At 42.3% G+C, this 72089-nt stretch overlaps 1 protein-coding gene and 1 pseudogene across 2 annotated transcripts; one reads left to right on the top strand and one right to left on the bottom strand.

The window, feature by feature from the left end:
• The first annotated feature begins 26494 nt into the window (after positions 1–26494).
• Positions 26495–63933, top strand: LOC148039287 (thylakoid ADP,ATP carrier protein, chloroplastic-like). Of its 2 annotated transcripts, XM_087675181.1 has the most exons (11): positions 27215–27383; positions 27499–27566; positions 27644–27700; positions 29338–29400; positions 29535–29591; positions 29748–29831; positions 30191–30259; positions 30339–30451; positions 30555–30727; positions 63031–63106; positions 63277–63933. In XM_087675181.1, exons 1-11 carry the CDS (start codon positions 27362–27364, stop codon positions 63386–63388), a joined length of 894 nt encoding a protein of 297 aa, XP_087531307.1. In that variant the 5' UTR covers positions 27215–27361; the 3' UTR covers positions 63389–63933. The 2 variants fall into 2 exon arrangements, with proteins under 2 accessions (XP_087531306.1, XP_087531307.1); XM_087675180.1 differs by having other exon boundaries at positions 26495–27566.
• Positions 63934–65259: 1326 nt separating this feature from the next.
• On the bottom strand, positions 65260–69667 carry LOC148039286 (uncharacterized; annotated as a pseudogene).
• Between the last annotated feature and the right edge of the window lie 2422 nt (positions 69668–72089).

The following is a 72089-nucleotide window of genomic DNA, read 5'->3' as shown; positions in this document are numbered from 1 at the left end:
GATAAAATCAAGTGTGTTACTAATCATCTGATAGATAGAGCATCACTTTGGTGGACTGTCGTCCGCAAGAGCATAGAATGTCCTGCTACATGGGAAGATTTCAAGAAGAAGTTCATGCAAAATTTCCTACCACCGCAATTTCATGAGAAGGCTATCAAGCAATGGGATTTACTTCAACAACGCGACCGTGAGCCTATTCCACAGTATACAGAGCGTTTTTGGAATGCACTCTTACAACTACGCATGCTTGAAGACGTACCAGAGACGACACATAAGCGGAAGTACATGTCTGGACTTCTTGGACATTATTACGCTGAGGTGAATATGTTCAAGCCTGCTACCCTTGAAGATGCCATCTCCTTAGTATGATGCCAGGAGGCATATTCCACGGTGGATTCCGTGAGGTTTTACGGTGGATTCCGTAAACTTAGATGATCGGGGCTCATACGCAAAGAGGATTCTTTGTGCGAGAAGTTGATGGGGACGCCTGTCCTTTTCGGGCGTTTCATTAATTTAGTGTGTACATGGGTGATTCCATAGCGGGTGATTCCGCAAAATGCATATTAAATTAATAAACGTTTATGAGTTTAGAGTGCGCACTCGTAATAAATTAAGGTTAGGATTTATTTCTAACCAGTTGATTTATTTATGTAGCTGAAGACTGCTAGGTATTCACTTTTGTCGGTTTAATTGTGTTATTTTACTAACGATTGTGAATGCTTCAGTTGATGTGTAGAGATAGCAGCAGTGGCGGAGGAAAGCATTGGAGTCTAGCGGGTTTTCGATCTTTGGACTATATTTTGATAGGCGCCACGCCTATATTTTGATTATGTCTATAGAGACATCGATTATTTATTATTATTTTGTATGCGCTTATGCGCCTGGATATGTTATTTTTATTTGGACATTGAGATTGGGCGTGCCAGACTCTTTGGGCACCGTCCATTAGCTTTATTTTCCTATTTTTGGTAGAAAGCAAACTCAAAAGCTAAAAGCTTGTCATATTTTTGTAATTGGGCTATTTTCTTCTTCAATTTTCAGAAATTCTGAAATATTTCTGTCTCCGTTTGCTGAAAGTACTTCAACGAACTTGTAGATAGGTAAAACATCTTGCTGCGAACAACTTTCCAGTTCTGAGTTTTTGCAAACGAACAAGTCTTCTAGGAGTTTTAAGCACTAGTCAGTTCTGATTTAGTCTGACTTGCAGAGTTGCAGACTTAACAGACTTGCAAGGTTGTTGACTTGCTGAACTTAGCCGATTTGCAGAACTTGCAGGACTTAGGCCAACTTATGGAACTTGCAGTACTTCAACTTGATAAACTTGCCAAATCTGACTGAATGTGTGTGACCTGTGTAGCTTGTGACTTAGTTTGATTATGGAACTTATGGCTTACTAAGCCCAATGTGAATTTGAGGTATCGCGGCATGTTGACGTCGCGTTTGAACTCGGCGAGAACATACTGACGCCGCCCGAGATGGAATTTGTGAAGCTAAGCTTTATTAAAGCTTAACTAAGCTTTATAACTTTTGATTTTTAAGCTTTTAGGCTTGTAGTGGTGAAACTTAGCTCTGGTTTTTTGACGACTTGAAAAAGGAGATGAATGCGTGGTCCTCCGCCGACAGAGCCTGGTCCTTCGCGATCTAACAGTGGAAATAGGGGTTCTTGATCGCCAGAAGTCTGCCTGTATCGACGGTTCGCGACGAGATTGACTGTAGAGGCCGTTTGTTCCTAGAGCTCCGCCTTCGCCCGAGATTGGTAGCGATTGGAAGCCCTTGATCTCTGCTCCGCTCTGATACCACTGGTGCGCAGATCGGACGCAGGTAGCTCACGTAGTGAATTCCCAAAGGTCCCCAAGAACAAAGCACTCTACTTTTTAGCACAAAAACCAATGTAAAAGCAAGCACGACATGAGACAAGAGACCAATTGGGTTGAATCTCCCCCATGCCTTGTGTGAGCGCTTCACAAAGCATGTATTTAATATATATTTCCAATCTTTTTGCTCAAAAATAGCCCAATTACAAAAATATGACAAGCTTTTAGCTTTTGAGTTTGCTTTCTACCAAAAATAGGAAAATAAAGCTAATGGACGGTGCCCAAAGAGTCTGGCACGCCCAATCTCAATGTCCAAATAAAAATAACATATCCAGGCGCATAAGCGCATACAAAATAATAATAAATAATCGATGTCTCTATAGACATAATCAAAATATAGGCGTGGCGCCTATCAAAATATAGTCCAAAGATCGAAAACCCGCTAGACTCCAATGCTTTCCTCCGCCACTGCTGCTATCTCTACACATCAACTGAAGCATTCACAATCGTTAGTAAAATAACACAATTAAACCGACAAAAGTGAATACCTAGCAGTCTTCAGCTACATAAATAAATCAACTGGTTAGAAATAAATCCTAACCTTAATTTATTACGAGTGCGCACTCTAAACTCATAAACGTTTATTAATTTAATATGCATTTTGCGGAATCACCCGCTATGGAATCACCCATGTACACACTAAATTAATGAAACGCCCGAAAAGGACAGGCGTCCCCATCAACTTCTCGCACAAAGAATCCTCTTTGCGTATGAGCCCCGATCATCTAAGTTTACGGAATCCACCGTAAAACCTCACGGAATCCACCGTGGAATATGCCTCCTAGCATCATCATCATATGTAAAAAAGTGGTAGTCAAGTTCAATGCTTTATAGTTGTTAGACGGGTGGTAGTTTTCCCTCTCTGTAGAGGCATATGGGATTCCTACAACCTACATGTCTTCAACCCAAACTGCCTCATACAAAGAGGCTACATTAGGTGTGATTGCAAAAATCTCAACACCCCTCCTCAATCACAACCAAAAAGTACAAAGTATGTAGAGGCTTTAATGAGAGCAACACTTGCAAAGTGTGGGCACACCATAAACATGGCAAATCACCAGAGGCTGTCGTAGAAAACGCTAAGTGTGGGTACCACAAACATGATGGATATCCAGAGGCTATAGCAGGGGCCTCACAAAGTGTACAGAGGCTGTAGTACATGGCTGCATGAGGATTTTACAAGGTTATGATAAAGACATTTTGGGCTAGGCAATACAAGGCAAAAAAAAGTCAGTAAAAATTTGGGTCAAGGACTGTCAGGCCCTTGCAGTTTTCAACATTTCTTTTTGCATAGATATTCAATTTATTGTAGGTCTTCTTGTCGATGTAGTCCAGCTTGCTCTTTTTGATCTTGTACTTGTTCCTCACTTTGCTTGCATCTTTAGTGTCCACCGCTTTGATCTTTTTATCCTCTTCTTCTAGGTCCTCCTAGTTTGCTTCTTCATTGACTTTTCTTGCAATAGTTGCATTAGTATTCATTGTCAAGATTGTGGGAGAGAAGGAAGGAGTCCCACTTGTAGCTTTCTCACTTACAAAATGGGGGAATACACACAAAGGTGGAGGCTGAAAACAGTTTTCCTCTTCTTAGTTGTGTAAGCGAAAAGAACTCTTGTACAGAGAAATAGAATAACCCAATATAGGGGTCTCAAACCAAACTCAACAAACTAAGGTGGCATACTAACTAAGCCACGAACTAGAGTAGATAAGATAGCTGTCATCTAGCTATTATTCATGGGCGGTGTACCAACCGCATCTACAGCTAACAAGTCGGTGACATAAATGCACAACGGTCACCTTGGCATATCACGAATGGAGCTCGATATCTCAACACTCCCCCTCAAGCTCAATCCCAATTCCTGCACACCAAGCAGGTCTCTGAACTTGCGCAACTTCTCTGTGCCCAATGCCTTCGTGAATATGTCAGCTACCTGATCCTCTGTGCTAACATAAACTAGATCAATAAGACCTAGTAAAACCCTCTCCCGCACATAGTACTAATGCACCTCAATGTGCTTTGTTCTAGCATGATAGACTAGGTTATTTGCCAAGTGTATACTACTCATGTTGTCACAATAAATGACAAGTGGCCCATCTGTAGGCTAATGCATATCATAAAGTAGCTTATGCAACCAAGCTACCTCACATGCAGCCATTGCTGCACCCCTGTACTCAGCCTCTATGCTCATCAAGGCAATTGTAGGCTGTTTCTTGCTGCTCCAAGTAACTGCAGTACTCCCAAAAGAGAACACATATCCACTAGTAGATCGTCTATCTTAAATACTACCAGCCCAATCAGCATCAGTGTATCCATGCAACGGTATCTGAACCCCAGTCTCATAAAATAGTCCATACTGCAATGTGGACTTCACATACCTGAGTATGCGTCTAGCCGCATCCAAATGTGGTTTCCTTGGAGCCTGCATAAATTGACTTACCAATCCAACAGCATAGCTCAAATCTGGCCTGGTAATAGTCATATAAATCAAACTTCCTACTATGCGTCCGTACATAGCAGGGTCTTCCAGAAGCTCACCTGCATTTGTGCTCAGCTTCGCATTCTGCTCCAAAGGAACTGAAATAGACTTACAGCTTGTCATCCCATATTTGGACAGCATGTCCAATCCATACTGCCTCTGCAAGAGCCGTATACCACTTGTGATCTAATCACCTCAATGCCCAAGAAATAATGCAGCTCTTCCAAATCCTTCATCTCAAACTTCTGCTTCAATAGCTTTTTCACATAAAGGATATATTTATCACTATCACCTGTCATAATCAAATCATCAACATAAATGACAAGTAGCATAATACCTTTCTCTGTTTTTCTCACATAAAGTGAGAAATCTGCCTTGAAAATCTGAAAGCCAATAGTGACAAGATACTGTCCTATCTTGTCATACCATGCTCTAGGTGCTTGCTTCAAGCCATACAAGGCTTTCTTCAACATGCAAACAAACTCAGGATAAATAGCATGCACATAACCTGGTGGCTGCTCCATATAGACCTCTTCTTGCAAATCACCATGCAAGAAGGCATCCTTTACATCCATCTGATGTAAAGACCATCCCTTTGATGTAGCCATAGCAATGACTGCTCTTACGGTTGCCATCCTTGCAACCGGATTGAATGTTACTTCATAATCAGTGCCATATATTTGTGCATACCCCTTGACCACTAATCTTGCCTTGTATCTGTTCACAGAACCATCTGCATTATGCTTCACCTTATAAATCCACTTGCAACCAATTGCATTCTTATCTTTAGGCAAAGGTACCAATTCCCATGTAGCATTTGCTTCCAAGGTATCCATTTCTTCATCCATGGCTTTCTCCCATTTTTCTTTTCCCATGGCTTGCTCAAAAGAAGTGGGTTTTGGTTCGTATATCACTTTGACCATATAGGCATAGTGAATGGCTGTAAATCCATCATATTTCATCCTATCCGCAGGATACCTAGCTCAAGTAGACCTGCGCAAAGTAGGTTCACTCCTAGGTGCTCTCAAAATGTCCTTGGTCTTCCTTACTCCAGGTGTAACAATAGAAGGAATACCCAACTCATCATCAATGCTCTGTTCTAAGCCACTGGATTCACCATCCACATAAGAGTGACCTGCATTCTTATCAAACATGGGTTGATCTACCTTCTCTTTTCCTTTTCGTGAAACCTGCATACCACTATCTGCATTGTTTTGAGGAGATTCTCATGATCTCAATTTGGCTGTCCATGGCGAAGAATGTGAACCACTGCTAGAGGACACTCCAGGTCCATTAATATTTTGTGACTGCTGCTGTGAATTCTGTGCAGCATTACCATTTTGTGCATCTACATCATCAATCACATTTACTGGTTTATACCAACTACTCATCTCATAAAAAACAACATCTATGCTTACTATAAACTTACGAATAGAAGGGTTATAGCATCTATACCCTTTCTGCTCTGCAGAGAGTAACCAATAAAGATGCACTTCTCAGCTTTTGGATCCAACTTGGATCTCACTTCATCTGACACATGAACATAGGCAATGCAACCAAAAATTTTCAAATGAGAAATATCTGGTTTCCTACCAGTATACCTCTCCTCTAGAGTCATCCCATGTATTGCTGCAGTGGGAGTCCTGTTCATTATGTAGACTGCTGTAGCAACTGCTTCAGCCCAGTAAAAATCTGACAAGTCTTTTTCGTTGAGCATGGCACGAGATACCTCTCCAATATGCATGTTTTTCCTTTCTGCAATTCCATTTTATTGTGGGGTATGACTGCATGAATATTGTTGCTTTATGCCATGCTCCTGCAGGAACCTTACAAACTCATTTGAGAGGTACTCTTCCCCTCCATCTGACCTTAGGCATTTTATTTGCAAGCATGTTTCTTTTTCAACCATAGCTTTAAGAGTTTTGAAATGCCCAAACACTTCACTTTTCTTTTTCATAAAATACACCCAAACTTTTCTGCTATAGTCATCAATAAAAGTGACAAAATAATGACAGCCTCCAATAGATGCAGTTTTAGTAGTCCACACATCAGAGTGGATTAATTCCAATGGCTTCTTACTCTCTTGAACATGTCTAGGAAATGGTTTCCTTACCTATTTTCCAAATTGACAGGCTTCACATACCTTATGCATTTCTGCAACCTTGAATTTCGGCAAACCTGCAACAATATTTTGGGCCTGCATTGATTTAAGTCGTTGTACATTAACATGACCAATGCGTTTATGCCAAATATCAATATCTGCAACTACGCCGGTCCCATGTGCAAACATTACTGCACTCAATTCAGGCATGTCTGCATCCAAGGTAAACATTCTACCCTTCTTCTTTCCTTTTGCTATCAAGTGACCTTTATTTTTCATATCCTCAACAAAGCATCCATGAGGATTAAATCTGACCTGCAAGCCCTGCTCAACCATTTGACAAACAGAAACCAGGTTCTTGGTGATATTCGGGACATGAAATACATCCGACATGTATTTCTTTTTCCCATCCTGCATAAACAAAGGAACTTTTCCAATCTGCACAATAGGATGTGCAGTATCATCACCAGTCTCCACAAATCCTGGTTTTTCCATTTTCCTTGCATTCTACATCCATTCTGCATGACCTGTCATGTGGTTTGATGCACCTGAGTCAACATACCACACATCGTTGCTTTCTTCTGCACTTGTCACAGAATTGGTCATATGCTGCACCATAAACAAATGCTCATTTTTGTCATCACCCTCTCTACTAGAAGACGCATAATTTCCTTGTTGCAATTTTCCATTCATGATGTCATTCTGCTTTTTATAGCAGTCTTTAGCCATATGACCCATTTTACCACAGTAGTGGCATTCAACATTGCTATTTGCATTTTGGCCTCTTTGCCATCCACCACGACCTCTTTGGCTCCCCCTACCTCTAGAGTTACCACGTCCTCCTCCATAGGACTGGTTTTCTTGAGTTTGCTGCATATTCTGATTTCTACCACGGCCTCAATATCGGCCTCCTCTACCTCTGCCTCTACCTCTTCCAGCATTTGAGTAGAAGACAGCTTCTTTTGAAGTTCCTCCTGATGAAGATGCACCACCATTTCTTTGCTCCTCAGAAATTAGAAGAGCAATCAGCTCCTCAAAATCAGGAAATCTTTCACGAACTGAAATGGATGTCCGAAACTGTGCATAATCCTTTCCTGGACCATTCAAGGTCACAGAAACTAAATCATCATCTTCCACTGGCAACCCAACAGAAGCAAGTGCATCTGCAATCTTCTTCACCTTCATGTGGTAGTCATTGATGCTCATACTTTATCTTTGCACATTGTGCAACTCTTGCTTGAGTTGCATTTTCCTGGCTTGCGTATTTGTGCTATACATTTTTGACAAAGTATCCCATGCCTCCTTTGGCTTACTTGCATCCTGAATATGCACAATCATAGAGTCTGAAATACTGATAGACAGCCAATACATAGCTTTTCTGGCTCTCTCATGCCATCCTTTAAATGCCTGCATTTGTTGTTGATTGGGAACATCAGGAAGAACTAGTTCTTCTTCATTTCCTACAATGAATTCCCAATATCCTTTTCCCATAAGGAAATTTGTCATTCTAAACTTCCATGCTTGGAAGTTGTTCTTGTCAAGATTTTCAGTGACAATCTGTGAAAGAGAATCAGACGCCATTACAGAACACTGCAAAAAACACAGCTTCAACCTCACAAGGGCAAATCTTCAAAACTGATGAAAGTGGTATTTGACCACACAGTCACTTCCTAGTGACGATTTTGCATCAATAGGCAACAAGGATGATTCTGTAACTCCCAATGTTTCTGAGCACAGGCATACGATGCAATTTCTATGGTAACTTTTCACCGACCTATAGAACAGTGGTCGCACAGCAAAAAATTGGGCCTTTTCCTGAGTGCGTGCAGAAAACTTCCGCCTCTAAGCCCCGAAATGGCCTCAAATCAAAAAAACAGGGCAACCAAGGGCTAAAACCCTATCCCGTAGCATATACTGCCCTCTTGCTACACCGCGAAAGGCGTCTCAATCTGAGACAATGCACTCTTGCACTTTCCGGCTGTGCCACTTGTAGAGACTTGCTCCCAAACTCGAAAAATGAAAGCAACACTGGTCCTCTCACCAGAACACCGCGAACTTGGTTTGCTTTCTTGAGCTCCTTACCACGAACCAGGCTCTGATACCATGTCAAGATTGTGGGAGAGAAAGAAGGATTCTCACTTGTAGCTTTCTCACTTACACAATGGGGGAATACACACAAAGGTGGAGGCTGAAAATAGTTTTCCTCTTCTTAGTTGTGTAAGCCAAAAGAACTCTTGTACAGAGAAATAGAAGAACCATATATATGGGTCTCAAACCAAACTCAACTAACTGAGGCAGCATACTAACTGAGCCACGAACTAGAGTAGATAAGGATAGTTGTCATCTAGCTATTATTCATGGGCAGTGTACCAACCGCATCTGCAGCTAACAAGTCAATGACATAAATGCACAATGGTCACCCTGGCATATCACGAGTGGAGCTTGATATCTCAACATTCATGTCCCCCTCAAGCAAAGATATCATTATCTTTGAGGCAACGGAAATGGCTTCAAAATTTTGCACTTTCATGTCTTCAAGGTCTTCAAATGGGTACGTTGATGGCATTTGGATATAAGCAGCACCATGTCTTCATGTAGGTAGAGTAACATCTTGTATGTAGTGTAAATGGGCCATAAGATACATGTTACTCTTCATGAGAAGTACCCACTTAAAAATCTTCATATTTGGCATTGGAACTCAACTTCAAATCCTTGACTTTTTGACCAGCAAAAAGAGTTGAAACCTAAAGTGTCAAAGGTGGTTATGCTTCTTGCATGCCAGCTTGCAAATGCCTTCTAATCTTCCTTAAACTCTTCCAGATCTTCAACGACCTCGAAGGAATGTAACTTAGTGATTAAAATTACTGCTAATAACTCCAATGAGAAGAAATAGTGAGAAGATGAAGTACAAGAGGAGCTTGAGTTTTGATGTTGGTGCTTGAGGTCTTCCAATCTTCACAAAGAAAAACTTCAAAGAACTCCAACAAGTTCTAGAGCATGGCTATGGCGGATGGAACACAAAGAGAATGTTCATGATGATATTGCTTATGTATGCATAATTAAACCACTAACATTGTGATAATATTATCAAAGACAAGAACATAAGCTTAATTTAGTGATGTTCAAAAGAGAGAAGTACTAATGCATTGAGAGAGAGGGAGAGAGAGAGAGATGATAAATGAAAGAGTTGGGGGTGAAAAAGACAAAGAGAGAGAGAGGCTGTTATTTAAAAGGAGGAGAGGGAGATGCATATCATGGATCCCCAACATGTGTGTGTGTGTGTGTGTGTGTGTGTGAGATGATGTCAATGGTTGGTCCCCAACATATGGGAGAGAGAGAGAGGAATGTGTAAGTGTATCTAGTTTTGCTCATGTGTTGTGCACAATTGAAGTACTAATACATCATGATGTAATTGCAACAATTACGCAAATAATTAAGAGGGAATGTGAATGTATACGTGAGTGTGATGTCGCTTATGTATGTGTAATTTAACCACTAACATTGTGATAATATTATAAAAAATAATCACATAGGCTTGATGTAGTGATGTAAAAAAGTTAAGAAGCGAGAACTACTAATATATTGTTAGAGAGAGAGAGAGAGAGAGAGGGACGGAGAGAGAGTTGGGGGTGAAAAGGAGAAAGAGAGAGATATAGAGAATGTGTGTGTTATTGAGGGGAAGGAGGAGAGGGAGATGCATGTCGTTGGTCTCTAAGATATGTGTGTGTGTGTGTGTGTGTGTGTGTGTGTGTGTGTGTGTGTGTGTGTGTGTGTGTGTGTGTGTGTGTGTGTGTGTGTGTGTGTGTGTGTGTGTGTGTGTGTGTGTGTGTGTGTGTGTGTGTGTGAGAGAGAGATGTGGTGGTGTGGTGGCTGTGCTAGTGGTGGTGGTGGTGGTGGCAATGGAGGAGCAGCAATAGTGCTTGATATATGCCCAAAAGAAAAAAAGGACCAAGTGGACTATGTGGAATAACACTAGAGGTTGCCAAAAAAAGCTTGCTCAAAAGCTCACTTCCCCCATGCACTCTAATTGAAATTATAATGTAATAGGGAAGGCAAGCAAGCTATTGAGAGATTTTCTAATCAGCATACCTTGTTAATGATTGGAATAGATGAATGAGACTTGACCTATCAATAAAGCACGAATCCTCCATTAGTTTACCCCAAGGAAATAAGACACCTTGAATGGGTTTGAATCTTCAAGTAATTAATGCATGCTTTGATTGTGGAGGCTCTTGTGCTTGATCTCGTGCTTGCTCTTCAAGAGTTGAAAGCTTCAAGTGGAGCTTTCATGGCTACCCATGAGAACCTTTGCATGTTGAGATCAATGTCTTCAATTTGGATCAATGTGGCCAAGAATGGTTGAAGAAACTCTTGGGGGCTGAGATGGAGGAGGTTTAGAGTGATTTGAGAGCTTGGGTTGGGCTTGAATGGCTGTCCAAAATTGTCCACTACTATGCACTAGGGTTTTTCAGGGTATGGAGCTCCAATGTTGGAGAAGGGAGGTCAAGACCATGATCAAGAGGAAGGGGGCGATTGCCTAATACCCTCAGGAGCTCCAAGAGTGGTGTTGCTAGCTGGAGGAGAGTAGGAGAGGACCAACTTGCTTAGTGCAATTTGCACCACAAGTTGCGAGCCGGTTCTTGGGTTGCACTTGGGGTCAAAGTTCACCAATTTGCTGCTCCAAATGATGCCGAGGATGCAAGGAATCAAGTGTTGGAGGTTTCTAAAGTCTTGGGTGAGGGGGAAGGGTGATCTTGAGGTTTCTTGCTCTTAGTAGCCATGGTATCTTGCATAGAAAGAGAGAGAGACAATGTCTAAAGTAAAAAGTAATTGGGGTTTTGCTCCTTCTCTAACTCCTAAAGCTCCAAATTTGTCATGTAATCCCTAAAAGTTGCATAGAAAAGGGTGATGACCTACTAAATTTACCATTTTCTCTCTAGATATGTCAAGAACTCCAACCATAGCTCCTACTTAATTTCAAGAAAGCTGCCACTAATTGTAGTACTCCTTGTTGTACCTATATTGCTGCTTGAGTACTAAGGTTTCCGAATTTGAAAAGGAAGCTAGATTGGGGGACAAGAAAAAGGGAGAAAGGACCAAAACATGATGTTCTAAAACCAATTGTAAAGAAGAAAGACTGAGAGGAGAGAGAATGAGCAAAAGAGAGAGAGAGAAAGAGGAAAAAGAAGATGTTAGAATATCAAGCTCATTTAGTGTGTGTTGACCGACATGAGCTGGACACAGCTAGTCTAGCCATAGTAGTTAGATACATTAAATAAGTCGGTGCCTTTGGTGTGAATGGTCTTATGACCGTAGGTTGTATCTTTCACTATTTAGTGTGGTTTGATTATTGTGTGTGTAAGAGGAAGCTTGTTGCTTCACTCTGCCTTTCATCACTCTGCCTCTTTGAATCTGAACATGGTATCAGAGCCATGAATGGGCTCACTGGTGGAATGCACTCAATAAGAAGACTTGAAGAGTGAACTGAAGAGCTGGAAAAAGAAGAGGACTGACTGTCATTTCCATCAAAGGTCACACTAGAGGTATGTACTGTGAAGCATTGGAGTCTCATGGCTTGAAGCAGGGTTGTGGCTTGCTGAGGAGTCTTCCAAGGACTGATTGAGCACCAGGGAGTGCATCATTATCATAGTAATGAGCAAGATGTGCAGCAGCACAGATCTGCCCAGGCTGCGTGTTTGCGCCTGCTGAAGGCATGGCTTCTGCTGAAGCAAAACTGACATGAGCACTGTACAAAAGGTCATCAAATGCTAGTGAGCAGACACTGGAAGGTAGTTCAGGGTTACAAGAAGTCATTGCTTGTGTTGGAGTTCTCTTATGAGCTAAAATCAGAGTACACAGACCTGGAACAGAAGGCTGAACTGCTGTATACAGTGTATATACAGCATATGCAATACTTTGGAAGAGCCTTGAAGCTCTCTGACATGCTTTATGGACCTCACTAGAGCCTAGGAGCATTCTAGAAGACATAAGTATCAGTTCTCAGGACTTTGAGCTGAAGTTCCTTGAAGAAAATACTCAGATTTGGAAGTGTAAACAGGCTGGAAACCTGTCTCAGAACAGTGGGCAGCAAGCATTAGCTTTCACTGAAGCATTACTTGACACTTGGCTGGGATCTACCATATGTATGACATGGGATATGTATGCTGGAGGTTTATGGATTGGGTTGAGCATCAAGGGATCATGGAAGTTGAAGTCTAAGGCTGGTGATTACTACAGTGACATTGTCTCAGTGGTTGCAAGCGGTAAATGCAATATATATAAATTGGATTCATGAAGACAGGATGCCTATAGTTACCCGAATGCTCATGTATTGAACCTAAAACTTCAAAGTGAATGTCTAACATGATTTGAGGCTATTTTTGGAGCTGGTTTGATTGTGGTTTACTGAGAAGTTGCTAACTGCAATTTGTAAGCAGAAGGCTTGATACTTATACTTGCTATTTATGCACTGATTTGTGCCCCATTGGTTATGCTCAGTTTGCTACATGTACTAGCAAATGTCTATGAAGGTTTGGGATATGTATGCCATGTATACTACTCAGTTTTGAGCTTGAAATCACTGCTGGTCACACACAGAATTACAGTTTTCAGACTGCATATATGTACCCTGGCAGTGAGGTTGCAGGAGTTCAAACCGAAGTGAATACATAGTATTTGCATTGACTGCTTTACTCACAGGTTAAGCCACTTGGTGTGAGCTGTTTTGGACTGTTAGTGGGCTGAAATACCCTGGTTTTTTACTGCAATTAATTGCAGAAAACTGTCATAAACAGTTCCGGGCTGAAGTTGAACTGTTAAGAAAATCTTGGTTTGCAGGTAGTCAGGCAAGGTATACAACATGGCAAATGCTGATAGAACTGATAATGTAACCCAGATTGTGGGAGAAAAGCTTGATAGCAACAATTATGCAATATGGAAGTTCCGCATGGAGAACTTTCTGATAGGCAAAGGATACTGGGACTTAGTGACAGGTGTTGAGGCTGAACCTGAAGTTCCAGATAGGAATCCTACAGCTGATCAAAGACGAGCACATCGAGCTTGGACGGAAAGAGCTCGCAGAGTTTTACATTGGCTATCATTATGTATCTCGGATGCTATGGTGATGCAGATCATGAACTGTAAATCCCCAGCAGATGCATGGAACATATTGGTCAGGTACTATGGCACAACTACGAGTGCCAGGAAGATACAACTGAAGCAAAAATTTAACAACATAGAGAGGAGAAACAGATCCATACAGGACTATGTCACGGAAATTAAAACCTTAGCAGATCAGCTCGCATCTGTTGGCTCACAGGTAGAAGATGAGGATATGGTTGCAGTAACCTTAAATGGCTTGGGTCCGGAGTATAAGTCTTTTGACACTTCAGTATCTGTGCGGGCTGAGATGCCTGATTTTAATGAGCTGGTTGCATTATTGATTCATGAAGAGGTGAAGCTTGGCTTAGCTACAGGGTCAAGCAGCTCTAAGAATAAGGATGCAGTTTTTTATTCGAATCAGCGTGGTCGTGGTAGCCGTGGTAGAGGCTATGGATCTGGCAGAGGAGGCCAGCAGAATGCATCCTATAGTAATAGCAATCAGCAGTCATCAAATGCAAGAGGTAGTGGCAACTTTCGAGGCAGGGGGAGATCGAACTCCCGTGGCAGAGGCTCATGGCAGCAGCAGCGTCAGTCAGACAATCCAAATAAGGACAAGGATTGTCACTACTGCGGAAAGTATGGGCATATTGCAAAGGATTGCTGGAAGAAGCAGGGAAATCAGAAGGGCAAGCAGCATGGACATTATGCTACGTCCAGTCAGGCAGATGACTCTGGTGATAGACTGTTTGCCATGCAATATGTCAAAGATAAGGCTGCTGAAAAATCATCTGATGATGCAGTGTGGTACATTGACTCGGGGGCGTCGAATCACATGACCCCTCATGGTGATTGGTTCACGGATATGGTGGCTGAAAAGCATGGCTATGTATGCACAGGTGATGACACGCAGCATAGCATTGAGCATAAAGGCAAAGTGCCTCTAGTTGTACATGATGGCAGGAAGAAGAATCTTCATGATGTTTTGCATGTTCCTTCGATTACGAAGAACCTATTGTCTGTGGGTCAAATGACAGAGCAGAACTTGCAGGTTCGCTTCAATAAGCATGGATGCTTTATTGAAGAGTTTGGCAATGGATGCAAGTTGATCGCGAAAGGCCACAGAAATGGAAGAATGTTCACTCTTGATGCTACACTGCCAGAGCTGAATTCCGCTATGTTTGCTCAGGGTTCTGGCACTATCAGGGACTTAGAGATTTGGCACAAGAGAGTGGGGCATGTCAATTTGCAGAGGCTGCAGACCATGCAGAAGAAGCAGCTGGTAACAGGGCTACCTAGATTCCAATATTCAGATATTGGTCATGTCTGCGAGGCTTGCCAGTTTGGTAAGCAGTCACGATTGCCGTTTGTCAGGCATGTAAGACAGAGTACACGACCACTGCAGTTAGTGCACTCTGATGTTTGGGGACCAGCTCATAATGCATCTATGGGGGGTTCCAGATACTATGTATCCTTCATTGATGACTACAGTCGATATACCTGGCTTCACATATTGAAAACAAAAGATGAGGTCTTTGCTGTTTTTCAGAAATTTAAGGCACAGGTTGAGAAGGAATTTGAGTGTTACATCTCTTGCTTGAGATCTGATAGCGGTGGGGAGTATGTCTCCAATGAATTTGCTGATTTTTTGGCTGAAAATGGCATTCGTAGGCAGCTAACCTGCAGCTACACTCCGCAGCAAAACGGAGTAGCTGAAAGGAAGAACAGGGTTCTGATGGAAGCTGCTAGGGCCATGATGAATGAGAAGCATATGCCGCTCTACTATTGGGCAGAGGCTGTTGTGACAGCCGCATATATTCTAAATAGGACTCCCACTGCAGGCATTCATGACATGACACCGTTTGAGAGGCTCTATGGCTATAAGCCGGATGTAAGACACATGAAGGTCTTTGGCTGCCTTGCTTATGTGCACATTCCAGATGAGAAAAGGAAAAAGTTGGATCCCAAAGCGCATAAGAGTGTGTTCATTGGATACTCGCAGGAGAAGAAGGCATACAAATGTTATGATCCCTCTACCAGGGAGACTTTGGTAAGCAGGGATGTCATCTTTGATGAGCTGGGCTCTTGGTATGTCTCACCAGTTGCAGTGCCATCCGATCTGCCTTCCACTCATGTATCTACAGTTGATATGCAGCAGAGCACTGCTATGACAGGACCTATCAGTCAGACAGTATCCCCATGGACAGGGAGATTGAGGAGCTCACCGTCCACTGACACAGGTATGTCAGTGAGGGGGAGACATGATGTCTTGGACAGCAAAGGAAAAGAGAAAGTTAGTGAGGATGGTATGATGACACCTGGCAGAATGACTTCGGGCTATGAGTCTAGTGATACTTTAGACAGCGAACTTGGTATTCCGACTGTCTATACGCCTGGCACGAGGCAGAACAGGTACATTCCGCCTCATGAGAGAGGTGAATCGAGTAGTGCACCACAGCCTAGACGATCGCAGAGGGTCAGATACCCTGTTGACAGGTTGACGTACTCTGGTTATTCTGCAAAGCATTATGCATACATGACAAAAGTGATGGAGATCAAAGAACCAGGTACTTATGCTGAAGCAGCAAAGGATGAAAACTGGTGCATGGCTATGGACGAAGAGATGAAAGCCTTGGCTGAAAATCAGACTTGGGATTTGGTACCACTTCCTGAAGGGAAAAAGCCTGTTGGCTGCAAATGGGTTTATAAAATCAAATGTAAGTCTGATGGCAGTGTAGAAAGGTACAAAGCAAGGCTGGTCGCTAAAGGATATGCTCAGCAGTATGGCTTGGATTATGATGAAACATTCAGCCCGGTTGCAAAAATGGCAACCATACGAACTGTTATTGCCTTGGCTACTGCAAAAGGCTGGAAATTGCAGCAGATGGATGTTAAGAATGCATTCCTCAATGGTGATTTAACAGAGGATGTATACATGGTTCAGCCGGAAGGGTATGAGCACCCTGATTTTCAGCATTATGTGTGCAGGCTGAAAAAGGCACTGTATGGGCTGAAGCAGGCTCCGAGAGCCTGGCATGCTAGGATCAGCAGTTACTTGCAGAGTCTTGCAGGGCTGATCACAGCCTGTTTACAAAGAAGACTGACAGTGGCTTGGTAGTGCTGGTCATATATGTTGATGACCTGATAATCACTGGAAATGATGACATGGGAATTCAGCATGTTATGAAGATGCTGAAATCTGAATTTGACATGAAAGATCTGGGAGATCTGAAGTATTTCTTGGGTATTGAGGTCGTACCAGCTGAAAATGGCTTATGGCTGATGCAGAAGCACTATGCCATGGAAATGCTTAAGAAGTATGGCATGGCTGAATGCAAACCACTGGATACACCTCTGGACCAGAATGTAAAGCTAGACATGAACACTGGGGCTGAAGTAGAAGATGTGACTATGTACAGGCAGATGGTCGGCAGTCTGATTTACTTGACCATCACTAGGCCTGACTTGAGCTATGCAGTAGGGCTGATAAGCCAGTTTATGCAAAAGCCGAGAAAGCCGCACTTGGATGCAGTTAGACGCATCATGAGGTATGTTAAGTCCACTGTAGACTATGGGCTGTTCTATGTCAGAGATAAGCCCTTGATACTGATTGGATACACAGATGCAGATTGGGCAGGATGCTCAACTGACAGACGATCTACGAGTGGCTATGCCTTTGGCTTTGGTAGCGGCATGATCAGTTGGAGCAGCAAGAAGCAGCCTACGGTTGCTTTATCTAGTACTGAGGCAGAGTACAGGGGGGCTGCATTGGCAGCATGTGAGATTGCTTGGCTGCTCAAGCTTATGGCTGACTTGGATATTCAGGTTGATGCTCCAGTGAAACTGTTATGTGATAATCTGAGTAGTGTACTCCTGGCCATGAATCCAGTTTACCATGCCAGGACAAAACACATAGAGGTACACTACCACTTTATTCGTGAGATGGTCCTTGCAGGAAAGGTTGATCTTATGCATGTGAGGACTGATGAGCAGGTAGCAGATATCTTTACCAAGTCTCTGGGTAAAGATAAGTTCTGTGGTTTTAGACAGCTACTTGGAGTACATATGCTGTCTTGAGCTTGAGGGGGAGTGTTAGAATATCAAGCTCATTTAGTGTGTGTTGACCGACATGAGCTGGACACAGCTAGTCTAGCCATAGTAGTTAGATACATTAAATAAGTCGGTGCCTTTGGTGTGAATGGTCTTATGACCGTAGGTTGTATCTTTCACTATTTAGTGTGGTTTGATTATTGTGTGTGTAAGAGGAAGCTTGTTGCTTCACTCTGCCTTTCATCACTCTGCCTCTTTGAATCTGAACAGAAGAGAGAGAGACTAGAAGAGGAGAGAAAAAGATAAGAAAGGAGAGAAAGAGAGGGAGGAAGCCATGGGAGCTAAAGGAGAAGGTGAAGAGTCAATTCTTGTTTATACATGGATCCCTAAATTGGGTCTCTTACACCTTTTATACCCCGATCAGTGTGACTGGCTATCTATCCCTTAGTTCCCATACATCACGCTTGTTACAGATTTGAGCATATGGTGTATAGTTTCCAAGGTAAGCTTGTTAAATACCTCAAGTTGTTCATGGGTGGTTATTTGCAAGTTGGCCAAACATACCCATTGTTTTGACCCTCTTGAAAGGAAATCCAAGCATGCTTGGTTTTTGTGGATACAAGTGATGAGATCCATGAATGTGACATCCATCTTGGTTGTTGGGAGGCCTAAGTGGAAGTGAATCCTTTAATTCTCTCACTTCACTAGTTGCTCAAATTTATTGACTATATAGTTAAGAGATATGATCTAAGGTTTGGGATTAGGGTAGTTAGGGCGAGATGGTGGGCTCAAAGCCCTAGAGCACTCAAATGATAGTATTTAGCTCCACTTCTCAAGTGCATTAACAACTCATTACATTATTCATTTGATATTTCCTTTAACAAGTTTTAAAATTTGTTATGGTCTTCTTAGGTGATAAGTTATAAGCTTTTTACTTGTCAATTTAGATGTATCAACTTAGGGCAAGGTCTTCCAAGTTAGGATCTTTGCAAGGACTTTTAGGGTTCCCAAGTACTTTCAAATACTTTTTTCATCTTTTAAGTTTTCACCTTTCACTTTGACTCTTCGTTTCCAATTTTATTTTTTGCCTCCATTGTTGTTGCAATACTTGATTTAACAAGAACCTTTATTAGTGCGTTAGGAGTATAAAATAAGGAGAAAGGATCATTGTTATTCACATTATTACTCACAATAACAAAATTTTCATTTCGATGGATATATACACATATATATGCATACATATGTGCATATCTATGTATAGTTTATTCCACTCCCAATAGATGTAGTTAGATTAGCCTTTGTAATCAAATTTACATTGTGATCAAAAAGTACTTTGGTCACATCATCATAAAGATCACATTTAAAGTACTTTAGTCTCTTCATTATAAAGATCACATTTAAAGCCAATATGGATCCCACTCATCGTAGAGTATCACCACTCAATCCTATTTAATACATAATCACACTCATTATAGAATTGAAAAATTTGCTTTGCAAAGATCATACAAAGCCAAAAAAAAAACAAAAAAGAAATCACATCCTACCGATAAATTCAAGTTATAAAATTGAATAACTTACAAATACTTGTTAACAATAAAATTAGACCTACAAAATTAGTTATGTCACAAATGCACATTAAAAACAACTATGAGATGTGAAGACACTATACACACACGTTTCTAGTTGATAAAGTTTTCGAAAACCTAGTTTCACCAAATTACAGGTTGGTGCACAAGGACCTAGCTTGACCACAATAGTTGATGGCTTTAGGTGAACCTAATAAGGAAAAGGTACCTACAAAAAGTGGATTCCAACATTAACTCTAGCTATGGTGTTGACAAGTGGAGCTACTATAGATATCATTTAAGGGATAAACAAAAGATTTCCCCATAGTTATTGAGGTTGGTCTAGTTAACCAAATGATATAGAATATTCCCCATCCACATCAACATTAGAACAACACGATAACTTCTGACATGACTTTGGTTGGTGGTCATTTGTGCATTCTATCATAAAGATCATAGTTAAGCCAATTAATTGAATGGGGTATAATTGATACTAAAAACAACCAACAAGTGCAAATAACACTCAAAACACACTCTTGGCATATCATTGGTTATTAAAAGTGATGTAACTAGTGCTTTAAAAGAAATTACAAAGTGCATTAAAATATTTAAAGTGTTTGTTATAAAAACAAACACAATTTTTGTGCATGCATGGTTAGACTTGATATAACTATCTTAAACCATATTAAAAAAGATTATGCAAAGGTCATTCTAGGTATAAGACTAAAGAACAAAGAGTTACATAAATAAAGACTTGGCCCTTAGGTAGCATATTACCATGAACTATAATTAAAGCATAAACTACATTTGTGTAATTTTGAGAGCATATACTTGGAAAGATCAAGGTGCTAAAGAAATACCTCAAGACAAATTATGCTAAATAAAAATAGATGAGGGTGCAATGAAGGTGGAGTTAATAGTGAATTAGATATCCTCATGCAAGTCCCCATGTAGAAAAGTTGTTTTCAGATCCATTTGATAAAGATGCAGATCTAATTGCGCAACCAAGACCCAAAACCAATTGTAGGGTAATCATCTTGACTACATGAGAAAAGGGTTCATTAAAGTCAACACCATGCTTTTGCTTAAAACTTTTCAACTTATACACCCACTTGCATATCAATACATGTTTTCCATTGGGCAAAGGAACCAAATCCCATGTTGCTTTTTCTGTAGTAAATCAAGCTCAAATTGCATGGCCCTCTCCCATTAGTAACTATCACCTCTGTGCATGGCCTCCTTATAAGTAAGAGCCTCATGGAAATCTTTCACCATAATATAGTTTATGGAGGGTGCAAACCGATTAGGTTGATGCCTACCTCTAGTAGACAGTCTCAAAATAATCTATGGGGCTTGTACATCCTATCTACCATCACGATCATGAGCCATTAAAATGTCAATTGTAGGCTATCTAGCTAGCTATATGGTAACAGGAGGCTCCTCATGAAATATCACACTATGTATCTCAACTACATATGCAGGCTGCTTATGCATATTCTCCTCGTGGAAAACAACATCATGGCTATGGATGACCTTCCTAACCTACAAATCCATGGGCAATAACTCATCTCACTTACATCCCTATAATAAAAAAAGATGTGTTTCACTGATTTAGGATCTAGCTTATTGCGTTCATTCTTGGAAATATGGCAAAAAACCTTACATCCAAAGATACACAAATGAGCATATGGCAAAGGTTCTCCAACAGAGGTTTTCTAAACCATACCTCCTTTGTAACCTAACACCAATAGTAGTGCATGGGGATTTGTTTATCAAGTGTATAGCAGTAGTAACTTTCTCGGTCCAAAAATATTGTGGTAAGCCTACCTAGCTAAGCGAACTCTCTCCTAAATTGTCCTATATCATGTGCTTTGTAACACTATTCTAGAGTGGGGTGTAAGGGGGGATTAACTAACACTTAATACACTGCTCTTTGCAAAACTGCTCAAATGCTTTAGAGACATATTCACCCCCATTATCCAAGCTTAGGAATTTTAGTCTATACCCAAACCGGTTCTTAACAAGAGTAAGCCAACATTGAAAGGTAGCCAATACATTCGATTTCTACCTCATAAGATATGCCCAAAGCTTATTCAAATAATCATCGATGAAAGTCACAAAATACTTTGCACCACCTAGTGATGACTGACAAGGCATGGGACAAAGCTAAAGGCTCACCCATATGCATAATGCCACATTTCTTATGAGAAATGCATGTCTGCCATCCATAAACACAATGATCGTACGAATCAAAATATTTGTAGTTAGAGAGTAGAAGATACTATAAATGAGAAAGCATTTTCATTCCTTTTATGGACATGTGCCCAAGGTGATGATTCCGTAAAGATACATGTGGTATATTAGCCACGTCCAAAACATGGTCAATAAACCCATATATAAAGCAAGGGATAGAGGCTACCAGCCTTGGTACCTCGAGCAAAGACAATATTCCCATGGGTAATCTTCCATTCAGAATCACCAAAAGATACATGATATCATGCATCATCGAACTATCCAATAGAGAGTAAACATTTGGTCAAAGCTAGAATATAGTATTCATCATACAAAATAAAAGTATTATTTGAAGAAAACTAAAATTATAACTGCTAAGTCATTTTCTAGTCTCACTATTGAGAAAAAGTAAATGAGGCATCAGCCAACTAACTAGCATTAAGAGAAGAAGCTACTAAGATGTAATCATCATCAAACTCAAGCTCTAAGGTACTTCTCTCCTCAATTTTCATGTTAGACTTACTAGGAACAATGCTGTGATCATTAGACTTTTCCTGCACTTTATCCTTGTCTTTCTTCTTGTACTTATCATCATGCATCGTATGGCATTGTGGCTTAATATAACCATGCTTTCCATAGTAACGACATGTAAAAGAGGCCTTTCAACTATGGACTTACAATGAGATTGCTTGCAAGTTTGAGATATCTCTGAGTCTCTACCACGACGATCATTATCACTCTTACCATCATGTCTATCCCTAACAATTAATGCATGAGAAGTACATGCTACATCCACATTCTTTATGTTTATCTCCTTAGTAAGCAAGGCACCCTTAACATCTTGGAGTTTCAAACTATCCTTAGGCATATTAGCACACTTGGAAGCATGGAAAGTATCCCATGACCCAGGAAGTGTCACAATCAAGAACAAGGAAGACAGATTATTCTTGAACTCAAAGCCCTACGAAGTCAATTGATTGAAAATAGAATGAAATTCATTCAAATGCGTAGACATGTTGGTCCCTTTCTTTATGTGAAGTTCCATGAGTTGTTTCAACAGGTACATCTATATGAAGTAGGACATTTCTTATCATAAAGATTGCATATCTTTTCCCATAATGGCCAAGCATTATCCTCTGGTGCCAAACATTGGAATAAACTTATTTTGATAATGACAATATAAGAGTGGATTTACAGAACTCATTCAACTCGTTCCAAGTATCTTGATTAATGCCTTCAGACTTTACACTCTTAGTTTTCAAAGGTCCAACCTACTTCATCTCGATTAATGCCTTCAGGCTTTACACTCTTAGTTTTCAAAGGTCCAACCTACTTCTTTTGTACAAGTACCTACCATATCTGCATCTTCTAATATGTGAAATATGTGTTATCAAGCTTTTTAACATAAAAAATAGTACTATCATTTGAAGAACCAATCATAATGATAGTATACTAATGTAAAATCCAAGAATACAGGTTGCCATAAATGACTACAAATTAGTCCCAAAACTCAGACAAAACAAGGGCTAAATAGGAGGGAATACAAAAGTATAGAGCTATCCACCAAATACAAGCAATAAACTACCAATGTACAATGTTTGCTTTCCAAAATAATGCTGAAAATTGTAATTATAACAATTCTAAAATAAAGACAATAGTAAATATCAATCCAACTGTGGGCAAACAGCTAAGAAATCAAGCTCCCATTGCCACATATATTCAAGCAACAATTGAGATATAAGAATGCAACTAGTAGTGACTAAGTATAGACCACTAATACCAAAGATTGTCACGACCTCAAAGTATCATAGTAAATCATACATTTCATAAGCATATACATTACTAATAACAAATTATTGATAGAGGTGAGTGCCAATGTCTAAAGCATACAAAATCAAATCAGCCACATAAGTGGAAGTAACTGCATCAAATTGCATACAAGAGAATACATATATGAAGCAAGAGTCCCACTATCTCAAAGAACCAAGCTCTGGTAAGTAATTATAAGCATCTCCCACCAGAAGTGAATTTCAAATGCAAAGTGAGAAAGCAAAGCTCAAGATATATATATCAAAGGATCTGAGAATTCCAAGTGCATCACAAATACATCTAGAAGCATAAGTGTTTAATGAAGCTTCAATACACAAGTGTCCAATGCAACTTCAATACCTATAAGTGAGTAAGCACGGAAGCTCAAAGCAACTGATCAAAGCCCAAGACATCAAATGTAGCTTAGATCTAAGTGCCAAGGCATGTCATAAGCATATCTGAGCTCATACATCAATGCTAGATATTATCGTGGACAAGTAGTATACCCTAAATACCATGTAGATACATGGGCATTCAAAGCATAAAGCTCACCATTGTATGCTTGTTATCCAAACTATTGTGATAGCAATAAATCTCTACAAAACTAAGCTAATTAAGCCCTAAACAATCCAAATAGCATCCCAAAGCATAACCATACAATCAGAGTATTAAAACAGTATCCTCAAAGCATCAAACATGCATTATGGAATTTACTCTTTGCTATCCAACCAGAACTATTCTATTCTATGTTTTAAAAAAAAGAATTGAAACTATATAGAATCAACTCTTTGAGTGCTCCAATTCATAGCTCTTGTCATGCTCTTCATTTCTAGCTATAGAACACCCGAATTTGATATCATATGTAAAAGTTATGGCTGAAATACGAAAGTACTATCAAGCTACAATAGTTGTCTACAACTTTTGTAACAATGCTTTATATCCACTAAAAATGGATAAAATGGCTACTTCTCAGCTCAATATAAGCACCTCAATGCATACCTCACAAGAAAGAAACAATGGTTGCCATGAAACCTTGAGTTGAAGCTTTGAATTCGGACTAAAGCAAAGGATGAAGAAGCTCCTCGAATGCCCGCTCTGATACCAATTGAAAGGTAGATGAATGAAAGCACATAAGTGGAAGCAAGAGCAAAGCAAGAGCTATGGCAGATAGAGCAAGATAGCAAGAGATAGAGACACCATATGTGGAAACTCCAATAGTCACAATATGTAATCAGACTTCCTTTATTCAACAGCCACTGAAAGAATAAAGAATAAAGTGATAGCGATGAGCACCCACCACGTGTAGTATATAAGTGTGCAGTCACGGTGTGTAAAGTAAATACATGGCAATATAAATACAGGCGCATTTACCCCCAACACTCCCCTAGCCTACCTAGGGGTTGGTACATTACATCTAGTTTAGCTACATAAGTGTAGTAGGGTATTAGGTTGAGTCCATTAGCCACAATTCGAGGGTCTCGTTCCTCACCCATCATCAACATGTAAGCTTCAAAACTTCAATAATGTTTTTTCACAAGATTTTTCTAGTCATAGTTCGAGATCATTGTTCCCTTATTCATCGAGCTTTGCCATAGTTTGGGGTAATCACTCCATCATTCAATGGGCTTACATTCATTATTAGTTTTCAATTTAATGTTCACTTATGTAAAATCAAAGAAAATAAACAAGCACACCAAAATAATGAATAATCAACAAAAAAGAAATCCATTGGCTTGTTCGATTTAAGTAACAACTTTAAACATAATCGAAACTTCTTAACTACAATGTATTGGTTTTATTCATCTCCAATATTACAAACTTAAGCTACATGATTGTTGAGGGAATGCCAATTGGATTGCTTGAATCGGGGTGGTGGAAAGTTCCATTGTAGAAGGACCATTATTGTCCATGGGGCACCTTTTTAGTGTTGGTGCAATGCTTGTAGTTTGTGAAAGTATCTCTCTCACCTGTTTCTCTCTCTTTCTATCCCTCCTCTCTCTTGGGATCATTCCTACCATGTAAAAATGACTCTTCTTCTCTCCTTGTCTTTATCCCTTCTCTCAGTCTCTCAGTCTCAGTCTCTCTCTCTCTCTCAGTTAGTTAGTCACTTAAAACACACACACACACACACACACACACACACACAGCCAGGGTTGGGGATGCACATTGGCCATAAAAAGGGGGGTTTGCAACTTGCATGTGTCGAGGAGGGGGACACGACAATGTGAGGAGGTTACCATGCTTGTGGGGAAGGGGGCATTATGTAAGGGAGGAGAAGGGTTTGAGAGCTCTTTCAACTCCCCTCCCACTCATCCTTGTGAGAATGAAGCTTTAGAACACGGCAATACTCAAACACACCTATGCACATGCTGATTATCATAACCATAAAAATTTGCACAAGTCCACTTGAGTCCCACTCATCCTTGTGAGAATGAAGCTTTAGAACATGGCAATACTCAAACACACCTATGCACATGCTGATTATCATAACCATAAAAATTTGCACAAGTCCACTTGAGTCACATATATGCTGGCTTGATGAACCTTTTGTGGAGAGGAGCTTGTCTCTAATATGTAATGTGAATAACCTCCTATGGATAATAACACAAATTTAGACATACCTTGGCATAAGGGGCCCTTGATTGTAAGCATATTCCAACATTGAGGTCACAAGTGTAGCTTGGTTGGTCAAAAGCTTACGACTATGAGTGCAGGTGCATGCGTTCAAGTCCCAGCTCTTGTGTAATTGGGATGCCCTCATCCTTTGAAAGGCAATAGAGAAACATTACAAGAAAAAAAAAATCCAATGTTATACACTATCACGGGCAAGATCATGCCCTTTTTTTGCATGAGAGAGAGAGAGAGAGAGAGAGAGAGAGAGTGCGCGTGTGTGTGTGTGTGTGAGCACTCTTCTTCTTTAATTTTCTAAAATAAACTCTTCTCTTTCGAAAAGTAAGATATCCAAACATTTCAAAGTTATGTGGACCACTTAATTGAAGTTAATAGTGGGCATTTTTTTTGGGACTGGCACCATCTTGTCATCCCATCTTTGTATAAGCATATGCCTTAAAGCGCAATGCTAACGAAAGAGTTTACTCCACCTTCCAAGCAAATTCATGGAAGCACCCCAAAGGCAGCTTGTGGCTGCTTAAGTTAAATGCTTGTTACTGTTTCTTCTTGAAGCCTTAACTCGATGCACCTTTTAAGATGTTAGAAATTAAATACCACTTTTAGATATGTGTCGCATTCGTAAAAAGAAAAAATCTAAGCACATGTTCAATTTGTGCTATGCTGTATGTATGAAATGCGTCCAAGTGCAAGGCCCGTGCGATGCCCATTGCCCCCCCCTTCATCATTACCTGTAGATATATACACCTATCTGTAAGCTTCAATACATTGAGAAGATCGGGGGCTTGTCTGTACGTGCTTGTATGGATTCCCCGCAAGAAGGAAAAGCATGCAAAATCTTGGTGCTCCTGGTGCCATGCTCTCCTGCCCGAGGTTCTTCATGGCCGTCGGTCGGGGATTCTCTCTGGCTCCCCAAATGGAAGAAGTGTCGCAGTTTCAGGCCATGAGACACACCGGGCAACTGCACTGGTTATAATTGTAAGCTGATTGAAATTCCATCTCTTGATCTGTCGTTTTAGAGCTGCCCGACTCCAGAAATTTACTGCAGAGCTGCCGACACAATCCAAATTTGCTCTCTATAAAGCTTGACTTACAGTGCTAGATCTTCGACGGCAGTTGAACATCAATTCTTTTGCGAAGTCATTGGAAGAATACAGTGCTATCCTCCTCACAGCCATAAAAAGCTTCATATTCTTCTAGCCCTGTAAGTTCTGTTTGTTTCTACTAGTATAGCCCCATGAGGAATTCTCTTCAGCAGATGTCTGTAAAGCTCACTAACAAGAATAACGTGGCTTGCGATTTCGCTGCAACCGATCCCTTCGAGCTCCCTTTTGAGAATGCTGCTTGTAAATTACTGGACTCTCTGACTAATGCCCTAGATATATCACTAAGCAGCATTGGTGAAGCAAAGAAAGCATTGGCTCTTCATGCTCGGCCAGCCCAACCTTACTTGCCTCTCCAAACCAGCAGGATAAGGTATTTAAAATCAGAGCTGTTTGCCCAAGTCAGTGCAACATTTGCACCAGCAAAATGCCAGGAAGAAGTTGCCAAGGTTGAGGTTACGCACCCTTCGGTTGAGGTTTTGCAACCTTCAATTAGTCAGCTTCTAAGCCATCCTCTGGCTGTGCTGTCTTACGTGCCAAAGGATGTCTCTCTTTTCATCTCAGGTGCGGTGGCAGGTGCAGCAGCTAAGTCAGTCACTGCCCCACTCGATAGGATAAAGCTTTTGATGCAGGTTCGTATTCTCTCAACGGGTAATTCTTTAATCTTTAAGTGCTATTCAACACAATGACCAAAAGTGTCATGCTGCAGGTCTATGGCATAAAAGCAACAGAAGAAGAAGCAAGAAAGGGGATCGGCTTTCTAGAGGTATAATCCAGTTTGTGGTACATTAGTTTCCTGCAACTTAGGCGTCTGAGCTTTTCTGGTTTTCTAGGTCTTTTCCAGAAACATGTATACATGTGGGTGTAGATGCACTTCCTGTTGAAAGTTTATATCATTCTATCTACGGCTTTAATGAAAGAACAGTTAACTAAACAAGAGTCAATTAAACAAGAGTCTTTTAGGATGTTCCATGCTTTAAGGGTCCCAGATGGGCATGTACTACATTGCAACGACTAGCTTACCATGTGTGACCTGGATTCCATAGCACCGACCTTCAACTTCATAACCAAGTTTATGGCTCATCTGGCTGTTGTAGGGAATTCACAGAGTTAGGCAGGGTAGACATGTGGGCTTCAAAGCACATGGGTGTGATTTTGCATATGCTCAACATTCCAGGTCCAGTTTTAAAAGACCCAGCAGTAAATAAAAAGAGAAAGCAAATGCAGAATGTTGGGACGAGGTTACAACAAGTAGATGATATTTGGGCAGGCCTGGACAGTCACATCTAAGGAATAGGATTGATTAGATAGTGATGCAGTCTATGGGACTTCTGCATCTTCCTCGATTCAGATGAGTGAGCCAAGTCATGCATTGCTAATAGCGTCCAATGGCTGTTGACCTTTCAAATGATGACATTGGATTATACACTCTTGTAAGTCTGCAAGAGCACAATCAGGTCATACATACATGGTGATGTGATTGTGATAGGACATGGTATATACTGGTGCATGATATGTGACAGGTTGGTGTATGTTGACATTTATGTGCTTTATAGACCGTATGTTTGGTTCAAATTGGGATTGCTCAGTGTAGGATCTTCATATGCTACCATAGATAGAAGCTCAATGCATGTTGCAACCAATTGGACGTTTTTGTGTGGCAATATGATGGGGGTCTTCAAGGACCTCAGCTAGAGAAGTTGAAAGGGAGGAAAAGGATTGCCATCTTGCTCTGTTATCTTTGAAGTCTTCAGTGTCAAAATTCAAATTCAAAAAAGTATTACAAAAGAGTCTGAAGGACACTGTTTGACAGCAGCAGGCAGGACAGACAAGGTGTATGAATCTATTTGCAGCTTGCCTTTGCATGAAGATCAGCCATCATTGGATAAGGAAAAATCAGAAAGCCTACCTCAGCTCCTTACAGTTGTGCAGATATCGATCTTTGTCACAGTGACATTGTTGAGAGAAGCATGTGAGATACTCTCCGATCATATTGCAGTCATGAAGACCTAAGTCAAGGTGGATTCCATAGACAGGATGGAAGAGTTTATGTTCTGACCTTCGGTTGTAAGAAGAAGATCGTTCCATGGTTATTTTCGATGATTCCTTCGTAATCCTGGCCTATGTCATTGTCTCTTGACTTTCTATAAATGATTGTCTATGGGTTTGCATCCCTATTTGGGGTTTCCCACCATTTAAATGCTTTACAAAGGAAAGCTTTGTGTGTGTGTGTTGGGGCAGGGGGTTGCGTGATGGATTGCAAACTTTTGACCATGTATGTATGCTTTAGTCCAAGTGGCTGGCTTAAACAAAATTACATTATTCTGGGGGCAACTTTTGAGTCTAAAGTTACTCCTTCCAAGTAGAGAATCAAAAGGCTAACTTCAGATGCTTTTTTGCCAGGCCACAATGAAAATTGGAAGAGAAGAAGGGTTTGCAGGATACTGGAAGGGGAACTTCCCTCAGGTGTTGTACTAGGAGTAGTTGTAGTTATCATTGTCGTTGCTATGCTGATGTTAGTGTTAATATTATACTTGTTGTTTTGTTGTAATTTTGTGTTAACCTCTAGGTTTATGGAGTTCTTGTGTTCTCAATAACAGGTTATCAGGGTTGTACCTTACAGCGCTGTTCAGCTATTTGCATATGAAACCTACAAGGTACCATGTTTGTAACAATTGCTGCAGCATACACCTTTTTTGATAATTGAAAAAAGGGATTCAATCCACTGTATGGCTTAGGTGTAACTAGTGGCATACATTTTGTGTTAGAGTTCTCATCCTTGTCTATTAACTTCACTTCTATTGATCCATCAGAAGCTGTTTAAAGGCAAGGGGAAAGAGTTATCTGTGATTGGGCGACTGGCAGCTGGTGCTTGTGCAGGCATGACCTCTACCTTGGTGAGTTTGTGACAAACTTTGTGATAGCTTATAAATGATGGAATTCTAGTGTTTAGTGGAAAAAGCAGAAAGTGACACATCAGATACAATAATGAAGATCTTGATTGCTGATTATGGTGCAGCTAATCATTTCAATTTCCCGTAAATTTTAAAGTTCCCTCATGGGCCTGTGTGTGCATGCATGTGTCTGTGCAGTAGTTTTAGGTTCAGTTCTATTCTGATCTGGATCAAGATTACATCACTTTGTTTCTTAGCTGGTTCAACCACCCCTTTGTTCCCTCTGCCACAGATGTTTTGTAGTGTAGTTACTATGGTTAATTGAGGGTTAATTACATGTTAATTTACGTTTGCTCTTTTAGGTAACATATCCCTTGGATGTGCTCCGACTACGCTTGGCAGTGGAACCAGCTTCCAAATCCATGATTCAGGTAATGATTGTTAAAATCTCCTCATTTTGCTCTTTTGTTGTACCTTTTATCCTTATACTGTCATCTGTGGCTGTTGCAGGTTGCATCTACAATGGTGCAGGAGGAAGGCTTGTCTTCGTTTTACAGAGGTCTAGGGCCATCAATGCTTGGGATTGCTCCCTACATTGCCTTAAATTTTTGTGCGTTTGACTTGTGAGTTAAATTTCTTCTTTGTAATGTATCATGATTCTTTCTAATTCATTACAACTTTATCTTATGTTCTTCAAGGTTAATTCTTGTCCTTGGTAATTTGCAGAATAAAAAAGTCACTTCCGGAAGACTTCAGAAAAACACCAGCAGCATCTTTTATTACAGCTTTCTTGTCAGCTAGCTTAGCTACTGCAACCTGCTATCCTCTTGACACAGTCAGAAGGCAATTGCAAATGAAGGGCACACCTTACCTGACTGTTATTGATGCTTTTCCAGGAAAGCTTTCTGTTCTGCAATTCTGATGTTCATTTATTTCTTGGTTGAGTGTAAGAAGAGTTATACCTTCGTTAAGGAGAACACCATTTTGTTCACAAGTGTTTTAATTTTGCTTATAGTGATGGTTTGAAGCCAAAATTCAAAAGTTTTTGCACTTAGTATGTGTGGTGTATCATAAACTCTGCTATAGCCTATGTGTCCTGATACGATGCATTTATCCCTTATCCCCACCAAATTGATATGGGACCATTAGTGTATTTGAATTTTGAGTAACACTGCAATCCTGGTTGGCTTTTCAGCAGCAGGCGAGAAGAAGTTGTCACGGTATAGATTATGGGGTCTCTAATTTCTAGAAGACAGTTTGTGAAACAAACTTGTCCAAGCAATTAGTAATGATTTCCTCAGGCAAATCATATAGGTTATATGCTTGTTGGACTAACGATAAGGCAACTCATGGCTTTCCATGGTTGTCTTAGTAGGTAAGAAGAGGACTCTAAAGTCCAAGGAGATGCTACTTGACTTCAAAATTTTTAAAATAACATTCTATGAGAGTGCGCAACCAAAGAGGAAACATGAACACGGAAAGAGAAGGAAAGAGAAATACTGCAATGAAAGAAGAGCTTGGAAGGAGAAAATCTGCACTGAACTGAATGAAAGCTGAATACAAAAAGAAGACTGACCAGTCCTTGGACACAACCCAAGGCATTAGTGAGGGCACCAGATTAGGCTGATGATGGAAGGTAGTATTAGAAGATGGAGAAGAGTCCTTGTATGTTGGAGTTTGATGAAACGTGTAGAGGATGAACTTGTTAGTGATAAACTAAGTGTGAACACACACCTAAATCCGACTGAAAAAGAAATGCATGCTTTAAATAGAGTTGCCTCCCCCGTAAAAACACATGATAGATTGAATGTCAGAGCTCCTAATGTCTCCCTATGTAAGTTTTAGACTAAGGCTCATAGGCATGAGATGATTGTGAATGACAGAAATGATTGCTAACACATTCAATGATCTTTGAGTCCAAGGCAACATTGGCAAGAAAAAGAAATCCCAAGTAAGCACTCAATACCACTTTGAGATGAATAGAAATGGCCAGCCTTGAGAGTTCTAGTAATTAAATTTATCCCTTATATTGAATATTCCTCCCTAGATAGGTTAGAGCAAGTGTGTCCTTTCCTTGCCCTCTTTGGCTTTAGAAAACTACCACAAGTCAACAATTTCTCAACTGCCACATTGTCCCAATGGGATTCCTCTAAGGAACAATCTACCCTTTTCCCAAGTCAGCTTAATCTTGTTCATGAAATCTACAAGAATTGATTCTTGAAAAACAATATGTAATCTTGATGCTTACCCTAACAATGCCTAAGTTGTGAGTGTGATAGGTCTTTCCACACTACAGCCAATTGTATTCATACCACTATGAAGGTTGAGATCCATGATGTCTTCATATGGTCAACCAATTGTATTCGCACCACTAGGAAGGTTGGGATCCATGATATCTCCATATGAAGCAATTGTCTTGTGCCGACCCAACATGGGATGAAGGCAATAAAGGACCGAGGGGACAATCTTACCCCAAAGAACATGAAAGAGTAATGTATGCTCTTCAAGCACCCCTTCAAGCATAATGCATGCAGTTGCACCTTTAAAAATAGTTTTATGACATTAGTTATTTGAGGTTGAGTGGTTCGTGTAAGAAAGGCCACTTGATGCTTTCTTTGTCTAGTTTGACCATGATCACTTCTTGTCTAGATGCTTGTGCATGATCAATCTCCACCGTAGAGCAAGGGTATTATGATGAACATTTTGATCCTTAATAAACCCAAACTATGGGTGAATCATGCAAAAGGTATCTTTTTGCGGCTTGTTTTTACGTTAGTAAGATTTTATACAATGACCCTACGACAAAACACAAAAATCTATAGTCAATGAATGCTAAAATGAAGAGGTCAGATATACAAGGGCTGTTGATGTATCTCCTTGAGCTCTCTCTCCCACCAGCATGTGAAAAGCAAGTGAGGAGGGTAGGTTGCCCGCTGGGCCTAAATAGGAGGAAATAATGTAATAAAATAATGCAGGCAGCTAGCAAAAACTGACCGACATGATTAAGAAGCTGCTGACTGCACCACAAATGACAAATAATCAGCGATTGATCCTCCAGCTAGTATTGAACTAAAAATGCATTAGCCCGACTTAAACAACCCTAAAACATGCTTAATTAATGAAGAAAACCTTTTATTTCAAAAAGAAACGCGATCCTAGAGAGTTATTGTATCCCACATGCAAAACCCTAATTTGGGTTCCCTAAACTTTCTATAAATATGCATGCAGCCCACCACTCTCCCTCTCTTTTCTGCAGCTTTCAAGAGCCATAACTTTGCTGCCCACACCCTGTTCGTGGAAGACATCGTGGTCAAAGCTTCCACTAGCCACCTGCTACCATTTGGTGCTTGATTCTAGCCTTTGTCACTCATTTGCTGTTGTCACCAGGCCTGTGGAGCTATCGCCTATAGTTGGGTGTGCTGTTGCCCACAATTGGATGTTGTTGCTAGAATTTTCCTTCTCCTTTGAATGCTGTGTTTGCAGTTTTTGACTTCCACCTGATAGACTCTCACCTCTGTCATTTGCGTTTGCATCTAACAGTTGTGTAGATTTTCTCTCTCCTCAAGTACTTGCGTTTTTAGTCTCTCTCTCCTGCACTACCCTTTGCATCAGATCCAGCCTTCCTTGGCTGTGCTTGCTAGTGTTTGATGTGCGGAGGTTGCCTTTGTTCCGATTTGGGATCGGTTCGGAGTACGATACACTCTATAGCTCACAACCTTTGCCTTGATCCTAGAGGTAGGAGAGTTCGAGGTATAGTGTTCATTGCATAGTGTGTTTGTTGCATGAGCATTGTATATTCATTATTCATTTTCTTTATTTTTCATTGTGTTCACTGTCTGTGAGTTATTTATATCTTAACCCTAATTGTGTTCAGACTATTTCAATCTGTGCTTTTTTATACGATTAATTTCATGCTTTTTGCGTTTAGAGCATTTCTTCACAGAACTGCCACATGGCATCATCACTTGCTTGATAAAACTATCCGTGCATTGCGCCTATTGAAAATGCCCATTGACTGACAAAAATAATGAATAATGTCCTCCAAGAGTACCTCCAAGATAACTGACTACACCAATGGTAACCTAAGAAATGCTAGTCTAGGGGATGACTAATCTCTAACACCCCCTCTCATATCTTGGATGCGGCATAAGGCACAGAGATTTGGAGTGCCATCGGAGAAGAAGTTGACGAGGCACCTTCATAAACAAATCTGCAAGATTATCCTTTGTCTTCTAGTAAACCACATCAATGGTCTCATTCAAGATCTTCTCCCGAATGAAATGGTATGGAATTTCAATGTGCTTCGACTGAGTATGAAACATTGGGTTCCAAGCTAAAGCAATGCAACTCTCATTGTTACAATGAAGTGTCGTAGGACTTGTCTGAGGACAGCCAAGCTCTCCTAGTAACCTCTGAAGCCATACCATCTCACATGTGGTAGAAGACGCCGCTCGATTTTTCACCTTTGTGAAAGAAAGAGCAACAATGGGTTACTTCTTATACTCCACGAGATAACACTTGTACCCAAAGTAAAACAATATCTTATTGTTGACCTCTGGTAGTCAACATCTTCGGCCAAATTTGAATCCGTCCAATCTATAAGAACCAAATGTGAATCTCGAGTACCAGCTGGATAATGAACTCATAGTAGCCTTCCAATGTACCATCTTGGATTCACTCATGAAGCCGGCATAGATTTGTAGGAAAGCACAGATTAACCCAAGTGTTAAGAAGCTAAATTAAGGACTCAATTAACTGCTTGTAGTGGGTAGCATCTGTTGCTAGAGAATCTGCATGGATTGTAGCCTTCTAGTTCAGGTCCTTAGGAGTAGAAATGGCCTTATATCCCTCCATCTCAAACGTGGCCAAAAGCTCTCACACATACCTTTGCTAGGAGACGAAAATCCCCCTCGAAGTTTGGTAAATCTCATAGCCTAGAAAGAAATGAAGGCGGTCCATATCTGTCATCTTGAACACCTCATGTAGTGCTGCCTTAAGTCTCCTTGATCCTATGGGCATGGTCACTTGTCAAAATAAGATCATCCACATAAAGCACGAACAATCTCTCCTCGTCGTGCAACATTTATTGAAGTCTTTGGAATATTCGTCGGTAGTGGTGTAGTTGGGGAAGTTGGTGGGGAAGTAATATCCTCATCCAAAGAGAAAGAATCTCCACAAGGTGGGGCTCCAAAGGTATAGTCGTTGGCGCCGAACTCTCTCCTACCTATCTCCTGGATCTCCAAGCACAAGGTGTTTCTCACCCCCTTTTGAGGTTGGAATCCCCACGAATCAAATATCTCGACTCGTGTAGACATTGTGCTTAACGAGATCACACAATTGGTAACCTTGCGACTGGGAGTTGTAATCCACAAACACCCGTCTTCGAGAAGTTGCTTCAAATTTATCACGCTAATTTCAGGATATGGACATAGGCGTCACTCCCAAAAACTTTGAAATAAGAAACATCATGCTTAGACTCCAAATACGCCTCATAGGTTGTCATATCCCCAATTACTGAATTGGGGGATCAACTAAGGATGTGGATTGCAGTAGCCATAGCCTCGACCCAAAGACACTAAGGTGTTTGTCTATGCTCCATCATGGTGCAAGCCATCTCAATCACACTTTAGTTCTTCCACTCCAATATGCCATTTTCTTGAGGTGGGTGTGTGTTTGCGAACTCTTGGTGGATACAACGATTTGCACAAAATTTGGTAAGCTCATTAGAAACAAAATTTCCTCCCTTATCCAATTGTAATATCTTCAGTTTCCGGCTTGATTGGTTCTCTTCAAAGAGTAACCAATCCTTGAAGTTGGAGAAAGCCTCCAACTTCAATTGCAAAAAGTAGGCCCATGTCATCTTGCTAAAATCATCCACAATTAGCATGAAATACAAGCTCTCCTTAAGGGACTCCGTCCGCATAGGTTTACATAGATTTGTAGAAACAACCTCCAAAGGTGTTGAAGACTGCCTCAAAGCCTTACTAGGAATGGTATCATGATGGTGTTTCCCACGAATGCAAGATACACATGGCTGTTGGCTCACCACAATGTCCGGTATACCTTGAACAAGTTGTCCCCTACAAGCCTTCCGAAGGTAATCATAATTTAGGTGGCCAAACTGAGCATGCCAAAGCTTGGACTGTGTCTGAGAGGTAAGAAGAAGAGAGGTCAAGGTAGAAGGAGACCTTGGCTTGTAAACTCTATTCTCCTCATAATCAAAAGTAAGCACATGTCTCAGTTCATGATCAAGAATCCGAAAGGAATCCTCGTCAAAGTCAACCAAGAGGCTGAGGGCACAAATCTTGTGTACTGAAAGCAAATGGTAACCCAATCTTGGCACATCAAGCACCTCTGAAGTATGGGCACCACCTTGCCCATTTGGAGTAAGCTGCATATTATTTCTCCCTTGAATAGGGACAGAAAAGTTGTCGCTCATGAGAATCTATCCATGCGAAGGCTGCAAATGGCAACATGTGTTGCAGAAGGAGTCATGTGCTTAAAAGCACCATTGTCAACCATTCGCTCAGGAGGGTGTGGGGCTGTAACGTAGCATTAGATGCCCTAGGGTTTGATGCCTCAATCACTTCCAAGTGGAGGAAGGCAGCTGATGAGGGGAGCAGCCATTGACCGCTCTTGAATCCTTTGAAGACTTCTCTTCTTCTCCTTGTCCTTCTTTTCCTTGTTGGGGCGATTATTCTTCTAGTGACTTGTCTTGCCATAGATGTGACAAGTGGAATCCTTCTTCGATGTGTCCTCCTCCTTTTTGTCCTTCCCCTTCTTTTGAGAGGACTATCTTGTCAATGCCGTTGATTTGGAAGCATTGTGTCCTTTCAATTGCTCCTCTTGATTCAAAACCATAGGAACCAACTCTTCCCAACGAAGAGTCTTTGACCCCTCTGAAGTAATCAAGGCGGAGTAAAATGAACTAAATCGGGGTGGTAACTAAGAAAGAAGAGTTATCGCCATGTCCTCCGAGGTAATTGCCTTCCATGTGTTTTGGACCTGTACCTGAAATTGCCGAAGCTTGTTGATATTCTCCTGTATAGAAGAAGACTTGTTAGGACTCAAAATCCTCATCTAAACCTCCAGAGACACCTGCTTCATCATGGTCATCTGATTGTACATCTAATCAAGCTCTAGCCATATGTCTCAAGCCACAGTTAAGTGCTTGATGTGAGCCACAGTCGTCACTTTTCACAAATGTGTATACTGGGCAGGCACGCGACAGGTCAATGTTGACCAGGTGACAATGTTTCTAGGTAGGCGACAGGTCAGATTGGTCAGGTTCAGGCAACGCAGATCAATGGCTGTATTTTCATCAAGTTTTGGGCATTTTTGGTCATATTTTTTCTTAATTTCTGCAAGCAGGCCACCTGCTCACTGACGGGGGTTCGCGCTTGTAAGCACATCTCTCAGATTTGTGCAAATTTGTTCTCGAAAATTGGGGGTTTTCCCAGATTTGATGCTATTCATGCAAAATAGTGACATCTGACCCAGAAATTGCAGACATTTTGTGCTTTGGAAATTTTGGAGTTTTTCATGTAGACGTGAAATTTTGGTCAGCTGAGCCAATCTCACTGATTTTGTGCACATTTGAATCCCGAAATTTGGGGGTTTTGCAGAATTTGTGAAATTTCTGCAACATTTGCCCTTATTTAACACTCGGCATGATGTTTTAATGCAATTGGGGCAGATTTATTGCAACAATCTTGGCGCTTTTCGCATTGGTGATGCATTTTGAGCCAATTTGTGCTTTGATAGTGAAATTACAGCAGATTCACTGCCGAGTTGGAGAAATTTGGACTTGGGATGTATCAAATGTTGTAAAAAGGCAGCTTCTCTTGGTACATGTATTGCTGAATGCTCATTGTGCAGTTAAACAGTGGTACATACAGCACTTGGGTTATTGCATTTGGGAGTTATGGTGATGTATTATTGAAGTGGGAGCTGTCTTTTATGCATATGTATCAGATTTGGTTAATGTATATGCTGTAATCAGCCCTTGGGACTGAAATTGCAGCAAAATATCTGCTTCTTAGGCACTTATTGAAGTGCAAGTTTGCATACTTGCTGTTATATTCAGCAACCTTGCTATTGGCTGAAAGTATTCACCATTTTATTTCAGTTTTTGTAATTGCTGAAAATGGTTGGCAATGCATTTACATTTGACACAAAGAATCTTTTTGAGATTCGCAAATTTGATGGCAATGGCTTTGATATTTGGAAAGGTCGTACGCAGGGGGTATACTTTTTCTATAGGATTGTGATGATGCTTTGGCAAAACATAAGCCTGTTGCTTTGTCAAATAAGGATTGGGCTAAAATGAATAAGAAAGCCATCACTTATGTCAAAATGGCAATCACAGATGATATCTTGGTTGATATCAAGGGACTCACCACTGCACATGCAGTTTGAGAGAAACTTAAGGCTACGTATGAGAATACGACTCCTATCAATTAGGTCCATCTCATGCAAAAGTTGGTCGACTTGAAGCTTGATGAGTCTAAGTTTGTCTCAAAGCATTTAAATGCATTCATTGGTATTTTGAGTCAATTACAGGATGCAAGCTTGCCGACTTTTGATCCTAAGTTGAAGGCTATCTTCTTGCTCATGACTTTACAAGATTCATGGGAAACATTGGTTGTGTCATTGGACAACCACCCCAACTCGACATTTGATGGTGTGTGTGATTCTATTCTCAATGAGGAGATTAGACGTAAGGCAAGTGGGAAAAACAATGGATTAGCCTATAATGTAAGAGGACAGACTGAAAAGAGGTCAAATGTTACAAATAAGCTTAAAAACCGCAGCAAAAGCAAGGAAAAACAGCAATATGTTACTTGCTATTAGTGTGGATGCAAAGGGCATAGAAAGTTTGATTGCAGGTACTATAAAAGGGAGCAAGAACGCAAGAAGCACGCTAATGCAAAAGGCAAAACGAATGAGAAGGATGGCAGCTCTACCTTAAAGAAATAGAGAAGGCAAATGTGGTATCTAGAGTTGTCCACGTCCGACAGATGGGTCAACTCATCTGCCACGTCCGGACCCGTCCGATTTGATCCCTGCCCGACTACGCCAACTGCACCTTGTCCTCCCGTATCCTTGCGGCCAACAAATGGTCACTTTTTCTGACCGTTTTTTCCCTTTTTTTTTCAGTTCTTTCTTTTATTCTTTTCTTTCTTCTCTCTCTCTTAAATCTTCTCTATTCTTCTTTTCTTTCTCTCTATCTTTTCTTTCTCTCACACAAAGACTCAAGAGAAAAGTTTAAAGATTAAACTAACAAGTTTAAAAACTCTCTCTCCTTTCTGCTCCGTCTCTCATGATTCATCCATCTCTCTCTCTCTCTCATATACACACAATGGCACAATGCAAGCATCCTCTCCCATGGATGATGGGCCACCATTAAAATTTCAGAATTTGAAATCTCTCTCTCTCTCTCTCTCTCTCTCTCCCCCTCCCCCAACCCTAAAACCCAAAGCACTCTTCCTTTCTATAAAAATATCATACTTCGCTCCCTCCCACATCTCATTCATCATTTCAAGTTCTCGACCCCTCCTACTCCTTTCAAGCTCTCCATCAAACATCCTTCCTACTCTCTCAAGCTCTCTCCTCCCTTAACCTCTCAACCCTTCCAACCTCCTTCTCCATCAAGCTCTAGCCTCTCTCTACTCCCTCAAGCTCTCTACTCCTTTCAGCTCTCTACCCTTTCCACTCCTTTCTTTAATCATCTCACCCTCCACCCGTGCCCCTCTAGGTTCTCTCTATACATCATCAATGGCACCCCCTCTCCATGAGGTCTTTTGCTTGCATTGTACCTACTTCAAATGAGTGAAGGAGAAATCTAACATTTGGAAGTGGCAATACAAGTAATGCCCAAAGCTCCAAATCTCATTTGTGACTCGCCTTCTCATCCACTTTGCAAATTAGAAGGGGAGACCACACCATGCCTCGGTATTTTTGATGATGTCTATGAAGATTGTTGTCGGAAAGACTTTCCATTGAAGTGACGCAAAGGCCTTTCAAGGGCAAGTGAGGAGGTGATCTCTCCCGATCATGAGGTCTCGGATGTGGAAGACGATCCCTCTTTAACTGTCTCGGTTTCCTCCATTGGAGGGGCCTCTTCTATCCCATCTAGAAAAAGTCATTTGAGTGGTGCACCTATGCCCAAGAGACAAGCCACTCTTGCCCAAGCAACGGGGTAAGTTTCTGGTCCTCTTTTCTTTCTCAAGGAGAGATAAAGGCTAGTGGAAATAGAGATTGCGCGGACTATAATTGAGTGCAATCTATCTTTTCATATTCTCAAAGCAGATCGATGGAAGCAGACGGTGAAAGCCATTATTGCCATTGGTCCATGCGAGGGATGGTACGGTTTCACATACAATGACATGCATACCAAGAAACTCGATGAAGAGAGAGAGAGAGAGAATTGACAAGTCCCTTAAGCTTGTACGTGCCGGTTGGGCAAAGTATAGATGCTCTATTCTATCTGATGGATGGAATAACTGCAAAAAAAGGGGGATCATCAACATCCTCGTCTCTTGCCCACTTGGCACATACTTTCTACGAGCGTGGGTGTGGGCACGAGCGGAAGGAGAACCACGAGCTCGTTCATGTATCGGCACATATGGTAAGCCATCATTGAGGTAATGCTTCTAAATTCATTATTTTGTAATCTCTCTTTTCTTTTAACCTTCCAAACTTATTTTAATTTCATCGTGCATAATCTTGTAGGTTGGGCCGCAAAATGTGGTGCAAGTTTTCATGGGCAACGCCTCGAATTGTTCATTTATGGGGCAGAAACTTGAGCCCGAGTTTCTGTCCATAGTATGGACACCATGCACTACACATTGTCTAGATCTTCTTATGGAAGGTATATGCAAGTTGGAGTGGGTGGCGAGGATTGTTAACGATGCTTGCATAGTCGTTGACTTTGCCAACTCCAAGGTCTGAGTCCTTGCGATTTATCGCTCATACTCAAACTTGGAGTTGAAGAAGCCCTCAAAGACTCGGTTTGCGGTCTTGTGGCTTCTCCTCAAGTGTCTCTATGACATTGGCAATAAGCTACAAAAAATGGTCGTATCAGATGAGTTTAAGGAGTGGCTTGAAGAGGAGTCCACATCAAGCCAAGTGGAAGCAAAGGCCGTTCAAAGGCTTTGCTTAAAGGAGAAATTTTGAATGGATGTGAGAGGCATTGTTATTAGTGTCACTTCTATCTTCAAGGTGCTTCGCCTGATGGACATGGAGAGGGCTATCATTGGCCTCCTCTATCATCTTATGACGGATGTGATGGAAGAGATACAATTATCGATCATCTTGGATGGGGAGGCATTTTCTTCATGGTATTGTTTTTATTTTTATATTTTGTAATGATTCATGTTTTTTTTAGTTTTAGAATCTATAATTCATATTGTCTTACTCTCATTCTTTTCAAATTTCACCTTTTAATTTCCCTCTAAATCTCTATCCTCTTGCATCTATTGTAGTGATATCTTGGATACCACCCCTAAAAGAGATGATATCTCTTTTTGACGAAGAGAAGATGGAAGTGGATGAAGCGACCCATATATGGGTTTGCGACACTCTTGCATCCCGCCTTCAAAAAATCCTCTCTCTTCATGGATGCCAATGTTCTTGCCGATCGTGATGCCTTTCTTCCAAAGGCTTTGATGGAAGAGCACCATGGTACCTTCCTCTAAGAGCTCATCAATTATAGCGATCAAGGGGGCACCACTTTCGTATCTACCATTTGTTGGAAGTGGGAATCATTGGTGAAGCCTCTTTTTTGGTGGGAGTTATTTGGCTACCAATTGCCCCATCTCCAAAGAGTGGCCTATGCATTCTTGCATAGGTTTGAAAATCTCTTCTCTTTTTTCGTTTAATTCTAGTTACAACTTGCAAGTTTAAAGTTTAAACTTACTTTTTCTTCACATGGTTTAGGATTGTTCCTTGGGTGCACGTGAGAGAAATTGGTCCGCCTATATCCTCGTGTATACCAAATTTTGTAATAAGCTTGGCACACGACAATTGGAGCGATTGGCTCCAATTTACTCATGCTACGCAACATGCATAAGATGTCTATGGCAAGACATATATCATATATCCAATTTTTATACTTTTTAGTTCATAACTTTATTCATAGATTATGAAATATATTTAGAAAAGTTTCATTTGTTTAATCTAAGTTTTTCATTCTTTAAATGCATAGATAAATGTTGGATATTTCACTCACGTCTCACTTACGCCTACGCTTACATAGGAGTGTCGGTGATCAGTAGGACACTGGGGCACTTTTTACTCTTGGTAGCAGAGGTTTTTTGCCCAGACTTATGGTATTATTTCATATATGCTTATGACATACACTTACGGGCACTTACCGTGTTCGGGTGTAAACACCTCCTACAACCCTAAGGTTTAAGGGTTGTACCTTGTACTTTCAGCTTACACTTTTTGAGTCTATTGTATTGGGTGTCGTGCTTCACTCTCTACTGCCTATTGTTTTTTGTGCTGAGCTTCGATCTTGCCGTTCTCTCTCACATTTGGTATCAGAGCTCTGGCTTTGCTCAGCAGCTCCGCTCAGTCTCCAGGAGTCCCCGCTCAGTACTAGATCTGCCCCCTGTCCACTGTTAGCTTTGGAGCTATCCTGCTCCTGCTCAATCCGTTTGCGCATCCATCAACTTGAATGCCTAACTGTGACCAGGGCATTGCCTGTGACCAGTGCCCGTTCTCTGTGCTGCTCTCGCCAGGTCTCTGTGATGCCCCAGCCCTGCCAGTGCAGCCCTTGTTTGCGCCTCTTCCTGTAGCTACGCCCCTAACCAATGAGCAATCGCCATGTCACTCTGCGCATGAAGCCTGCAGCCGCCATGTCACTCTGCGCCTGAAGCCTGCAGTCGCCACGCCCGCTTGTAGCCGCATGTACCCTCTCGCAGTCCCTGACACGCTGCTCGCCACTCGTGTGACCCGTCGATTGCGTCGTGAGGAACCTGCTATGCCTCTCGTCACCTGTCAGCACCGCGCTGACCACCCCTCTGACCTAACACGCGCCAGTGGTTAGCGTCAGCCCGTCATTAGTCGACAGCTCATCTGCTTGCCTAATGCCTATACCTGCTAGCGACAGCCCATTTGAAGCGCCGACTGTACCCGCTTGTACCCTCTCGCAGTCCCTGACACGCTGCTCGCCACTCGTGTGACCCGTCGATTGCGTCGTGAGGAACCTGCTATGCCTCTCGTCACCTGTCAGCACCGCGCTGACCACCCCTCTGACCTGACACGCGCCAGTGGTCAGTGTCAGCCCGTCATTAGTCGACAGCTCATCTGCTTGCCTAATGCCTATACCTGCTAGCGACAGCCCATTTGAAGCGCCGACTGTACCCGCTTGACATCCGTCCGATGACTCTCTCCCAGTCAACCCGTAATTTTTGTGGTAAACGTTTTTTCAAATTTTATTTTTTAAATTCCAGCATAAATTTCTGGAAGCAGGGGTTCCTATGCAGCAGGCACAACATTCAAAAACGTGTCTGGGACACATTTTATGTAAATTTTTTGGGCACATTCATAAAATTTTTTGGGGCTTTTATGTTTTTTGAGGACATTGGCATATGTACTGCAGCTACAGTCACAGAAAGATTGTTTTGAATACATTTGAGGCAAAAAGTTTTGGGGATTTTGCTGGTATAGTGTTGTTGAACACTGATTGCACGTTGGACTGCGTGCATTACAGACAGTTTTGACAAAGTGCACGTATGTACACTAATTGCAAAAAGTTATTTCTTACAATTTTTGGAAATTTTCAGATTTCTAGTGTGGTCCTGCTTTGACATTGCTCTTTTGCTTTTTCTTGGTAATTGATAATCATAGCAAATGAGGGAGGAGATGTTTTTACCTATGTATCCAAAGAGGACAGATTGGATGGAAATAACTATTCACTTTGGTCCTTCATGATAAGAATGTACTTGTGGCAAAAAATCTTTGGGATTATTGTAGTGGAGAAGAAGCTCGACCTAGAGTCGTGGCTCCAGCTACTCCTCCTCCAGGAGGATGTGCACAACGAGCCCTCAGGCTCAGTTACTTTCACAAAGAATAGCAGCTCAAAAAGCATGGGATACATGGGATGCACAGGCTTTGTCGTTGATTGCATTAGCAGTTCAATGGTCAATCATCCTCCACATTCGTTTAGCAGCTTCTTCACGAGAAGCTTGGCTAACTTTGGAGGAGATGTTTGCAGGCAAGAATGAGACTCGCATCTCTTTCTTAAAGAAAGAGCTAGAGACATTGAAAATGGATGAAGGTGATTCTATTCAGGATCACTTCAACAAAATTCAGGACTTGCGAGAGCAACTCATGAATGTTGATGAGTACTATTCGGATGCACAAATGATATCTACCACCTTGAACTTAGTACCTCCTTCGTACTTGGCTTTTCATACGGCCTTAAACCTCACCATGAGGATTGCTGTGCAGCCAATCGCTTTTCTTCAGTTAGTCAGTTTGCTTCTAGAGGAGGAGCAAACAAGAAGAAATAGTGGTGTGGATGCTATAGCCTCTGAGCAGGCTTTTATGGCTAGACAGAAGGGCAAAGGCATTCAAGTGAAGAATGCTCCGCAGAGTTTTGGGACTTCTAGCACATCCGAGGCAATTAAAAAACAAAGGGGCACGCAAGCCAAAAAGGGCAAATGCCATTATTGTAAGAAGCCAGACCATTACATCACTGAGTGCAGGAAGCGAATTGCCAAGGAGAAGAAAAAGGAGTCAGGAATGTCTGTTTCTGATGCTACTTCCACTGTACTGAGTCCGCGTTCTTTGTTGCAGACAGGGACTATTGTTTTTACACATGTAGTTATGACACCCCTTGGGTAGATCGAGCATTTAGCTCTACTGAGGATGCAAGCGAGGATGCAAACACTTGGTTTTTTGATAGTGGTGCTTCTAGGCATATTACATCTTGCAGAGATTTATTTGCTTTTGTTAGTGCTACTCCAGCTGGTAAGTCTGTACAGTGTGCCAACAATGCATCATACCTTGTTAGAGGTATTGGGGAGATTGTGATCACATCCATTGATGGCTCTATTCTCCGCCTACAGGATGCTTTGTTCGTCCAAGCATAAAGAAGAATTTGCTCTCTATTTCTTCTTTGGCACGTTGTGGATTGCAGGTCACATTTGATGATGACAGATGCATGGTGAGAGACAAAGAACACATGACTTTGGTCTTGACATGCACTTTATGTCATGGGTTAAACGAGTTGGATGCTCTTTCAGTTGATCAGTCAGCGTGCTTGGCATCCACTCTTACTCCTGCTATGATACAGACAGAGTTATGGCATGCTAGGATGGGGCTTGTGAACTTTGGCAGCTTGATGCTCTTACAACGTATGCAAATGCTAGATGGATTATCTCTACTGGAGAGACCTCTTGAGCACTTGTGCGAAGGATGTATTTTGGGAAAAATGCATCATTTTTTATTTCCCAGTGATGTTGCTTTTAGAGCAACAGCTAGGTTGTAGTTAGTGCATTCAGATGTATGTGGCCCTATGCAGACAAAGTCATTGGGAGGATGTTACTATTTTGTGACTTTTATTGATGACTTTACTTGATTTTGCTGGGTCTACTCTTTGGTCAAAAAGTTAGAGGTATATGATGCATTCTTGACTTTTATTGCACTTGTTGAAAACCAGTTTGGTTGTAAAATTAAGACTCTCCGTTCGGATCGAGGGGGGGAATACATGTCCTCTATGCTGAATTCTTTTTTGAAGCAGAAGGGCATTGTCCATCAGTACACTATTGCTCATACTCCACAGCAGAATGGGGTTGCAGAGAGGAAGAATCGGTCACTCATAGAGATGATCTTGTTTCTAAAAAGGTATTTGTCAGTAGGCATGTACTATTTGATGAAAAATCAGAATTGTCCCTGGCTGGTTTAGACACATATCAGGTTGCTCGTGATGTATTTGAAGGGCTGCTGCCCATTACATTTGGTGATTCGGCTGGAGTTTCAGTAAGTGAACTCAATATTCAGCCGACTGCTCCTTTGGAAAATGCAGAAAATCAGCCATTGGCTGATCTGAATATTCAGCAAAGTGAAACTGAAATTCAGCAAGAGCTTATGCACAGTCAGGAGGCAAGACAAATGCCTAGATGGTATTTATAGACTATGAAAGATAGTCATCTGGATGCACCCATGGCTGGTCGTACTAGAAGGGAAGCTCGTATGCATGATATTGCACATACCATGGAGTTCGTTATGGCAGCAAGCACCCTTGATGATGAGGAGCCTGAATGTTTTGAGGATGCACAACAGAGTGTGCATTGGATGGCATCAATGAAAGCTGAATTGGATTCTATTACTAAGAATCAAACATGGGATTTGGTATCTTTGCCATTTGGGAAGAAAGCCATTGGAACAAAATGGGTCTACAAGCTGAAACGGAATGCAGATGTATCCATTGACAAATTCAAGGCAAGGCTTGTAGCCAAAGGCTATGCACAGAAGAAAGGCATAGACTATGAGGAGACATTTGCTCCTACTTCTCATATGATGACCATTAAGTCTATGGTTGCTTTGGCTGCTCATTATGGATGGATTGTGCATCAGTTGGATATTAAAACTGCATTTTTATACGGAAAACTTCATGAGATTGGTTTTGCAATTGAGGGCTTGGAACACTTGGTTTGCAAGTTGAAAAAAGCTTTGTATGGGTTGAAACAAGCTCTTAGAGCTTGGTATGCAAAGATAGATGCTTTTCTTGCTTAGCCAAGGGTTCATAAACAACTCATATGAGTCTACCCTTTACGTTTGTTAAGAGGGGGAATCCATGCTGATCATTTGTCTTTATGTTGATGATCTCTTGCTTATAGGGACACATGCTGATCAGATTTCAGCATTTAAACAAAATTTGCAGCAAACTTTTGACATGTCAGACTTGGGGCCTTTGCATTATTACTTGGGCATTTAGTTCATACATGATGCTAGAGGTATTGGGTTATCACAATCAAGATACATTGGTAAACTTCTTGAGAAGTTTGGCTTACAGGATTGCAAGCCAGTTTGTACACCAATGGAACTTGGACTAAAGCTGTCATTGCATGATGATAGTGATTTGTTTGATATACACACATATCCTCCAACAGTTGGATGTCTTATTTACTTATGCAACACTAGGCCAGACATACAATTTGCAGTTTCAGCCGTGAGAAGATATATGCATCAACCACGGCTATCACATTGGCAAGCTGTTAAGCGTGTCTTTCGTTACTTGTAGGGTACTAGATCTCTTGGATTGCTTTATGCCAAGGGGGGACCACTGTAGTTACATGCTTACAGTGATTCTGATTGGGCTAGTGATTATGATTCATGTCACTCCACTAGTGGCAATTGTTTTTTTCTTGGCTTGTCTTGCATATCTTGGCTTAGCAAGAAATAATCCACTGTTGCCACATCGTCATATGAAGCTGGCTACAAGGTAGCTTTCACTACCACAGTTGAATGAATATGGATTAGACGCTTGCTAGCTGATTTGGATGTATTTGTTACGGAGCCTACTCGTTTGTTCACTGACAGTTAGAGTGTCATTGCAGTGGCACGGAACCCAGTGTTTCATGCACGGACGAAACACATTGAGATACATTATCGCTTTGTCAGAGAGAGGCTACATGGAGGTGATATTAGCCTTGTCTATTGTCTTACCACTAGTAATGTGACAGACATCTTTACCAAAGCTATTTCTTGTGAAAAATTTGAAGCATTTCGCCTTGCTTTAAATTTGATCTCCTTTGTTGACGGATGATCCTTGTACTCTTGATCACTCTTCACTCCAGGGGGGTTTGTTGGGTATTTCACTCACGCCTCACTTACATCTACACTCACATAGGAGTGTCGGTGATCAGTAGGATATTGGGGCACTTTTACTCTTGATAGGAGAGGTTTTTTCCCCCAGACTTATGGTATTATTTCGTATATGCTTATGACACACACTTATGGGCACTTACCGTGTTCGGGTGTGAACACCCCCTACAATCCTAAGATTTAAGGGTTGTACCTTGTACTTTCAGCTTACTCTTTGAGTTTATTGCATTGGGTGTCGTGCTTTACTCTCTACAGTCTATTGTTTTCTGTGCTGAGCTTCGATCCTGTTGTCCTCTCTCATAATAAATGTGAGTTCACACAAGCTCTCAGCTAGCACACTTAAAAAGTATGACTCGTGAAAGAGACTTGGAGGAAGAGCAAATCTTTAGGGAGCTTTACTTAGAGCTCGAGGAGATAGATTGGCGGGTCTCTCGCACTTGTGCATGCCATCACTCTCGCACCGGTAGCGATGGAGCTTCCACTTCAGCATCCATCACTGTCTCTCACATAGAGCTTAGAGAGCTTGAGTATGATGACGAGGGCAATGTCGTTAGTGAGGGTGATTTTGTTGAGGAGGGTGATGGCTCCTCAAGCGATGACGAGGATACTTCCACCTTTAATGCCGAGAGTGATATGAGCACCTAGAGTAATCATATATCTTGATTCGGATTGAGCCATGGATGATGGCCTTTATCTCAATCCATTTTTATATACTTTTTGTGTGAGATTGCATATCTGGCTCATAATAAAGTTGGTTTTATTATTCATGCTACACTTTTGAGTCTCGAGTCTCGAGTCTTGTTTCAACACTCTTTTGCACTTACTTTTGACTTGAATTTCTAAGTTTATGTTTTAAGTTTTAAGTCCAAACATTAAGCACATACTTAAAATTATATGTATTTTTTCTTTCATCGGACGTAGGTCTAAGATTGATTAGTCGGATTAGTACTGTACTAGTATCGGATTGTACTAATCGGACGCCATCAAATGTGACAACCTTGGTGGTATCTAATGTTGTCATTGAGGAGATGGGAGAAAGAGATGTCGATTTGCTGGTTATATCTTTAGATCCACATGCTATGACATTGGAAGATATGTATATCACGAAAAGGGATGTGATAGATGCCTTGTTGTTTGCTCATGACGGTTTGTCACAATCGTGGATTGTTGATAGTGGTGTTTCATTTCATGTAACTTCATCTTTGGAGTGTTTTTTTTAAAATGTAGCAGGTAACCTTGGAAAAGTTTACCTAGGGAATTACCATGCAGGTGATATCGAAGGAGTGGGCACCATATACCTGGATCTTGAAAATGGCCAGGAATTAATTCTTCATGATGTTAGAGGTATGTACCTGGCATTAAGAAGAGCTTGCTTTCTGTTGGGCAGTTAGACAACAAGGGTTACTTCACTACCTTTGGTGGTCGAATGTGGAAGATACATAAAGGATCCATGCTTGTCACTAGAGACGGTTAAAAGGAAACTCTATATTATCCTCATTGCAAGGCGCTTCTTGGAAAGTTTACTACAGTTGCAAAAGTGCAGTCACACATGGAGCTATGGCACAGGTGTCTTGAATACATGAGCCAAAAGGGTTTACAGACACTTTCTTCACTTGGAAGAGTTGCTGTGAAACACTCAAAGCTTGACTTTTGTGATGAGTGTGTTTTGGAAAAACATGTCATAATCTTATGGAGCCTCTAGGAAGGTATGCATTTTGAATTTAGTCCATTCTGATGTATGTACCATGCTAATAAAAACTCATAGTGGTTTCTGTTATTTTGTGTCTTTTATTGATGACCACTCTAGGAAGCTATGGGTTTACTTGCTTAAGCAGAAACGTGAGGCATTGGACGCTTTATGCATTTGTTAGTACTCAAAAGGGTTTAAAACTAAAATGCATAAGAATAGACAATGGGGAAGAGTATGTATCTAAAGAATTTAATAAGTTTTGTGATGTAAATGGGATTAAACGGGAGATTACAACCCCTTATAATCCATCATCTAATGGTGTGGCTGAGCGAGTGAATCACACTTTATGTGAGAAGATTCGGTGCATGCTGTCCATGGCAAATTTTTGCAATCGTTTTGGGGAGAGGCACTTGAAAGTGGCATCCCTGAAGAGGTTTGGTTTGGCAAACTTGCTTCATATGACCACTTAAGGGTATTTGGTTGCAAATGCTATGTACATGCACCTGTTGATAGCAAAATCAAAATTGACATGAAATCCTTCAGAGGCATCTTCATGGGTTATGGAGATGAAGGTGAAATGGGTTATAGAGTTTAGGTTCCAAGCATGAAAATGTACTATGCAGCCGAGATGTGGTATTTAATAAATCAAAGCTGCTGAAATATGCTACATCTAGTGATTGAGACAAAAAGAAAGTGAAATTTAGCATGATCTGCCACTTGAATAGCCATCAACCATTGAAAATTCAGCTCCATTTGATGCTGCTTTTGATAATCAGTGTGTTATTTTTGAGCCAGATGAAAATGGGCAACAAAGGGATATTGAAAATCAGTTTGGGTATAAAAATCAGCATGTTGAAAATGAATTACAGCAGCCTCAGGTTATTGACATTCCTTTAGACATAGATCCATTGCCTGATAACATAGATCATTGGGTGAGAAGGTCTACACGCGTCAGGAGACCTATACAGAGGTTTGATCCCTCTTTGGACTGCATTTTACTCACAGATGAGGGCAAGCCTCTCACATATAAAGAGGCATTATCATGTGAGTTGAAGAAAAAGTGGGAGCTAGCTATGCATGAAGAAATGAAATCATTGTATCAGAATGATACTTGGGATTTGGTTCTATTGCCCAAAGATAGGAAAGCTATTCCTAACAAATGGGTCTATAAAATCAAGTGTGTGGATGGCAAACCCAAATACAAAGCTAGGCTTGTGGCTAAGGGTTATACATAGAAAGAGGAGAGTGACTTTTAGGAAGCCTTTTCACCTGTTATAAAAATGATCACTCTTCAGGTATTGTTTGCTATTGTAGCATCTATGGATCTTGAGCTTGATAAGATGGATGTTAGAACTGCATTCCTGCATGGCGATTTAAAAGAAGAGCTGCACATGAAACAACCGGAGGGCTTTGTTATGCCAGGAAAGGAGCGTTTGGTGTGCAGGTTTAAGAGAAGCTTGTGTGGTTTAAAACAAGCTCCTAGACAGTGGTATAAGAAATTTGATGCCTTCATACTCTCACATGGGTTTAAAAGAAGCAATGCAGATCACTGCTTATATGCAAAGAAGGCTGATGATGGAAGCCTTATTATCCTTGTGCTTTATGTGGATGATATGCTTATTGTTGGTAAGCATAAGAGCAAGGTTAATGCACTAAAAACAGAGCTGAATTCAGCCTTTTCAATGAAGGACTTGGGTGCAGCTGAACACATTTTGGGCATGCATGTGATGAGAGATAGAGAGCAACAACTCTTATGTCTCTCACAAGAAAAGTACATCAGCAAAGTACTTATTGTTTTTCTATGGTAGATGCTAAGCCACTTGGTGTCCATTACCACCATACCTTAAGCTTAGCAAAGAAGATTGCCCTAAAGATGATAAGTCAGCCAACTCTATGAAGGGTGTTCCTTATGCTTCAGCTTGTGGGTCACTCATCCATGCTATGGTTGCTACTAGACTTGACATTGCTCATGCAATGGGAGTTGTGAGCAGGCTTATGTCAAATCCTGGCAAAGCACATTGGGAGGTAGTGAAATGTATCTTCCGGTACCTTAAGGGCACACAAAGAAAATGTATTTGCTATGGAAAGGGTACGCTAGATCTGCAGGGATATTGTGATGTAGATATGGCAGATGACTTGGATACTTGCAAGTCTACTAGTGGGTACATATTTACCTTGATTGGTGGGGCATTTTCTTGGTGCTCTAGATTGCAAAAGATAGTAGCCCATTCTACCACTAAGGCTGAATATATTTCAGCCACGAAAGCTTCAAAAGAAGCTGTTTGGCTTGGTCGTTTGGTCAAGGATTTTGGGCTGCTCACCAAAACTTGGATGTGATAGTTAGAGTGCGATATGTTTGGCTAAGAATGCCATGTTTTATGCACGTACCAAACATATTTATGTGCGATATCTCTTTATCAGTGTGGATGAAGATCTAGTCACACCGACTAAGATCAAAACACAAGATAACCTTGTAGATGTTCTCGCTAAGAGTCTTGCAAAGGCTCAACACGAGTTTTGAATTCGACTTGTGGGAGTTGATTAAAGGTTCACTCAGGACCTTTAAGCGGGAGGTGGTTGGGTATAAAGGCCTTTCACTACACTTCCCATGTATATATTTACTTGTACATGTGACCGCATCCTTTTGGGTGTGAGTGTACCGTACCCTAAGAATAAATACGTTCTTTTATTCTTTGTGTGTACCACACTAGTACACACCCAACTAAAGTCTCTACTCTCTCTTTGCACTCTCTACTGTTGAACACACTCCATTCTCCCTGCGCACACCACATGGGCACTCTCGTTCCCCTTCACATTGCCTTCATATCACTCTTCTATGTTTTTCGTAATCTATTCATACTTCCTTCTTCCACTAACATTATGACATGGTATCATCCCCATAGCTGCAACAAACTTGCTTCTCTCATACTCCAGCCCTGAAACCTGCTGCCAAACTTTTGCTTGCTTTGCTGCACTCATCACCAGACTCCAGCCCTCCATCAGCTTCATCTACCTGTTGTTGCTGCCATCTTTAGGGGTTGCAGTTCATTGCTATTGATTTTTCTCAACTATCATGTCCCAGTGCCATCTGCCTCAGTCCTAGATTGCATTGCCAGGCCTAGTCGTCACTCCCTTGCTGGTTTCAGGCAGTCTGCAGCTCTGCTTAGGACCGATCATCCTGCATTTGCTCTCTCTCTTCTTGGCAGACATTCTTCCTCAGCTGGGGAGCTGCATTTACTGTTTTCAAGGTGCTGGTTTCTGCCTTCCAACTGATTGTGCTGCTGATAGTTGCATTTTCTGGTGTACATCCCCTCCATGCAGCTGAAGTCCTTGCGTTTCAGTGGTGGACAGCCATCCTGATGACCTGAAGTGTTCGCGTTTGCTGGACAGCCGTCTACCCCAGAATTGTCACTCTCCAAGACCTTACTGTTTTAGTTGAAGTAATCAAGATGAAACTTTGATTTTTGAATTTGCTTCTTAAAAATCACAATTTGACAGTTTTGAAGTTGAATTACCTATTTTTAGTGGGGTACATCCCTAAAAACCCCAAACGGACAAGTAATCTAAACCAACTTGTTTCCTTTAGTGCAAGGGATCTTGAACAGTGCCTATTCTAGCAGCATTGGACTATGTAAGGGCAGCATTCCAAGCCGCTTTATCTCTAGGTTTGACTCATGCTGCCGTGAGTGTTGCTGCCACCCTCTGGTGCTGCCCCCTTGATTCCATGGAGGATCACACACTTGTGTTGTGGTTATCAGCACTCTTCTGCATCCAGCTTCCATGGAGGATCACACACTTGTTGTGGTTATCAGCACTCTTCTGCATCCAGCTTCTATCGCTAGTCATCTCTCCATCATGGTACTACGTTTTTTGTTGCAGGTTGCTATTCCACATTGACATCACATGTGCAGCAGTCACCTACTCTCAGTTCTTCTATAGGTGGCTGTGTTTTGGCTGCCAACTGCTCCACACTCCATCAAAGGCTATCACCAGTCTATGCATTGGTACATTTGATTCTTGCAGCCCCAAATACTACTGCATTTCGAAATCTGGCCTGCTGTGCTGCTGCCCTCAGTTCTCTCTATGAGATTTTCTCTCAGGTCATTGGTGGTTTTGGTGCACTCGGGATGTGTTCTCAAAGGATGACACTCTTCAGCAATCTCCTTCAATCCACTCCCACGCGAGATCTCCACTTCTTGAGCTCCCTCCATCTATATCACATTCCTTTCATTCACTCCAGCATTTCATATTTTCTTCTTCTTTCTGTGAGAGTGTGCAACGGAAGGACACGAACATAGAGAGAAAAGAAGAAAGAGATAGCATGAAGAAGAAGGAAGAAATCTGCGCTGACTAAAGATGAATGCTGAATACAATAGTGTAGACTGATCAGTCCCTCCACGTAGTCCGAGGCATCAGTGAGGGCACCATATCAGGCTGAGAATGAGGATGACAACAGCACTGGAGAGGGAGGAGAATGTCGGAGACAGAGGAGTGAATCAACAACATGTAGAAGAAATGTATTTGCCAAGTAAGGAGGGTCAGCTATATATAGCTTTACATCCCAAAAACTGGCTGACGTGTTGTAATGGCCCCTAAATCTAGTTGACTTGCCTAAAATGGCATGTGACTGCAATAAATGCAGTCTAACTACACAGAAAAATATGAAAAATGATGACACGACATCTTGGGCAGGTAGGCATAGGAGGAAGGCTGGTTTCATGGTTCCATTGCCCAGACATCATCATTGGTGTGCAGCGGGCCGAAGGCACTTGATTGAAGGTCAGAAGTTTTGCTCAAGTGCTGAAATTGTGTTCAGTTTAGCATTTTTAGTAAGTATGTTAAACTTACACAGTGAGATGGAATCACAGTTGCCAAGGGTTTGTGAAATGGGAGGTATGAAATGGGTTTCATAGGTTTCATACGAGTTTCGTAAAATGTTAGAAACAAGTTTCATTCGAGATATTAAAAAGTATGAAAGTTTTATATACATATACTGTATGACTCATGTGACGTAGAAAAGACAAATTGATATCATTCGTTATTCTATACAATGTAAATGAACATTCAACATAGCATCAATATTTACATGCATCATGGTCCACTATCCATACCCAACATCAACTTTATTTGTGAAAGGAGCCATCAATATATTCAATCATAATGGATAATAACTCAAAACAAAACTCCTGCAATTAGTGTCAATATTCATGTTAATGTATTAAGTAAATCCATGATAAATGATGATTACAAAAGTCCCAATACATTTAGGGTATGACATTTATGAAAGTTGAAAATAGGTGTTTCATACGTTTATGACATGCCTAGGTATGAAATGAGTTTCCTAACCTTATGAAACGGGTTTCTTGGCAACTATGGATGGGAACGAGTAGTGATGATGTTAGAATTTGCTGATTCTATGGGCAGCGTCCAATGTAATTTGTGTGGTGTGGACACTTATCTTGTGTGATAAACCTGCACTCGTTACGCACTCAATATGGCACAAAAAGGTAACACGATATATGAGCTCAAGGTATACTCTTGTATTATTCAATCCAAAAAGCGGGACAACATAGACACATCCCAGGACTACACCCTCGTGACGCCGCACATAAGAGGGTTCACCACTGGGTATAGGGAATCACACGTAGAGTGGAAACAAGGCAGTGCTTTGAGTCACTACTACTCCCTATATAGGTGCATTCTGTAGCAACGACATGGTATAGCTACAAAGCCCTTACACTAAAGTGTCAATGTAAGTTGTACATACCTAGTGTCTTAGAAACTTAAAGTAGTGACACTAGGCCCTGGAGTAAAATAAACCTAACTCTAGTTAGTTGGTGGAAGGCTGGTTAGGTCAACCCTTGACCTAAACATAAGTTGTACTTTCACTCTATCTTTCATTCTAGCAAGTACACTCTTTTCTTTTTGCTTCAGCTCACTCTCTTGCTGTCATTGTCTCTCCTCTCTCTCTCCATAGCTGGCTGCCATTTTCCAACAGATGATGCATCTCATTTTGAAAATGCACATAATGAAGGGAAAAATGCAATGCCTAATCTAGGAATAGGCTTACAACATGGACAGCAAGGAGAAAATGTGGTTGTTGACTAAGAAGTGGGTCCTTCAAGGCCACAAGATGCTAATGATTAGCAAGGAGATGAAGAATAGGATGACCAGCTCAAGGCTCAGTTGAAGGCAACAATTGACATCTTTGTTTAATTGGCCAAAGATTCATAGTTTGAGAGATTTTTGAAATCTCCCAAAAAGGACAAGGGCAAGATGAAGATGTCATCTTCAAGGGCCTTTGGATAGCAAGAAGCACCCAAGGTTGGGGATGAGCAAAAGCAAATGGTATCGGTGGGATTGGATACCCAAATTCAAGATCATCTTGCTAGTGTCAATCCAATGGTTTTTGGACAGCCGGGCTTGTATGCATTGATGGGGCAGCCAAGGTACTTTGGTGGTGGCACAAATTTTTATGCTATGATGGTTTAGGGATTGCATACGGGAATGTATGGCACAACTCCTTATGGTATGTAACAACCAATGCATAGTGTATGCAAGCCCCGATGTATTTGGGTATGGCTAGTAATATGCATAACCCCATGTATGGCAGAATTGGCATGATGCCTAGGGCACAAAGTGGCGTGTTTGGTAATGCATTTGCACCCCTAGGTGCTTATGGGGCTCAGGGAATGAGTGCTGGTCATGCAAATGCTTCTCTTGGTATTGGTCATGATGCCAAATACAACAAATGCACCCTCTTGTAGAAGGTTAAGTATGCTCATTCAAAGGTCACAAGAGAAGCAAAAGAAGGCAGTTGATTGCCATAGATGTGCTTTGGAGTTTGTAGAGGGTGACTATGTGTTGCTGCATTTTGAAAAGTCAAGGCAAAAAACGATGAAAGGTAGAGAGAAAATGTATCCAAAACTAAGTATGAGACACTATAGGCCCTTTTAGGTGTTGTAGAGGATTATCAATGTTACTTATAGATTGGAATTGCCTCCACACTAGTGGATACACTATGCCTTTCATATCAGCTTGTTGAGGCCTTTTCATGGTAATGTGTCTAAGGATATATTTGCTGGAATTTAGCTAGAGGTTGAGGAGTTGGATGAGATTTTGGTATTGGAGCAAAATTTGGTACATAAAGAGAGAAAGATGAGAGGTACAATTTTCAGAAGGTATTTGGTGAAGTTTCAGAATTATTCACCAATGGATCCTTAGTGGATGGAATAGGATGACTTGGTAGACCATCCTCGGTTATTGCAGCTTTACCTCTAGGATTTTCAGTTAGAGCTGAGTTTGGATCAGACTTAGTAAGTTAAGCAGAGTAAGGGTCCAGAGGATTACCTGATGCTCAAGGGGGAGGTAGCACTTCCACTCCTCTAGTGATGGAAAACTCTTGTGTATAGTGGATCTCAGATGTATTCAATATGCATCTAGGTGTTGTGCTAATAGTATGTCTGCCATGAGGTCACTATTCAATGTACTAGTCGTTGTACTTGGTATGTAGATGGGTATGGTTTTCACTATAGCTCTGATTCTATACATTTGCAATCAATGTGCATCAGTTTGCATCAATCTATGACCATCAGAGATTGATTTTTGGTTGCTATTTTTCAACGGATGATCATTAGTTTTAAGTGATATTCAGCTGGTTTTATAGGTAGCAACATGTTTTATGAATGCTATGGATAGTTCAACCATGGTTTATGCTCATTTTATGCTTTGCTATGGTTGTTTGGCTAGAACAGTTCAAATATGCTTATGAGAAATGCATTCTATGGGTTTTTGGCCACAGTATTGGATTCTTTATTAGTGTTATGTTTTATATATGTTGGCTGAAAATTTTCAGCAAGTGTTAAACAATAGTGGCTAATGTTGTTTCGATGCCTTTTTGAAAATTTTGAGATTTGAAGGGGGAGGCCTGTCATGAGGATATGAAATTTTATTGTTTTGCCTGGCATTTGATCAAAAGTTAATTAAATGTGCAAATGTGACTTGAACATGTGAGGTGCACGTCAATTATTTTATAGTGTAAGACTCTGGACCTCGAGATATCAGTCGGTGCCAAATGTAAAAGTTATAATAAGCTATACTTGATTGGTATTAGGTGATACTTGGTGTCAGATTTGGGCCTAGACCAATTTATTGGCCACTCATGTCAGTGTGGTGACATTAGAGACTAGGCATTAATAAATTATTTAATGCCGGTCTAAGGGTCAATAACTACTTAGGGATACTTGGGAGACAAATTGGCCTAACCAATTTGATTACTGGCTAGTGAAATAAATTTTCTAATCATTAGAATAATTATTAGATTAATTTTCAAATTTAATATTCAAAAAATTAATTTAATAAGCTAGATAATGGTGGAAAATGGGATTAGAAGGGTGACACATGGCAGAACTTGTCCATGCAAGTGGGAAAGACGTTTTTGGGGGTTGGTGGAAGTCTATTCTAGCGATTGTGAGAGAGAAGGAGGTTGTTGGTGGAGAGGGAGAAGAGGTTGCTAAAATATTCTTTAGGATTGGAGACTTGCCCAGAAGTTGAAAATAGCTGTTTGAAGGCCTACAACAATAGGTGACAGCCCCAAAAGGGTTAACATAGGTAGATGACAGCAGTTGGAGATTGGTGACAATCCAAGGAGGAAGGTTGGTTTCAAATGGTCTCATCCTCAAACCATACATGTCAATTGGTGAAGACAATCCCAATGTCTAGTTGTTCAATGGCACAAATAGAAAGAAGATTAAACCCCCCAAAATTAAAACAAAAATGATTACATAAGCTAAAATACAGCCCCACCAATCTATTGATAGACTTGGTCACCAATATGGACCAATTCGCCTATATCCTAGATATCCTACAAACACTCTCTACATGGAGTCATATAGCTAGTGGCTCTACTATCCACCACTTACCTTTGAAGATGCCAAAGCCATCTCTTTCTCTGCATCACAAGCAATAACAAAAAGTTCTCTATGCAAGTGCCATGGAGGAAGAATAAACACTCTCTACATGGAGTCATATAGCTAGTGGCTCCACTATCCACCACTTACCTTTGAAGATGCCAAAGCCATCTCTTTCTCTGCATCACAAGCAATAACAAAAAGTTCTCTATGCAAGTGCCATGGAGGAAGAATCCTTTGCAATTGTGTCGAATGCCTTCACATCCTTAGAAGGATGTAAGTGGGATGCTTTTGTCAGAAGTGATGCAGCAATGGAAGCATAGACAAGTGCTGAAATAAAGTGTTGAACACAAGACAAAAGAGAAAGAAAACAAAAGAACACTGCATAGGAAGAGAACTCAGAGACATGCTTAGGAAATGAAATCCATATACCAAACACGAGAATGGCACGTACAATAGTGAGTCACTGGTTGCGTGGGCACTGGCATTGGCACTGGCTCCTCTCTCCAATAGGAAGACCACTTGAAGAATGATGATAATTGAATGAGAGGAAGAGCCATTGAATAAATAGGCCCAAAATATGCCAAATATGCCAGCTGGTTGGCTAACAACAAATGCCTAAATAAACACTAAAATGACCAAAACAAAAGAACATTGCAAAGGAAGAGAATTCAGAGATGCGTTTGGGAAACGATACCAAACACGAGAATATCGTGTACAACAGTGAGTCACTGGTTGTGTAGCACGGCACTGGCTCCTCTCTCCAACAGGAAGACTACTTGAAGAATGATCATAATTGAATGAGAGTAGGAGCCACTGAATAAATAGGCTCAAAATATGCCAAATATGGCAGCGGGTCGGCCAATAATAAATGCGTAAATAATTACTAAAATGACCACTATAAAATGCCTAAATTACCCAGTAATATTAGGCATAGCCCAGACTCACACATCAGCTGACTAGACTACTAACACCCTCTCTCAAATCATGGGTGATTTGATACAATACAATGATACAATGATAATCATATACAAAAAAGAACCACTAGAGTAGAACCATGGATACCCAAGTAGTGGGTGATTAAGCCACCACCAAGGTGCTTCGGAGAGAACCTGAGGTCAATGTCAATTGTACTAGCTTCTAAAAATAGAGAAGAGTCATAATAGATCTTAGTGTTTGTCAACAATGTCTCGCAGTAGAATACAAGACTACTATGTAAAAAATGCCTCTGAACATATGTGACCATGGATTCCCTACCTTTGGCCAAGACTATCGTGAGCTCAAGACTAAGAGCCAAGCTTGCTCTTTGTCAAATAAACAGTCCATAATGAATGTGGATGTCAATCCTAGCTCTAGGATTTAAACTTGCTAGACTTTGGTTGATGCATCAGGAATGTCCATCTCTGGAACCTGTGCACTTGTATACTTGTATAGATGAGGCATGGCTACCCCATCTCACCACCCTCTCACACTCCCTCTTTGGCTCTAGAGAGTTGTGAGGGATGACCACATCACGTGGACTAGAAAGCAGTTGAGGAAGGGGCAATCAAGCCCTTCCTGCAGTTTGAAGAAGTGGGTCTCATCTGCGCCATAGACTTTGCCTTGGTCGGAGATCAAAATTGGAGTTTGAGGAAGACGACGAGGCGTTGGAGGAGGCCGTGTCCCGCTTCTTCTTCTTCCGTGAGACTGCTAACTCCTTGCCGTCCTTCCGCAAGTGACCCTTCTTACCATAGTGATAACACTGGGCCTTGGACTTCTTCTTCCTGTCACCCCTCTCTAAAGCTGTAAAGGCCTTACTGGAACCGCCATAATGAGATGAGAGCCTCCCCTGTAAATGTAAATATGTCTCATGCTCAAGTAGCATTGAGGACATATGTGTAAAGCTCATAGGTGTAGAGGATGTCTGCATTCTAAAAGCATTCGCCACTCCATCAAACTCAAGGGGTAGCTTGTAGAGCACCGTGCGCACTAGATGTGCCTGTGGGAGGACAGATTGCATGTGTCAAAGTTGGTTTTGTACCTGTGTAATATGGAGGAAAAATGATTGAATGGTGTCCTTGGACTCAAACTTCATTTGCTAAAGCTATCCATAAAGGATCATAGCATGCATGGCGGAAGGTGCCTTGTACAACATCTAAAGCTTCGACCATATTTCTGGTGATGTCCTATAGGAGGTGATTGCTGGTAGAACTTCCTTAGAAATACACCGAAGCAGTGCAGAATACGCACATGCATTGCTCGAATCCCATGTAAGCACAGCTCCTCATGGTTGCTCTCATCAAAATCGTCGGGAAGAGGAAAAGGACACTAAGACTGAGGAATAGCTCCACATACGAAGTACCAAATCCGCTTCTGCACAAATCAAGCTTTCATCACAGCACTCCATGTAAGATAGTCAGGTCCATGTAACTTACCATTTGTAGAAGTGCACAGAGGAGCCATCTGGAGAGGAGAAGAAGAGAAGATAGAGGATAGAGGGTATACAAAGAGGGAATACAGCCAAACCAATAGTAAAGACTTCACAAAATGAGAGTTCATATGCAGTGTAACAAAAAATCTGATAAAAAATGAAAGCCAATGGTTGCAAAATGAAGAACTAGTCAAAAAGTGCCAAAAACAGTAAAAACGGCATGTATAAGCAGTTGCCCAGCCATGGTTAAGGGTAGAAAACCAAAAACGCAGGCTGGTGGAGCATTAAATGCAGCAAATTGATGATTGCAGGTTGAAATCCAAGCACAAACTGAAAACGCAGGTTGCTGGTCTGAAAAACGCAGGCCTGATCTGCAAGGGGAAGAAAGACCTATAATCGGCAAAAAAATCACAGCAAGAACCTAGATCTTGCAATCTGATACCATGTCAGAGGTGGTTCAGCAATGGAAGCATAGACAAGTGCTGAAATAAACTGCTGAACACAAGACAGAAGAGAAAGAAAACAAAATAACAAAAGAATAGTGTAAAGGAAGAGAACTCAGAGATGTGCTCGGGAAATGGAATCCATATACCAAACATAAGAATGACGCGCACAACAGTGAATCATTGGCTGTGGGGGCATTGGCATTGGCTCCTTTCTCCAACAGGAAGACCACTTGAAGAATGATGAATAATTAAATGAGAGGAGGGGGAGCCACTGAATAAATAAGCCCAAAATATGCGAAGTATGGCAGCTGGTTGGCCAGCAATTAATGCCAATCGGCTAGCAATAAATGCCTAAATAATCACTAAAATGACCACTATAAAATTCCTAAATTACCTAGTAATATCAAGCATAGCCTAGGCTCACACATGAGCTGACTAGACTGCTAACAGCTTTTGCCAACATTGATCCTTTGTAAAAGTACCCCTTCTACAACCTTGGAAGATCCATCCATCCTTTTTCTTACCCTTTCTGTCCTCTTCTTTGTTCCTTTTTTGTTTCCCTCCCCCACTAGAATCCATAGTGAAGGCCTTGATGATTGCTTCCAATCCACCAGTGGTCTTTGTATGCTAAAGCTCTTGCTCAAGCACTAAAGCAACCAACCCCTTCCAGGTCAAGTCTCACGTGCCTGTGAAATAAGCAAAAACTAGAGTAAACAATGTCATCTAGGGAGGGGAAGATGGGTAAGCAATGTGACTACCAAATCCCTAGAATCTACCACTCATCCATAGGAAGCCAAGTTCCAACTTACTGAATCTACTCCATCTTGTTGATGTAAGGTTCTTCAACTTGGTCCACATCTATGCTATAGCAAGCAACTCGTTCACATGAACTGATACACAACAAATACAATTAAGGAAGAAGGATGTCAAAGCTCCAGCTGATGCTGTCCCACAAATCAGCCATATCTTGTGAATCCAATGAGACATCTAAGAAGAGGTGTCACAAAATTAATGTTACCATGGATGAAAAGGTTCTATTTTGGAATGACACCTTTCAGCTGTCAAATGAGGGAAAAGTGAATGTTTGGCCAAACCACCAAAATGATTTGACAGGTTAATTGCCTCCACCAGTGTTACAATTTACAACATATAACATACTACAGGAACAGAGTATGGGAATCTTGGTCTGTTTAGTTTGATCAACTCAAACTTCTCAAGTTCCTCAGCCTTCAATGTGTACTATGGAAGATTTGCTAGTTTTGTCCCTTTATGTCTGGCATTCCTATTGAATGCTGCAAATTAACTACTAGCCCTGAGGGTGAAAGATTCAGGCATGACCTCTCAGAGTTGGAAGAGGAGGCTGAGGCTCCAGTACTGAAACATATTAACCCCTAGTGGCTAAACCAAAATGAATAGTTTCAATCTATTTCAGGGACTGAAACAGAACGTTCAAAAATCGTAAGCATTTATGCTTTCACCCAGCTGAGTGACCATGCAACCAAGGAACCTCGTTTAATGATAACCATGATAAAATGTGCAGCAGGTTAGCTGAGATTTACTGTTGGCCTCTGTATATCCTGTTCTCCATATGTGCCTGTTGTGCTTCAAGGCCTTGGGCCTTGCATACTGGTAGGTTGAATGTTGAATATCCTGATGGACCACATATCTCTGCCTATGTCAACACATAACGTGTCTTGTTAGACTCTCTTTTGATTGTTGTTGTTGGGAAGTTGCCATTACAAAACAAGTCTTTATAAACAAACAAGTCTCTAAAAGTGGAAATGGTTGTTCTTGAATTATACATATTTGATTTATACTGCTGTTTGGTAGATTGTTTTCACAATATCCTACAAGTGTGGAAAGTTAATGTGGAAAAATCTCACAAATAGTGTCTGGATTTCAGGAATCATAGCTCGGGATGGAATTTTAGGGTTGTATAGAGGTTTTGTTCCAAATGCATTAAAGAATCTTCCTAACAGCAGGTCTCTCTCTCTCTCTCTCTCTCTCTGTGTGCGCGCGCGCATGCAAGTGTGTTATGCATATGCCCTTCTTTAAGACTAAAACCAGACATTTTTTTTCTTTTTCTAAACATTGATGTTTAGAAAATGAATTCCTCACTTTTGAAACATATCGAATCGTTTGCTGATGGCAGTATCCGCTTGACAACTTTTGATGCTGCGAAGAGGTTGATCAGCAGTAGTCAGGAAGAGTTCCAAAGGCTCGTGCAATTGAGACAAGAGCAGATGCCCAAGGCTCAGTTGTAGGTTCTCATGCGGTGAATCTAACACACTAGTGAAAGAATTTGATCAAGTCATTTGTGAAAAATTCTGGGGCTGCTTTTCTGTAAGTGGTTAGAGCTCATGGTGGCATGGATTTTGGATGACAATACTGAAGGTCAAGGCTCACAGCTCTAATTGTAATTGTAAGCTAATGGCATAATTGATATTTTAACTGTGTCATTCCAACAGAGCTGGCCAAAAGAGGTTTTTGTTCCAAGTTTAACCGCAAGGTGGTTGTATGCTACTGAAGTCCCACTTACTGATTTGTTCTAACTTATTGTGCAACGGAAAAATGTATATGGGTGGTGACGAATCCACCTTGGTGCTATTTGACAAAGGTACTGTGCTGTGTACTTGGATTATGATCAAGACTGCAGTGCTTCAAAATTGCCTTGTGAAGGGCTCCCATGAAAAGGCATAAATATTTTACAGGCAGTGTTGTACTTGGTGCATCATGATGAATGTTGTGCCAAATTTTGTTGCTAGGTTACTCCATTTGTTGTGGTCAATAATGAAATCATTGCTGGAATCATTATTGTGCTCTCTCAAATGATGTTTTCGGGAGCAGTGTAATGCCTTTTGAGCATTTGTGTTTCACTTATCACTATGCAGGCTGCAAAATTATATTTTCATTGATATTATAGATAGTGCAGGATCAGAGACAAAACGAGGTTGCTTCTCTCAAGAGGGTCTACTGTTAATAGCCATAGTTGGTTACAACTGATTGCCATGTGGCACAACTGTTTGGGCACTGCCCATCACACTGGACCATACACAGTTCACCAACTCCCTTAAGGGAAAAATATGGACATATAACCCAAGGATATGGCTGGACTAACATTACTGGAACAACCAAGATTTTGGACTACAACTCCGATGCCTCATGATCGAAAACTGAAATTCTAACCTGAGGACTCTATGGTGTCTTCCTGGATTTGGGACTCTGTGGAGTAGTGGGTAGCTGTTTTTTCTTTGCAGGCTGGAGTGTCAAGGACTGGTGTTGGACAAGGGGGACTTTGGGGCTTCCTTTTTGTGACATTCATCAATCCAAAGGGGTCTGTTGCATGTGGAATTTGGTTCTTTATTTGATGAGGTCAACACAAGGCATGAGTAGTTCTTGCAGCATCTGAAGGAATTTCAGTGCTTTTGAGTGTGAACTTTGGTTTGCCCAAATCTGCAGATCTGATAAGCTGCTGCTGAATAAAAGTGCTAGATAAGCTAAAGCAAATGCTTCTTGCAAGTGAAATGACCAGCATGTACAAAATCAACAAGTGTATTGTTTATGAACGAGCTTCTACCAAATCCCTAAGCAATAAAGTGCAAAATATTACCATCGAAAATCAACCTGTGTTTGATCTAATGTTGAGCAGCTCCAATAAATTTTTTAGAAGGATGATTATGTGAAGAAAGCTAAGACTGCTCTGAGAGCATGTGAAACAGTAGGGTTTGTAGCAGAGACAACAAAATGTACAACAAACAGAGACAATGAATGGAACTCCAACATCAGAGAATGAACGGAATGATGAATAATTTACACTGATTATAAAGTTGGGGGTCTCAGGCTTGTGTCTCTCTCGGACTGGGCTTTGAGGCATGAACATAGGGGTCTCTGATGATGGTGTGGATTGAGATGAATGCACTGTCCTGGCTAACCAAGGCAGCGGCATCTGTGGAAGGAAGATGCTCTGTGGAGGGAGTGTAATGCAGTCCTCTGGGCAAGGGTATGTTGAAGAAGATACTAGATGAAGGTAGTAGTGAAGGGAGCGAAAAGCAGTCCTTTGTAGCTGTAGGTGATGGCAACAATAACTCCAGGGGCATTAGATAAAAAATTCAAATGTGTAGCATTTTGGGATGAGTTAGGGAAGCAACCTCTGGTGTTGCTGGCAGCCAGCACGATCAGCTGCAACAATATGCAATCTCAGCTGGTGTGGAAGCATGGGTGTCTGCATAAATAGTCTGCAGAGTGGATAACATTTAAAATGCAGATAGCATCCTTTTGTGGATGAAGATGACTGTTGAAAACAGGACAGGAATGGCTCTGCAACCAGGCACCAGCCTGTAGGTGTCCAGCAGGTGAAAAAGGCAACAGAACAAGTGATGATGATTATTGCAGCCTATGACATGGGCGGTGAGAGGTAAAACACAAGCGGGCAGCAGGTCAACAGATATAGGCAGCTGCTGGGTGACGGCCAATCAATGGGGGTGATAGCTCCAAAATGCTCTGAATGTGCAGCAGCAGCTTCATGTGTGACATCCACCAGGTGCCAGCAGGAGGAAGGGAACAACGCTTGGAGAAGAAAGAAGAAGAAGAAAGAAAGAAAGAAAGTTATATTAACGTCTACAACAGGTCAAGTTGGCCTATGAGACCAAAATGTTGCATACAAATGTCTGGGAGATTTCAAAAGTCCCAGTGAAGCTAACATTTATGCTATGTTGAACTAAATTGAGTAGGTACAAAATGATATCTGGACTAGATACAATCTAGAGGTACTCCCAGTGCGGTGTGGAACTGCTCCTGGGGTGTTCATCCTAAGATGTCCCGCATGGGTCGGTCTAGCATGGAGAGGCTAAAGTGGCGGGGCAGGGCCCTCTGATGGCGGCGTAGTATCCCTTGTATCTTCGACCAGTGTCTTCTGCGGGAATGGGGGCCGGCGGGGCGTGGTCGCCGGGCTTTACCTCTCGTCGTGGCTATTTCTAAGGTGGTCCCCGGGGGCCGGGAGGCCGGCTGGGCTGGTGGGGCCTCGGTGGTGGGGAGGGTAGCTGGTATTTGGTAGAAGTCGTTGAGTGTGCGTTGGTTGGTGGCTCCTTGTCTTTGCTCCGTGGTTCGTAGGAGGTGGTCTCAGTGGCGTCGTATTTCCAGTAGAAAGAGCCCCAGGCATCTCTGGTCTTTGAATTCCATCACCTTGGAGAGTGGTCCGAATCCTTCGCTGAATAGGCAGTGGAAGCGTCCCCGGATTTCGTAGTACACTGGGCATCTACAGATATAGTGTTCCTCTGTCTCTGGCTCGAGATGACAGAGCTGACAGATTCGGTCTTCTGGGGGGAGGGGGTTGGCCCCGTATTTGCCCGTTTCGACCTGTAGTTGGTGTGAGGACGTGCGGATCTGTCCGATGGCACTTCTGACCCCGTGAGACAAGTGTGTCCATGCAGCTTGGGCGGGTGATGAAGCCGTCCGGAGAGATATGCAGGAAGTGTTCTCGGTAGAAAGCCTTCTTGATTCCTAGTTCCGATGTGGGGGTCACCCATATCCTGGTGGTGTTTGTCTGGATGATATCCATTCTGGTGATGCGATTTACCTCCTCTCGGCTGAGCTCCAAGTGTGGGCAGTCTAGGCTGTATTGTAGTGGGGGGAGGTGGTCCATGTGCAGGCCATGGAGCCGTAGCTAGGTCTCTGTTCGGGCGTACCAGCACTCAGTGTCCCCTTGTGTTGCTAGCTGTTTGGATGACTTCAGGGCGAGTCTGGGGTACCGGTGCTGGGGCAGGTCCCATATTCGGCGCAAGGTCACGGTCTGGAAGAGGGCCTCAGCCACGAGGGGCGGTGCCCCCAGCTCTGCGCGGATGATCTCGTGTGGTACGGAGGGCTTGCTTCGGATCATCCGTGAGATCATAAGTACTAGGGGTCTCTCCATCTGGTCCCATCCCTCATAGGTGGCCTCCTCCTTAGGCAGTGGCTGATCGTGTAGGGCCCTCCGCGTGTGGTAGAGATTGGACCCCCATATGGGAGTCCCGTACAGGAGGGTTGGTGTGACCAAGGTGTCAAAAAGCCAGAGTTTTGTCCGGGGTTCGTGGAACTGTATGCAGGCACATTGGTTCTCCATTGACCCGAGGGTTGCATAGCCTCGGGTTAGTCTATCTTCTGCGGCTTTTCTCAGGGTAAATCTCGGTCCAGAGAATGTAATCCCTAGATAGACGTATCTTTGGACCACGTCCACGGTTTCTCCACCGTATGTGAAGGGGGGTACCGACCGACGGAGGCATTGGGTTGACGTGTTGAACACCATGACCTTGGTTTTCCCGAGGTTCATAGTTAGGTCTTTGTCTTGGCAGAAGGCCTGTAGTGCGTCCAGTTGGCGCTGTAGCCCTTCGGGTGTGCTGGCGATGAGGACTATGTCGTCCGCATATAGTAAGATAGGTATCAGTGTCCCTCCCAGGCTCGATCCCACCTGGCCCAATTTATCTATGTACTTTGAGATCTCATCAATGTAGAGGCCAAATAGAGTGGGCGAGAGTGGGCATCCCTACTTGACTCCGATGGTGCTGGTGATCTCCTTTGACAGCCCTCCCGGTGCCCGAACTCGGCCCGTTACCGATTCGTATAGTGTTAGTATCCCCCATCGTATTTCGGTTGGTACCTCCAGTTCCTGTAGTCTCTGCGTGAGCCTTGCTCGTGGGACTGTGTCAAAGGCCTTGCGGAAGTCCACGAAGCAGCAGTACACCCGTCTTCCATGCGCTCTGTCCTCCTCTATGATGGCTCTCAGTGTGAGGATATGGTCAAGGGTGCAGAACCCCCTCCTAAACCCTGCTTGTCCCGCTACTCGGTGTTGGTGTTGCTCTGCCCACTTGTTTAGCTCGTGTTCCAGTATGGATCCATAGAGCTTGGCTAGTATATGGCCAACCATGAGTGTTCGGTAGTTCGTGGGAACCATGGGGTCTCCGGCCTTCAGGATAGGTATTATGGTGTTGGCTGACCAACTGGCTGGGAAGCCTTCGCATGGGGCTCTGTTGAACATGTGTGCTAGGAGAGGTGCCAGTATGTCTCTAGCATGGGTCAAATGCTCTGCTACCAAGCCTTCGTGGTCTTGGGCACGGCCATTTTGGAGTCTGTCAATGGCGTCCCGAACCCGCCCCGTGCTGAAGAATGTGGATGATCCGGGTCTGCTCCCTGGGGGCCGGGGTAGCTGGGGCTGCTTGGGTACTTGGTATAGTGAGGTTGCATATGCGTGCCAAGTGTCCGGGGAGGTGATGGGCGTTTGGGCTCGGGGTTTCTGAAACGCCTTCCATGCCTCTTTGCTGTCCTGCCCTAAGAATAGCTGGTAGAATTCGTGTTCCACTTTGGAGAGGTAGGCTCGTTTCTTCCGTCGCACTAGGCGACGGAAGATCAAGCGTGCCTGTTTATGCGTGTGTACTCCCCGTGCTTCGTCATGTTGAAGATGGAGCCGGGTTTCCCTGCATTCTGCATCGTACCAGCTATTCTGTGGGACATTCTTGTTCGGAGGGGTGGGGTGGGGGGGGGGGATGTGTGGGGGAAGTATCCGGCAGCTGAGGTGTGTAGTGTGCCCGCCAACTGTGCTGTGACCTCCTCCAGGGGTGCGTGGGGGTTCATTTCTTGCAGGCTCCAATAGAGATGGTCGGAGTATGTGCTCGCAGTTAACCTGGTAAAGTGGTACCTGGGGAATCTTGCGGCTTGCTTGCTGGGGGGGTTAGGTCATACCTGCAGGTTATGTCAAATTGTAGGTATGCATGGTCGGCAGCCACTGCGAGTGGGCGAGGTGATATTTTAAGGGACTGGACGTCGGGGATAAGTGATAGAGGGCCGAGGATATAGTCCACTGTGCTTGCTCCCAGTTTCTGTGTGGGTGCTCCATGTGCCCCCCGTCCGCTGCAATTGGCCGCGTGCCTGTGTGGGAAGCATGTGAGGGCATCCGACCCGGGCCATTTGTCGAGGCCGTTGAGGATGGCCAATCCGTGTGCCCCCCCTAACGCCAGTAGGTGTTCGCCATATTCGGTGCACTCAGCTGTGTCCTGTGACGCCCGGTTGAGTCCTATCTCCTTCGGTGCAATCTCTTTGTACATGTGGTCTTCGCTCTCGAAGAAGGGGGTCTGCCTTTGTGCTGTGCGTGCGTTGAAGTCTCCAGCCAACATGACATTCCCCAGGCTGGAGTAGTGCATGATATCTTCGTACAGTGGTAGGTATGGTGACTCGCCCTTCTGTGGTGCGTATGGGGGGTGTGCTGGTGGGAAATAGCACACCGCCATGTATATGTCTCGGGGGCGATCTGTGTGTATCCGGATCCACATGAACCGGGCTTCCTCATCTTTCCGCATGACCTGCACCATGGGCTGTAGCTCCTCCTTGTATAACACAGCCACCCCTCCGGACCCTCGGGTCCCTCCTTTTGTTCGGGCTCTAGGGCGGCATGCCGTCTCCCATCTATATCCCCTCACTTCTGGTAAGTAGGTGCCTGGGCTTTGGTGGGTTTCTGTGTAAAGGACGATGTCCTTGCCAGTGAAGGTCTCCTGGAATAATCCTGCATCTGTCTTCATAGCTCCGTTGCAGTTCCACACTACAAAACTCAGGTGGGTCTCATAGGCCGCGCCCCGTCATTGGCGCTTGTCTGTGATGATGACCTGACCATCTCTGTATACTACCCATTTTCCCGCTTTGCGAGCCTCCAGGATCTGTGGCATGCATTCTTTATGGTGTGCCACCTGTGCGGGTGTGAGATCATCCTCCAGGTAGACTTTTTCCCCTTTTAGAGCTGTTCTTTTAGAGAGTAAGGCTCGTCTGGATTCTAAGTTGGCAAATTTGAGGATAAGAGGCCTTCCCTTGGTGAGGTCTTTCCCTACACGCCATGCATTCTCCACTATTTGAGGGTCCTCTACTCCCAACTTTCCACATATCTGTTGGGCATCTGCCAGGGGGCTATCCCCTTCCTTCCATCCGACCACCCAGATGTGGAGCGCTCTAAGCTTTCTTTTTTTCTCCTCCTCCAGTGCTGCATTCACAAACTCCTCCTTCTTTGTTGGCGATTTCTTGGCTACCTCAATCCATTTGGAGTTCTCGGCCACTTCGGCTTGTGCTTGTTTCACTATATTTGCCCACGTGTTGAGCTCCTTTGTTACTTGTGTCTTTCTTTGTTGGCGATTTCTTGGCTACCTCAATCCATTTGGAGTTCTCGGCCACTTCGGCTTGTGCTTGTTTCACTATATTTGCCCACGTGTTGAGCTCCTTTGTTACTTGTGTCTTCAGCTCGTTGATCTCGGATTGCACCTTGGTGGGCATTGTTTCGGTGATTTCTCCTTCCTCCTTCTTGAGTAGGTCTTGCTGGTTTCTATATTCATCGAGCTCGTGCCTCAGTTCTTCAATCACCCTGTTTCTCTCCTGGAGGGACGTTTCAATGTCCACCTTCCAGGAGGTGAAGTGTGATGTGATCTCGGTGTAGATTTCGTTCTTCCATTCTTGCACTTTCGTGCTTATTTCCTCCCTGATTTGGTGTGCAGTTTCCGCGCACATTGCTGCCATGATTTCCTTGATGTTGCTGATGTCTTGGTCGTGCGCCTTGCATACATCTCGGAGGGCCTCCATGCCTCTCCTTGTGTGGTAGTCTGTCACCTTGTCAATGCTGCTCCAAATAGCTGAGTATTTCTCATTCTTCTCCCCCCTTGTGCGGCTGCTTGGTGACGGGGATGTCTTGTTCGAGCCCATCCCTTCCTTACGGTTCCGGGGGCTGATCTCAGAGGAGGGAGAGAGAGATGGTCCGCGTCGCCTGTACGTAGCTGAAGTGGTGAGACGAAGCTGATTGCAGGTCAACGAGGTGAGAACGAGCGGATTGTAGGACGTTATCAGTGGACTCGGAGACGGTGCGGCGAAGCTCCTCAGCCTACAGTGTAGGAGAACCAGGGATAAGCGATGTCTGCCACCGATGGGGATGGAGCCGAGGAGACTCGGATGAGGGACGGACGGACGGCGAGAGAGTGAACGGGGCGGGAGAGACTCGGACGAGGGGCGGGCGGACGGACGGACAGTGAGAGACGAGGGGCGGATGGACGGCGAGAGACGAGGGGCGGACGGCGGGAGAAACGAGTGGATGAGGGAAATGAAACTGAGAGGGAGTGGAGTGTGGAATGCCCACAACTTGCTCTTTTGATCAAGTGCCAACAGAAGCCCCCTGAGGATATACATCCCAGGCTAGACACCACTTGACGGAGAGTTTTCAAGTGCTGATGTGGGCAATGCTTGTAGACTATATTTTGCTGTAGTTGGCCCTATTGTGAAGCCTCCATGTGCGAGAAGCTGAATGAAGTAAGACGCTTTAGCCATCCCATGAGCTTTGACAGAAGACCTGACAAAAAGCATTCATGATGATGTGCTCCGCCCAAGGTCTGCTGCATGAGGGTGCCTAGCCCATCGCCTGCATCAGAACATGTCTGCCAATCCTAGTTGTATAGGCCAAGAAGCATTACATTGTCTTGGTGAGTTCTTTGTCAATAACTAGCCTACCACCTGCCTATGAAGGTGCTAGGGAGGGGGGCACTATCCAATCTGCCTGCCCCCTATAGGGGAACGCCCATCGATGAGACTTAAGTATCCCACACCTCTCCAGGTTGCATATGTTCTTTGATGGGAGAATCTAGTGACTCTTGTGGGATCTCTGCATCAATCTCGCTCCTCTTGGCTGCTACCCCCTTCTAACATCCTGCTGCTTGCTGTAGAATCTCTTGATCTGCCATCTTGTAAACATTTTGCCACACCCTGCTAGTGTGGGTAGGGTCAACCTCCTAGCCAACTTATTGGATGTGAGGGTGCTCTCCTAGCTATAACCTGTTACAGTCTGGAACTTAAGGATTCTAGACAATAGGCTGATGGTCAATCTCCATAACCTGTCACAGTCTGGAACTTAAGGATTCTAGACAATAGGCTGATGGTCAATCTCCTCTTGGCATGTTGGGGACCTCTATATGAGAG

The sequence above is a fragment of the Lygodium microphyllum genome, chromosome 3 (genome assembly GCF_053477565.2).
Source record: "Lygodium microphyllum isolate KBCC chromosome 3, Lygodium_microphyllum_v1.1.10, whole genome shotgun sequence".
NCBI lineage: Eukaryota > Viridiplantae > Streptophyta > Polypodiopsida > Schizaeales > Lygodiaceae > Lygodium > Lygodium microphyllum.
The sequence above is the reverse complement of the archived record's forward strand: the minus strand, read 5'-3'. Positions and strand labels throughout refer to the sequence as shown.

Excerpts from the sequence above, each read along its gene's own strand:
- LOC148039287 (XM_087675180.1), top strand. The coding sequence starts at position 27,069 with ATGAGGAATTCTCTTCAGCAGATGTCTGTAAAGCTCACTAACAAGAAT. Across the intron at positions 27,701-29,337 it reads AGGGGATCGGCTTTCTAGAG|GCCACAATGAAAATTGGAAG; the intron begins GTATAATCCAGT and ends CTTTTTTGCCAG. Across the intron at positions 30,260-30,338 it reads CTTCCAAATCCATGATTCAG|GTTGCATCTACAATGGTGCA; the intron begins GTAATGATTGTT and ends TGGCTGTTGCAG.